Source organism: Macadamia integrifolia, chromosome 8 (genome assembly GCF_013358625.1).
Source record: "Macadamia integrifolia cultivar HAES 741 chromosome 8, SCU_Mint_v3, whole genome shotgun sequence".
NCBI lineage: Eukaryota > Viridiplantae > Streptophyta > Magnoliopsida > Proteales > Proteaceae > Macadamia > Macadamia integrifolia.
Window position 1 is genome coordinate 18,039,435 of NC_056564.1, and position 67,773 is coordinate 18,107,207.

At 38.1% G+C, this 67,773-nt stretch overlaps 5 protein-coding genes across 14 annotated transcripts in view; 3 read left to right on the forward strand and 2 right to left on the reverse strand.

Moving 5' to 3' along the window:
• Window positions 1–26,157, forward strand: part of LOC122086603 (separase) — a 31,872-nt gene extending 5,715 nt beyond the window's left edge. For 2 of the 5 annotated variants that reach the window (XM_042655536.1, XM_042655537.1), the window contains exons 8-27: window positions 23–316; window positions 394–513; window positions 647–868; window positions 988–1,098; window positions 1,205–1,351; window positions 1,468–1,833; window positions 1,949–2,038; window positions 8,140–8,385; window positions 8,487–8,610; window positions 8,738–9,574; window positions 9,756–9,993; window positions 15,188–15,299; window positions 15,913–16,113; window positions 19,450–19,499; window positions 19,630–19,859; window positions 20,718–20,958; window positions 21,195–21,594; window positions 23,478–23,717; window positions 24,159–24,246; window positions 24,426–26,157. In XM_042655536.1, coding sequence (XP_042511470.1) covers window positions 23–316; window positions 394–513; window positions 647–868; window positions 988–1,098; window positions 1,205–1,351; window positions 1,468–1,833; window positions 1,949–2,038; window positions 8,140–8,385; window positions 8,487–8,610; window positions 8,738–9,574; window positions 9,756–9,993; window positions 15,188–15,299; window positions 15,913–16,113; window positions 19,450–19,499; window positions 19,630–19,859; window positions 20,718–20,958; window positions 21,195–21,594; window positions 23,478–23,717; window positions 24,159–24,246; window positions 24,426–24,940 — 4,872 coding nt within the window. In that variant the 3' untranslated portion in view covers window positions 24,941–26,157. Of the gene's footprint in view, window positions 1–22; window positions 317–393; window positions 514–646; window positions 869–987; window positions 1,099–1,204; window positions 1,352–1,467; window positions 1,834–1,948; window positions 2,039–8,139; window positions 8,386–8,486; window positions 8,611–8,737; window positions 9,575–9,755; window positions 9,994–15,187; window positions 15,300–15,912; window positions 16,114–19,449; window positions 19,500–19,629; window positions 19,860–20,717; window positions 20,959–21,194; window positions 21,595–21,707; window positions 23,441–23,477; window positions 23,718–24,158; window positions 24,247–24,425 lie in introns of those variants that run through there. The other 3 variants (XR_006142489.1, XR_006142488.1, XM_042655538.1) reach the window with 3 other exon arrangements.
• Window positions 26,158–30,651: 4,494 nt separating this feature from the next.
• On the reverse strand, window positions 30,652–33,096 carry LOC122085731 (BAG family molecular chaperone regulator 3-like). Of its 4 annotated transcripts, none has more exons than XM_042654258.1 (5): window positions 32,894–33,096; window positions 32,193–32,797; window positions 31,857–32,113; window positions 31,621–31,767; window positions 30,652–31,532 (listed from the first exon to the last, which is right to left on the reverse strand). In XM_042654258.1, the coding sequence occupies exons 2-5, from the start codon at window positions 32,422–32,424 to the stop codon at window positions 31,110–31,112; spliced, it is 1,059 nt and encodes a 352-aa protein (XP_042510192.1). In that variant the 5' UTR covers window positions 32,425–32,797; window positions 32,894–33,096; the 3' UTR covers window positions 30,652–31,109. The 4 variants fall into 4 exon arrangements, with proteins under 4 accessions (XP_042510192.1, XP_042510191.1, XP_042510193.1 ...); XM_042654257.1 differs by having other exon boundaries at window positions 32,193–32,803; XM_042654259.1 differs by having other exon boundaries at window positions 32,193–32,803; window positions 32,962–33,093.
• An 8,220-nt stretch (window positions 33,097–41,316) lies between these two features.
• Window positions 41,317–43,895, forward strand: LOC122086477 (dihydrodipicolinate reductase-like protein CRR1, chloroplastic). 2 transcript variants are annotated; one of them, XM_042655288.1, is made up of 10 exons: window positions 41,320–41,502; window positions 41,630–41,752; window positions 41,870–41,944; window positions 42,039–42,104; window positions 42,188–42,283; window positions 42,429–42,545; window positions 42,848–42,940; window positions 43,226–43,327; window positions 43,408–43,494; window positions 43,602–43,895. In XM_042655288.1, exons 1-10 carry the CDS (start codon window positions 41,392–41,394, stop codon window positions 43,632–43,634), a joined length of 903 nt encoding a protein of 300 aa, XP_042511222.1. In that variant the 5' UTR covers window positions 41,320–41,391; the 3' UTR covers window positions 43,635–43,895. The 2 variants fall into 2 exon arrangements, with proteins under 2 accessions (XP_042511221.1, XP_042511222.1); XM_042655287.1 differs by having other exon boundaries at window positions 41,317–41,502; window positions 43,408–43,895.
• A 4,718-nt stretch (window positions 43,896–48,613) lies between these two features.
• On the reverse strand, window positions 48,614–55,960 carry LOC122086476 (lysophospholipid acyltransferase 1-like). Its single transcript, XM_042655286.1, has 8 exons — window positions 55,494–55,960; window positions 52,864–52,919; window positions 50,981–51,201; window positions 50,477–50,885; window positions 49,758–49,843; window positions 49,349–49,412; window positions 49,140–49,258; window positions 48,614–49,037 (listed from the first exon to the last, which is right to left on the reverse strand). Exons 1-8 carry the CDS (start codon window positions 55,793–55,795, stop codon window positions 48,897–48,899), a joined length of 1,398 nt encoding a protein of 465 aa, XP_042511220.1. The 5' UTR covers window positions 55,796–55,960; the 3' UTR covers window positions 48,614–48,896.
• Window positions 55,961–65,664: 9,704 nt separating this feature from the next.
• LOC122086434 (probable transcriptional regulator SLK2) overlaps window positions 65,665–67,773 on the forward strand; it is a 23,368-nt gene continuing 21,259 nt past the window's right edge. Inside the window, exons 1-2 of one of the 2 annotated variants that reach the window (XM_042655234.1) lie at window positions 65,665–65,818; window positions 66,407–67,581. In XM_042655234.1, the coding sequence (XP_042511168.1) occupies window positions 66,835–67,581 (747 nt within the window). In that variant the 5' untranslated portion in view covers window positions 65,665–65,818; window positions 66,407–66,834. Of the gene's footprint in view, window positions 65,819–65,918; window positions 66,061–66,406; window positions 67,582–67,773 lie in introns of those variants that run through there. The other variant, XM_042655235.1, reaches the window with a different exon arrangement.

Below are 67,773 nucleotides of genomic sequence, written 5' to 3' on the forward strand. Positions count from 1 at the left end.
TCCCCCCCCCCCCTTTTTACAGGCTTCAGTGGCTTTAGAATTATGCTGTAGAGCATCATGGACTTGTGTTTCTCTCCTCTGCAAGAAATTTAGTGCCAATTCAGAGGGGATCCAAGAGGAACTATCAGAAGATTCTATTATAGAGTTTGTTGCTGAGACATGTGGAAAAAACGCATTTCTTCTGGATGTTCTCCATCAATGTGGAAGCCCTGATGTAGACACGAGCATTGTAAATAGCCTTTTGAATTGGAGGACTGCTCGAAACTATCTTGAAAGGTTGAGTGGTCCCACACCTTTGGTGCAACAATGGGTTAAGGTATCATCTGAAGTGTGCTCTATTTTGTTAAATTTATTGTGTGTTTTGCTCTACTAAAATATTTTTATTTGCTGCAGATTAAGTGCAAAGAATTTAAGGGAGCTGATGTGGAAGATTATGCTCCTACTTTATATTCTTTGTTGTTAAAGACTTCTCCAACATGGTCAAAGAGAACAACTGGCCTCATTTTAGAGGAGGTCTGTGTCTTTTGTGATGTTAATTTTCTATACCTAGTTGTTGTTCTGGTGCTTCTTTCCTCTCTTTTTGTGGGGGTTCCCCTGTTATAATAATTGTATTGTGTATGACTTCTAAATTTTGAATTGTATGCAGGAGCTTTTTGGGTATGAAGAAATGAACTCACGTTATCCAAATATATGCAAGAAAATGCAACTGAAAATTATAGATATTCTTCTCTTTGAAGTTTATCTAACAAAGGATGATTTACTTGAGAAATCAAGGATCCTTATTTGGAAAGGAAGGGCATTGAGGGCTTTTGAGAGTGAAGGCCTTCAAAATTGTATCCAGTGTTTTTCGGAGGCTATATATATACTTGTGAGCCATTTCTCCATCACTTTGTTTTACTTTATTTTATGGAAGTTAAAACTAATGCTACTTGATCCTTGACCTATTTGGAGATGATTTTGCATTTATTGTGAAGTTCATTGAAACAGGATGAAGTATTTGCTAAATCTTCTGTCAACAGTGCTTTGACATGCCATCAACTAGCAATTGCACATTGCTTGCGGGCACTTTGCACTCAGGAGGCTGAGCCAAACTCAGAGGTGACAATGCTCTAGGGCCTGTATTCAGAAATGAACTACATGCATTTAAATGTTCTCTGTGCTTTCTTACTATCTTTGATGACACTTGCCAGTTGTATTTCTATAGGTAATCTTGGATGATATTAATCATGCGCTAGAGCTATGGTCAAATGTAATCATTCCAAGGCATTGTTCTGCAGATGAGCTCTGCGAGTTGATGACTAAAAATGCAATGCAGTTATTGTGTCAAGTTTCTGATTTGCTGTCGCTGAAGGTTAGTTTCATTATCAACAACTAGAAGTAGTAGATTCCGCACAAAGGATATGGCTCTAGGATGATTTCTAATATTGATACCTAATTGTGGTTAGCTTCCTTCATTGTGAATGCCAGGGTCACATGCATTTCCATTTTGACATTTACAAGCTCATCATCATACTACTAAAACAAAAAAATGTTCCACTTGAAAAGAGTGTTGCAATGCTATGGGCAGATAGAAGACTGAGCCATGCCCTTTGTATGTCACCAGTTGATGAGGACTTCATCTTGAAATTCTCAAAACATTTTGGTGTTAATTTCAACTCTGTTGGTTTCTGGGTTAATTGTTTAAAGGACTCAGAGCCACTACTGGTTGGATTTCGGCAGAAGTTCTCACTTTCTCATTCCATTTACCCTCAAGGAAATCATCCTGAAAATTCTTTGGGTTCTGATATCAATATTAGTCGAGTAAAAAAGGCTGCAATGGATCTCTTGTCAAGTGTAAGATCTCTTGCAATATCACATCCTGATATTTTATTTTTATTTTTTTCATTTATGTTAAACTGTGGCAAGCACAGTGTTAATCTCTTTTCCTTTCCCTCCCCCTTTGTGATAGATTCCTGTGTGCAGTCGTTCCAGTTTTCTTGCTGGGCATCTTTACTACGATTTATGTGAAAAATTCATTTCAAATGGGCAACTACTTGAGGTAACTTGTGCTATCTCTGTCTCTCTCTTATTATTATAATTATAATTATCATCCTTTTGCCTTTGGCCCAGAGTTTCCTGATCAAGCTTGTTTTTGTTTTTGCTTGTCCTTTTTTCTCTTCGGAAAGCTTTAGATAAACCCTTTAGGCCTTTACCATGACTAATTGCATGTTTGCCACTGTTTAAGTAAAATCCACTATAAATTGATTCTAAACTAATGCCAATACTGTACATGGTTGAACTAATTATCATGGATTTAGTAATCGGTGTTGGATTGGCCGAATCTGTCAATCTGTACCAAGGTCGATACCAATTCCTGGCTGATCCTGGGTTGGGAATTGGTATTGGATAAAGGGTCAAAACGTTAAAAAAGCAGATTTTTAATGAAAACAGGGGAAATTTATCTGATTCAGGCCGATCTGGATCGGTATCAGATCAGTTCGATACCAATTCCTGGCTGATCCTGGGTTGGGAATTGGTATCGGATCAATGGTAAAAACGTTAAAAAAGCTGATTTTTAATGAAAACAGGGGAAATTTATCTGATTCAGGCCGATCTGGATCGGTATCAGATCAGTATCGGCCAAGACCAATACCGATTACTAAATCCATGCTAATTATAGATTTATTTCGGAGAATTGTTTGAAGTATATCGTACTGAGTGTTTTCTACTTGAACTTTGCACAGGAAAGGAAAACCAGATTATGCTTAGTATTGTTGGCACGAAATGATATAATTCAAATGAGACAGGACAAATCCCTAACCACGAAAAGGGTTGGTGATTCTCTCTGTGTTGGAGGATATGCCCGTTCATGGGTATGTGCAACCAGTCAGGAATAATGTTGAGGTCACCTATGCCAACACCCTAAACAAAAAAAATATTAGTGGTTCTTTACCAGTAATAACTAATTGTGTTAAGATGGCCTGTGAAATGAGCTTCTTTAACAAACCATAAGATGACCAAAATTTATTTATGTTTGATCCTCTTATCAATAAGATGATTTGATCTTCATTTACCTATGAGTATGACTCAAAGGCATAGTTCTAAATCTCGCCGAAGCAATGCTAATTTTAACATGCTCAAATTGAAATAATGGGTGAAATACAGGTTCTGACACTGAAATTTTGAACTGTTTCGTGCCGTTTCAGTGAAACGATAATTTGGACTTTACTTAAATACCTGGTTTTGGGAGTTCTGGCCGAAATTTTGGCAGAAGTCATCTGTTTTGGTTTTTTCGCCTGGGAGAAAAAGAAAACATATCCTTAGCTTGGATTTTTGCTACCTCACCCAGTCACCCCATGGTGTCACACCCCACCTTTAGTTACCTGAAGACTGGTGACTTGGACACGATCTCATATCAGACAATCCAACCAAGATCTTCGATGCAGTACTTTAAGATCACAAGTTTATGAAATAAACTTAAAATCTACAAGTATTTAATAGACAATAAGATAATACCACTGGTGAATTTCTACTTATACTTAGCATATTTACATAAAAGGAATGTTTAAATGTCCAACATATCAGAGTATTATATCATAACCAGTATTTACAGAAAAAGATCAAAAGATAAGGATGACCCAAAGGGTTGAACCCATTGGTGTCACAGAGAAGAAGATAGGGGGGAGGGTCGAATTTTTGAAATGAGAACACTTGGTTTCCCAAATAAGCATGTTTTATAAAGGTTGGTTCAACCCAAAGGGTCAAACCCATTGGTCCACTCAAAATTTCCTAATTTCGGTCGAAACCTGTCGAAACTAGTGACTTGTAAAAGTCATAGGCTATAAAGTATCGGAGTCATGGGATACCGTCGAATTGTGGGAAATTTCAACGGTATCGCTTGAGTCTTGAACCATGTTATTTATGTGAAATACATGGGTTTTAGGTCAAGGATCAAGCATTGGGAAGGTCTCCCTAAGGGTCAAATGACCATTCAAATAGAAGGTCAAAGTAGGGTTTCAGGTGGTTCACCGGTTGATGCTTACCGGCTAGATGTGACCCACCGGTGAGTTCACCTGCTGATGAAACCAAAGGGTCCAAAATTGGGGCAGAATGTCTACAGGGTTTCACCAGGTGATGGTGATCCACCGGTGGGATGGATCCGAAGGGTTCATAAAGCCCACAAGATGTCCATCGGTGGATGCTCACCTGATGGGCGCCGGTGGAGCTATATCAGGAACTCCTTTGCCCAGATTTGCTCCACATGCCCTTTAGGTCCTTTTATGTAACCGTTTGTGTGTGTGGGTGTGTGTGTATGTGTATGGGTGTGATTCCATATGTGGTGTTGATCCTAGCCCCATTTCTCACTTACCCTCTTTTGGTTTGCTTACAAGTTAGGGTTTATAGTTTTAGCATTAGTTTTCATGTAGGGAGCACTCACACACACCACTTAGCTTAGGAATAGTATAGTTAGTGACTTAGATTGCATAGATTCTTAGGGTTTGCTCATTTCCCCCAATTTTGAGGTCTAGGTTACCCTAAATTTTGGGATTTCGGTTGGAGCTATATGCAATGGACTCCAATTTCACCCGTGACTACGCCAGTCCCCTATTTTAGGTGTGCAACACCTTTTCCCCAACATAGGGTTAGGTTAGGATGGGTGAGTATAGGGGACTTGGTCAATTGCACAAATTCTAGGGTTTTTGGTTGCCTAAATTGGAGTTTTTTCATGTGGGAGGTCTCCACACTCAATGTGGGTGGTTGAATTGCTAAATTCGGTCTCCCACACTGAAATCCCTCACTCCACTTGTAGATCAATTAGTTGAGCCATGGAGATTTTGATTAGGGTTGCCCTAACTTAGCTTAGTGGATAATGGGGTAGGACAGAGAGAGGGCTAGTACTAATAAGAGATAGAGAGAGAGAGAGAGAGTGTGGAACTCACCTTCAATGGGGTAGGTGACCACCCTTGCTCTTCTTCTTCTTCTCCTTTCTCCCTTCTCTTGCTATTAGTTTGGTAGGAATGAAATGAATGAATAAGAAGCTCTATCTATAGTAACTTAAGTCACTTAAGGGTTGTTTGGGAAATAAATGAGTTTTTACTCATTATTGGGTTAATTCCTTAATTGGCACGAGCTGGCCCACCTCGGGGTGACCTAATACATCAATCCACTAACTGGTAGGTTGTACCAACCATACGAGGTGTTTCGAGGTGCACGAGCGTGAGGGCTCGGGTCCCATGGCCAAATAACCCAATTCTAGCCAGTACCCTCACCGAAGGGTGTTCACCAGATGGTGTCCATCCACCGAAGGGTGTTCACTTTCGGTGGAACATGACATGTTGCTGTGTGGGGTGTTCCCTAGGTATTTGCAAGTGTGTGGGCCCTTAGTGCGTCTCACTACTAGGGTTCAGGTAACTCCCTTTTATGGTAGAGTACTTACCCTGACTTCTTCAGTTGTTTGTAGCCTTTCCATGTAGTGTGTCGGCATCCACAAGTTACCAGTGGTTATCACCTTGGGTGCATCACCTGTGTCCAAAAGTTGAAATTGGCCCGGGGTTTTGGGCACGGGTGTAACACATGGTCCCCATCAAATTGCTGGAATATGTTGCTAGGGGTTGCTACATCACTCCAAAGAGATCGGTTGTTGCATATTTGTGAAGATTTGGCTACATTCAACAGTTTTAGGCAAAAAACATAATAGACAACAGAGGTTGATCTACAACCTCAGGGTGTTGGATTTTTTTTTTTTTTGGTTAGAAATGTATATATGCATAGGTATTTTATTTTTCTTGTTTGAGAAATGGATTTTCTTACAACAAAAATGTGCAAAAATTAGGGTTAATATAAACTGAATGAGGCTCAATTATGCAACATGGTACGACGAATATTTCCAACCAAAGGTGCAAATCCAAACCACAACTATTGTATAATTGAGCCCCATTTAGATTATATTAACCCTAATTTTTTTTCTCGCATTTTTGTTGAATGAAAATCCATTATTGAAACATAAAAAAATCATCATCAAGAATGAGGTGAGTGAAGTACCGTAAAGTGATCATTTTAATTATATGGCTTTAATCATTAATAAAGAAGGTGATACAAAAATACATGTAGGACACTTTGGCTTGACTGATCTATATGGCACGTCAGGTTGACAGCCGGTACCTTATTATAATCTGTCCTTATAAGCATGTGGCTGATCTGTAGTGGCGAGTTAGGTTGACAACCAGCACTTATTATAATTAGCCATAACTTTTTGCATGGATCCTTGTGCTTGTCCTTGCTTGGAATCTCTATGTAACCGACCCTATTAAGTTGGGATAAGGTTTTGGATGTTGTTGTTTCACAGAGGATTAAAAAGGGATTGATGAGGTGGAGAGGTGCATTCAAGGTGTTGTGTGAACAAGGTATTCCTTTAAAGCTTAAGGGAAAGTTCTTTAGGATGGTTGTTAGACCGGCTATAATGTATGGGCTGTTAAGAAGTGTCATATCGATACACTGTGTAGCAGAGATGATGATGATGGTAAGATGGATGTGCGGCAAAACTAGGAAGGATAAAATAAGGAATGACCATATTTGGTTGATTTGGGAGTTGCCCCAATTCATGATAAGCTCTGGGAAATCCGTTTGAGGTGGTATGACCATGTTCAACGGAGGCTTGGGGATGCACCAGTAAGGAGTAGTGATCTGATTAATATTGAAGGAGCTAAAAGATCTAGGGGCAAGCCTAAAATGACCATAGGTCCCAAGTATTACCTCGAATAGATAAGATTGGAGGGCAGGAATCCATGTAGCCAACCCCATCAAGTGAGTTTTTACTGATTTGTTGTTTGTGCGTGTTTTTTCTCCTTCTTTTTCTTACGTCTATTTTTCCCCTGTTGCCTTTGATCAAATCCATGTAGCTGACCCCATTTTGCTGGGATAAGGTTGAGTTTTTGTTGTCTAAAAATTTCATCATCAATCATTGGGTATTTATCATTTTTTTCGCAAAAAATTACTTTTGGGAAAAGTTCATCAATAGAACTGTTGAATGTGGCCAAATCTTCACCAATATATAACGACCGATCTCTTTGCATTGATGTGGCAACCCCCAATAGTATAATCCAGCAGTTTGATGGCTGTGGTGACAAAAATCCAAGTACAGAGGTGTTCTCTTCTTTTCCCATGCAAAAGAACAAAACAGAGAAGTTTTGGTCAAAATTTTGACCTGAAACTCGCAAAACCAAGTATTTAATTCAAGTCTAAATGAAACAGGTCAAAATTTTGGCGAAACACAGAAATTTGTATGAACTTATGATTCGCCTATCATTTCATGTCAGGCTTGTTGAAATTTCGGCGAGATTTAGAACTATGCTTATGTGGATTAAACAGACAAGTTTTGGTCAAAAATTTTACCAGAAACTCGCAAAATCAAGTATTTAATTCAAGTCTAAATGAAACAGGTCAAAATTTTGGTGAAAGTGTGAAACACAGAAATTTGTACAAACTTGTGATTCACCTATCATTTCGTATCGGGCTTGTTGAAATTTCGGCGAGATTTAGAACTATGCTTGTGTGGATTAATCGTTTAACTGGAATAAGATTTTGAAGAACTTGTATCTGGCATTCAGAAAGGGATAATTTCACCAGTTTCATAATTACATTTATTCCATCACAATTGAACTTGGAAATGTTTATAAGTAGAAGACGGACGGAGCGTAAACTTGAAAAGTCTTGTTTTGACTAAACTTTGGGAAGAATGTGATTGGGAAAATCGTGGTTTCAAAAGCGTGGTCTGTGCTTCTGGTATAACAGAATCTTGTTAATAACCAAACCCATTACAATTCTTACTGTCATTAGTTAATAGCCTAACCCCAGGTCAAAACAGCTTTGTATCTTTCTTTTGTGAGCAGTATGGTTAGATATATATACATTCATGAAATAATTTGGGAAGTTTATGAACAGAACATATTTCTACACTTACAAGTACTTTAATTGGCATAAACCACAATATATATATATATATATATATGTAAAATTATTATAGAATTCATAAAAGATTTTATATTCTGTACCATGCTGTGAGTTTAGTGTTAAAGGCATTCATTATTTTATTTCTGTAACTACTTGCTTTTTTCTACCTGTTACTTTTAGTGTTTCTTCACAGTTTCTTGTACTCATTAGGCTCTTAGATATGCAAAAGAGGCCCGTCACTTACGTTTGAAGCTCTTGCGGAAGAACTTTTATTTCTCAATTGAACATCATCCAACGAACTTGAGTGAAATTGTTGAAGCCTCTCAAAGAAATCTCAAGATGTATGGATCAGTGGCTACTGAAGTATGGCCATATGCTGTGAACTCATGGGACTTGGAAGGTGGTCCTCTTAGTCCATGGAGTGTTCTTCAGTGCTATCTCGAAAGCACGTTGCAGGTTTCCTTATCTTTACCCCCCCTCTTGGGCTGTAGTTGAGAAAGTGAACATGAACTGTTTTTTGTTACATAATGTGCTGTATTTTCTCATGTCATATTTAGGTTGGGATTATCTATGAAGCAATTGGGAATGGTACTGAAGCTGAAGCTGTTTTACTTGGGGGGAAGCATATCTCTTCTATTCAAGGCTTGGATCTTTTTATGGTTGCTTTTGCATCTATCTTGGGTATGGATATTAATGTGTCCTTTTCTTTCCCCTCTTTCTTTATGGGTGACAATATTTTGTTTTTTTCTGCTTGAACAGAAGATATTTAGTGACTGAGCCTTTTATGATTTTATTCTGATCTTTATAGGGCAGATATATCGTAAAAGGAAAATTTGGGATTTGGCCGAAAATGAACTTAATGTTGCTAAGAAAACTTTGTCAGATGGCTGCACCACTATATCATGCAAGAGATGCAAGCTGATCATGGAGGCTACAATTGATCAGCAAATTGGAGATTTAACTAGAAGCCGATTTATTTGTACTACAGGGGGTCAAATTAATAGCTTATCCATTGCTCTAGATATGTACAAATCAGCACTGGAAAAACTGGATTTTTTGGAACAGGAAAACTCTTCCAGTACTTCTGGAGGACCAAACATTGACAGCACAAGAAACAGAAAAACTGTTGTTGACGTTGACTATGATGTTACCAGTATAAATGCATGCTGTGTAACAGATCAGTCAGATACCAGGAAATTTTGTTCTGTGATGGTTGAAGATGAGGAGTCACTAGGAACAAAAACTAAAAGGGGTAGAAAGCCTAGGAATGCATCAAAACATTTACATCAGGATCAAAATTTGAAAACTGACCATAATCCAAGGGTCACGCGCTCCAGAGACCAATCTAATCATAACAAGAGTGTCCAAGCTCAGGGTGCGGCAGAATCCAGATTTTCTGAACATTCAATTGGCAATCATGGGATTGCTTCTTCTGAGGCTCTTAGACAGAAAGGATCATTCATTGAATTCATCATGAATTCTAAGGCTGAAATCGGATGTGAACAGACATGCTTTTGCAAGGTAACCAATTGTTGGAGATCTCTTCTTGTAGAAGTTGCGGCAGCTGGATCAGTAAAAGATCTCATTATCGTTAAATGGGAGTTTCACCACAGGCGTCTTTCAGTAAGGCTACTTACTGGAATAGGTATGCTACTGCATAGTGGAGACATTGTACCATTTTGAGAAATTTGGATTAGGTTTCATATATTTTTGATACTCATTATTCTCTTAGAAATTTTTAGTTCACAGAAAATGGAGAATCTTTTCTTTTACTTTCCTCTCTTTATCCTTATTTTATCTTTGACATAACATTTTTTCATTGTTAGGAAAATGCATAGAAGCTCATGGTGATATTCACGAAGCACATAAAGTATTTTGGAAAAGCATTTCCTTTCTATTTGGTAGAAAGCCTTTTTGTCAAACTTATTCTTGCACTTCACACTCCCTGTTGCTTGACTTCATTGGGAAAGAAATTCCCGACGATTGCTTTTCCATTGAACGTGCAGCTGTATTGTACAACATCTGTTGGTTTTCTGTGAAGAACTACCACTCAGAGCATACCAGGTATTCTCAACGACTTTTGCTTTTCTTGGACACCAAGAATCACACAAAAATGCTGTGTACAAATGTTATGTAAATGCAAGTACATCCAGGTGTTATAAGCATAGTTTTCAAGGCCTCACCTAGGTGCCAAGGTGCTTCAGAATAGGCAAGGCCTGCACTCACTTAGTCTTTTACAACATGGCCCTTGCGTTGGCCAGGTTTTGTCCCTGGTGGGCCTCTTTTTGGGTTTGATTTATTTATTTGACTCTAGCTTGGTGGACCTTGTTGCAATTTATCATATCCTTAGAATGGGGGTGGGGGGTAGGTTTAAAGTTGGAAAATGCTACTGGGTTAAGATATGATTGTTTATTGGTTGTTTTGATGAATGTTGAAGAATGATCATTTGTTGGTTGGCGGAGGCTTCATGTCTCCTATAATCCTATTTAGTTTATTCGTTATATTAGTACTAACTAGACGTAATATATATTTATTTTTGGGTGGATAAAAGAATATTTTACTGAGTAAGGAAAAAACTAGCAACCTCCAAAAAGGGGTAAAAGGAAATAAAAACAACAGAAAGCCCGACCCTCAACCAGGGTGGAGGGAGCATAAAAAAGAACAACCCAGTGCACGAGGCTCCTGCTGCTGCAGGGTATGGGAGGGACAAATATATGTGGCTTTACCCCTTGCTTTGTAGGAGAGGCTGTTTTCAAGTTTTGAAACCTGTGACCAACATGTTGCGATAATGCAACTAACCATTGCGCCACAAGCTCGCCCATTATAAAGAAAAAGGGAGTCCCTAGGAAACAACAAAAAAACTTGTTCCTTGGAGAGCTAATGCAACAAGAAGGGGCTCTGGGTAACTTGCTTCTAACATCGAAGGCGATCAAATCTCAAATCTGCTGGACTGTTCTGGAATTGGCGGTCCATTTTCTGAGGTTGTGTTCCATCTAGATGTGCTAGAATGTGTCAAAGGCCATCTTTCCAACAATGTCACAGTCAGAAGTACCAGCAAAGGTCTTGTCCACCCAATTTCATTCTCTAGGGAAATTAAAAAAGAGATGATCCACATTTGCAGAAAATTTCAAACAAAGGCAGCATTTTTTTTGGGGGGGGGGTGGTGGAGCTTGAATATGCCTCTGAATGAGAAAAGCCTGAATTAGAATAGATCGGGTCAAGTCCCACTAGTGCTAGAGTTTATGTATTAAGGATACTTTGTGTTGGTGTACGATGTCTTGTATTCCGTCAGAGTTTAATCCAAGAAGTACTGGTGCAGCACCTCGACAGGCAGGATGGCGGTCCCACTAGCCGGTTAGCAGACCGTGGGGTTACAAGGGGGGTAGGAGGCCCCTTGCAAGCAGGGGGAGTAGGGGGGCGCAACCCCGCTCGAATTTTTTTATTTGAGGGCAATTGTGTACTTTCCAGATTAGGGTTTTTCGCTATATATTTATAGCTAGAGTTTCTTTCTCTGTAATGCAAGCAATACTGAGAGGTGTGAGGGACGAGCGCTGTAACCCTATTCTCCATTGATAATGAAGCAGGATCTCATCTCACCGGGGACGTAGGCAATCTTGCCGAACCTCGTAAATCTATGTGCATTGCTTGTTCTTGTTTTTCTATTATCATCTGCATCGTTTTAGGGTTGTGTTTCTACACTTTGGGAACTAGTTTACTTGTTGTCTTATACTATATTTGTCTTTTTCACCTTTACCTCTCAAGGGAGGTGTATGTAATTCCTCATATTATACTAGTGAAGCAATAATGGTGTGTGAGACATCATTCTCTCACATACAACATTCTACAAGTGTTTCTCTTCTCCTTTTTTTCCTTCAACCCTCTAATCATCTCCCTTCTTCTCTCTTCTCTCTCACAGTCCCTGCATTCTAACTTGGTATGAGAGTCGTGATACACGTTTCCCACTTCTATTTCCTCTTTTTGGAACACTAGGTTACAAAGGGGTTCCAAGGAAGAGACCATCATGTGAAAAGCTTGAAGAACTCATGAGATGAGCTTGAATGAAGATAAAAGCAACCCCCAAGAAAAGGTCCCATGAAGAAATAGAAGTTTGGAGCTGTTTGTAGCTCACATCAACAAAACCAGGTTTTCCTTGTCTACCGCCAAATTAATTTTTTGGGGATTTCTCTCTCTCTCTCTCTCTCTCATATCCGGCCATGGAGGTGGGGTATGGCCCTTTTGGATTTCCTAAGGCTTCCCTTCTAACCCTCTATGCTCTCGGTTATAGGAGAATAAAGCTGTGACCTCACAGCTCGATTCTTGGCTGTTTTTGGGTACTCCCCCCCCCCCCCCTTTTCCTTTTTTTACTTCTGACATGCGATTTATGGTGGATTCCAAAAACATTGGGTTGATAAGCTGTATTGTTTGGGCCTCTTGAAATGTTACTGGCTAAATGGTTCATCTTGTAGTGTGCATTTGATTTCGATATACATACATACATACATGCATATTGTTTTCTGTGTTTACCACCCTTGCAGGATTTGTTTCTGAGTATTGGAAGGAAGTTTTGGGTAGAGTGTGTACTCCTCATCTTGTGTGTTTTTCTACAATATGTTTGAAGATAGTGGGCGTGGAGAAGTTTGAGCCAATGCATTGAGTAGTGTTCATCCTACTCAGATGACTTTTGAGAACCCAAATACTTAGATTTCTACTGTGCAGTTGGAGGACACCTTCTATTTGAACTGGGCCCACTCTGTGAAGCTTTCCTTGTGGAGTAGGAGGAAGCTAAGGTATGCTACAGGTACCATTTGAGCTCTTAACCCAAAGTACTCTTAATATACAAACTCTAATAGCTAGATAGTGAAGCTGCCGACGGATGTGCTTACTGAACCAAACAATATTGCACCAAGGAATCAAAGGAGTCCGAGCCCGAATAAGGTTCTATGCAAGCTTGGAGCAAAATTAGCCTGAAGAAGAAGCAGTCCGAAACAACAAAGTCTCCATTCCCTCGAGGCATTTTAGGAATAGCTGGAAGGGCATCCCAAACAATGAGCAAGGAAGGAGAGGGAGAGGAGATCCAACCGGAGGGAAGGAGGATATCTGAAACCATGGATAGCCTATCAAAGCTAGAGGAATATCTAGATCTATCACCAACAGAGTGGGTGAGAATCCCAAGGGGGTGCTAGTGATCCAACCATAGACTGGTATCGTCACAATCATCAATACAAGATTTAATGACCCCAAACACCAGGTATTAGAGCTTCAAGATCTTTTTCCTAAACCAGGAAGCATCTAATGGAATAGGGGTGGTCCAGATGGAATTATACCGGAAAGCCCTAGACTAAATCCAGTCAACCCAGATGCTTTTTTCTCTTGCCGGCGAGCTTCTAGATAATCTTGAGGATCCCGGTTGACATCTTTGATTCTTCTCAATTCTAATCCCCTTCCTCTTAGTAAACGGTGGACTAAACCCTCTTTCATACATACCTTTACCAACAAAGCCTCACCTAGGCTCCAAAGCACCTGGCCAGTACCTTGGTGCCATGACAATTTGGGTCACAAGAAATTCCTATGTAGTTGCTTCGTTGGCAGCCTGAAATGGCTACTGTGTTGGCAGAGTTACCTCTCATTTCACTTTTACAGATGAAAGTTCATGGTGGGTGATATAGTTGATTTGAATAAAAGGAACTGATAATGTGGCCCATCTAGATAGTGTGCTATCTGATGCAGAGTTTGTATTGTGGCCGATTCACTCAACTGAGCCTATTCCATCACTATGGTCTCAGCTCAAAGCAACCAGATCGAGTATAAAAAGTTAGTGGGCCAATTTTGAAAAGCTCCGAAATGTGGTGGGTCTTTTGATCATTATTATATAATATATGAGTTTAAAGATATTTTTGTTATTTTGAAAAAAAGCTTATATTTTATTGGGTAAATTAGGCCTAGACCCCTTCAGGTTTCTGATAATTTACAGGCACCTCCCCTCCCCTTCTTAAATGCTATTGACCTCCCTTACAATTTTTTTATACATGCAAGTAGACCCTTTATTAAGTGACTGTCAGTTCATTTAAATTAAAACCAGAAAATGTTCATATAAACATTTTTAAAACCCAAAGTTTCTCGCTGGTAGCTCAAACCAATTGATGAGTGCTTATAAACATTTGTAAGTAGAATAAATGTTAAAATATCGTAAAATTTACTGCAAATGAGTGTCTCTAAGGTACCAAAATATTTAAGAAACCTCCCCCTTTTATACATAATATGGTGTTCTATGCTTCAAAACTGTATTTTGCATTTATCCTAATCATTTCCATATTTGATGTAACTTGCATCTCTCCAATACAATACAGCTCTTGAAATCTCCATATGCTGACTGATACTGATACTTTAGACCTTGATGGTAAAGATAATTTTTTTTTTCTCTTTTGGAGATCAAACCGAAATCTATGTTTTGTTTTGTTTGAAATTAGTTAATGGAGGCAAGGACCTTAGCATAGGTATCCCACCACTTGTCTCTTGGCAAAGTATGAATTCCCAAATTTATGCATAGCCTTCTTTTTCTTCATAAAACTTGAAGGCGACCACAAAAAGGACCTCTCCTTGTTTCTGTTTTTTTTGGTTTCTTTATGTGACATTTATAAAATTTTCAAGGCTTCCCAGGGTCTTGAAGTTCTGAGGTTCAGGAAAAAAAGTTTGTGGTATTGAGCCACTAAATTTTTGGTTGACTACTTTTTACTGTTTTTCACTTTAGCTTTTGGAATTTTCAATTTCGATACACTAAATATATTTCTCCCTTGGCCATGATGTTATGGTAGAGGTATTCAGTTTATTATTTGTGATCTTTATGGGTGTTTTCCATTGACCGTTGATTCTTCACCTTAAAGGCCGAAATGCCTAGGGTGAATCACTTACACACAAAAGCAGACTAACATCCAGATGGTGTGGATTGAAGTCCATGTGTGCACACATTGAAGATCTATTAAGAAGGATGGATCTTGAAGTGTAAATATAAGCTCGTGTGATGTGATGTCTTTCCCTTCTGAGTTTTAAGTTGATGAGTATTTAGGCATAAGACTAAGCTATTCGTTTTGTTTTGTCAAGGAGATTGATGCACTTCCTCTTCACTTTTATGCTTATAAAAATACATCTGTTGGGTTGACGCATGTTTCAGATTTCCTCAGTCTCTAATCTCATCTCATATCGTATGTTTTGTTTGACTAGTATCTTTCTCAGTTTCTTCTTGGTTTATTCTGATTAACAGGGCTGGCAGGGCTGGCTGTTGTGATTTGTCTCATATTCCAGCTTCCAGAATTGTCTCCTGGTTGTTGCAAGCGTTTATACTCTGCCGTGAGCTCCCGTCACTTTTTCAGAAGGTCACACTAAGTCTTGACTTGTCTTTAATCATTGTCATGATTATTGGATAACTTTAATTACATCATCTCTCAAAACATACTTCATAATATCAAATGTGGTATTTGCTTCCTGCCATTTGCTTTGAGTATCATAATTGATCCAAACACTGTATAGTTTATTCTTAGAGAAACTTAACTGAATAAGTACTATCATCAAATCCAATACTAAGAGATATCTGCTGGGGAAGAGCCTGATTCTCTTGGGTATTGCACTTCGCCTACTTAATTTAACATTGAGGGAAACAGTTGAGCCAAATGGAGAAACCGAATCATGCTTGTCTTCATTGTGTGTTCATTTTGTAAGTTCTTCTATGGGGGATTGCTTCTGGATGTAGATGTGATTATTTTCTGTACTGAGGTATTCCATTGAAAAGGCAGATTTCATAGCTAGACTGTCCAGTGATATATTCGATATGCCAGTCTAGTATTTCTCGTAGCCCGTTTTACTCCTTTTTCTATATCGACCTCTTGCCTGTTGTTGCTCCATTCCTCTTCTTTTGTAGACTTTCTTTTCTAGCCAAGATTGAAAAATAAATAATTGATTCTTTTTCAACATCTAGTGATTGTACAACAGGTTTCTAGGTTGCTTGCTGCCATATTTTTGCTTTCCACCTCTCCTGGGTTTGGTTCTTTGCCCATTTGTATTAGCGACACCCTCTCTGTGAGTCATTGGGCTGCATATTTTCATCAAGCTTCACTTGGTACACATCTCAACCACCAGTTCTTTTCAAGTAAGAGTGGAAAATCCAAAACTCAAGACTCCACAGATTTTGAGGTATGTTATCTGCACTCTTCTGACATGTTTGTCATGTATACTTTTCCAGGAAACTGCTTACTTCTGGCACTAGTTCTTTTATTGGTTGCATTTAGCGACATGAATGTTACATCATATGTTTGTTATGAGGCCAATGTGTTATTATTAAATAAAGCGTTTCAAGTGGTTATTATTCCTTGATGAACTGCCCATGCTTTCACTCCTCTACATGTGGGAAAGTCACACGAAGTGCTTCATCTGAAATTCGGACTGCCAAAATGTTAGCAAGCCTTTGGGTAGATCATGGAGGCATGGACCTTTGTTCGGTCTTTTGAACTTTCTCATTAAAGTTTTAAAGTGCATGGTCCAGGATCAATGAGCTTAGCAAAGGGAGAAGAGGAAGGAAAGGGTAGATACATGGTTTAGCAAGAACATTTTCTTGACTACCCTTTGTAGGACAAAACCAATTTTTAGGAGTGCATCTTGGGCCCAAAAAACCTAAGCCTGCATGAAAATTTCCAGCCTTGTGCCTAGAATCCCAGCCCAAGGTCTGGCCCGGTCAAGCTGGGCTTTGGGTTGAGACCTTGCTTTAAGCTAGACATAGCCCAAAGCTATATTGAATGCATTTAAGGTAGGTTTGCCACATCATATAACACATTAACACTATGTACATGTGAAGTGCACCATTGATTTAGAATAGAATATCTTGGGCTCCCTCTTCTTCCGGCCTCTTTAGCTCTGCCTCTGCTTGGAACTTCATTCGCCACAAACGTCCTCTTGCTCTTTGGCACACCATCATAGTTTTACTGCTTGGCGGGCCTTATCTAATTGCCTGCCTACCTAGTCTTTTCCTAATCCATCGGCACATCCAGGTTCTTTCTTCCTATTGCCTTTGCTGGAATGCTACTGAAGATGCAGATCATCTTTTCTTTTCCCATCCCTTCTCCTTCTCAGTTTGGAAAATAGTCCTCAAGCATTGCTAGCCGTCACCTAGAAGAGCCCTTCCCCTAAGCAGAGAATGGATTTGGGTGGATATGACCTTTGCCGGTTCCACAATCTGTGACACTATTGGGAAACTAGCTTTCTGTGCCTCCATAAACCACATATGGATGGAGAGAAATCTCCGTAGATGGACTTCCTACTCTCGATCATTCAACAAGATTTGGAAAAGCATCTATTTTGATGTCTCCTCCAAGATCGCAGCCCTCCCCCTTCACCCTGTTAGGTACTCCCCAAGGAACAAGCTTATTATTGTCTCCTGGGGCCTCCCGCCTACCATCCGCTCCCCTCTTCCACCCTTAGCCCAGCACCCCTCTCGGTTATCCATTTTCTTGGTTTTGTTGCTTTTGGTTTGGTTGCACTTCGACCTTGTTCTCCTGCATTGTAGCTCTCCTAGCATCTCCACCCCACATTTTTTAGTTCTTAGCCTTTGAGGCTCTTCTCCACCCCCTCTCCCTTTATATATTCTTCTCCTCTTGGTAATAAAATATTTATTCATCCAAAAAAAAAAATGGAAGTTGTAGGTCCTAAAATACATGCCTGAGAACAAAGGGATGCTACTGGTACACTACAGACCACCAAGGTTACTAAAGGCCTCAATTTCAAGAGTGAAATTTTAAAATTATTTACATATTCCAGCACTAACTCAAAGCCTGGGCTTAGCCCTGCTTAGTCCAATGCCTGTTGGGCTGCGCTCGGGCCTGGCCTCATCCCAAACCTAGGCTAAGGTATCCTCAGACTGGGTTTGGTCCTTTAGAGACCATGGTCTGCCCACCCCACCCCGGCTCAATTGCATCCTTACGAGTTTCAGATCGTAAGATGAAGTGACTGCACCAATGAATCAAGCTGAACACATGTTGATCCACTCTACGAACCGAAAGCGAGATCTTGCATCTTTTTTTAACTATGTTGTTAATCATAATGTCCTAAAAGTATATTTCCTAGGGTTGCAATTATCTGTCAGATTCAGTGGTCATTTCTGTGCCTAAAGTTTATGATTTTCAGCTCAATGCTTTTGGTGCATCACTGCATCATATCTGTAGTCCTGCTTAACCCTACAATTCACAGGGATTTTTTTTTAGGCAAGCCAATTCACATTCAGTTGTGTTAACTCGTGTTAATATTTAGTTTCTTTTGCAATTTTACAGGCCTCATGATACATTGACAGTTCATCATTGACATAACACATGCATCAGCATTGATTCTCTTAATATATTTTGATGTTCCAATATCAGTCTTAAATGTGCATGGCATCAATTGTAGCGTGCTTACAAATACTTTGAGGGAAAATTTCTTTACACAGACCAGAATGAACATTTATCCATCCATTGTTGGCATTTTTTTAAGTCCATTACTGAATTGTTTGAATACCAAAAAATAAAAATAATTTTTGAATTGTTTGTATCCGTTAGATTGAATGTTGCCTCATCATCCCTCTTGGCTGAGTTGAGCTTCTTGATTTACAGAATGGGAGGCTTAAACAACAATATATGGTGCAATACACATCATTCTTTACTTACTATTAAATGAAGAATGAAAGGAATTTAATTGATCTCAGAGTGATTAGTAGAGCGGATTATCTGCAAATTTCAAGAGCATATGATTGTGAGTTCCTCTTTTTATAATTAAAAGGGATAGCCATGGTGATTTGGTGGTAGCATCACCATGGGCAACTAGGTAAGTGTGTAAGTCATTGGACAATTGATTTGGTGTTCCTATTCATCCATGCCTGAGAACTTATTATTAGCATAGGAAGGTTTAATTGTTAGGTGAGGGGGGTCCAAATTCAGTTGTAATCATCGCAGAACTAAAGAAGTACCCAGCTTAATTGGTTGGTGCTGAGAATCATTTCTTGCAATCTGTCACCGACAATTGGAGCTTCTATATTTGTCTTCTTCACCCCACCCCCTTTATTTTATTTTTATCTGCAGTCAGCAACCTGTTACTGGTTTTGGTGCCTAAAATTCTAGACAGCCCATGATATTTTTAGCTACAAATCGATGGTGCTCTAAAGGACCGTGAAGATTAGCTTCTCTTAATGTACCATGAAGGAAATTCCAACTCATGCTTCTTGTTTTCTTGTATGAATGAATCAATGTCCTATGGTAGTGCCTTTTCAGTTTACATTTCTGTAAAGAGTTTGCATAATTGTCGTTGCCTCTTAAGACTATTACTTTTGTCTACTCTCTGCTGTGCATATATGCTTTTCATAATTGTTCGTTTTAGATATAAGAACTTATTATTTTCATTGTTTGCTAATTGCATCTTGGTCGTGTTTTGTTAAATTGCATTAGGTGAAAGGCATATAAAATTGCCTGCTTTAGTTTTTCATTTAATGTTTATTGTTGCATCTTTCAGGGTCCACATGCTTCTGGTTCAGATTCCACAATGCCCGAAAACTACTTTAGGTATTTGATTGTTACATCCTTGCACTTATACATTGAATGCTACCATGCTCCAAATTGTCAGGTTTGGCTAGGATATATTTATTTTACTCTAAATTTTGTTTTCTTGTTGCTGCTGCTGTTGCTTCAATAGGCATGTACCAGAAAAAGTTGAGTATCTCGAAGAATATGTGACGGACTTCTTCCAAGGCCTTCCTAGCACTACAGTCATCTGTATAAGCTTGCTTGGAGGTGGTTATGCTAGTCTGTTGAGAGAAATGCTGCATTTTCCTTCCACTTTTCCAGCATGGATGCAACTGTCACGCTTAAACTCAAAGTGCCATCCTATTGTAATGCTTCTACCCGTGAATTTGGTTTCTGAAGGTACTATTCTTTATGTCCTCAATATAAGCATGACTACCCTACAATATAAACATATTGATTTGATAGTCATGAAGTTCTTTCCGTGTATTACGACAAATGGATTCAAAAGCGTTAGTATGAGTTTATAACTGCCTTGAGAAGGAAACAACTGCAAAAGGTTTTATTGGCTAAACGACCCTTTGGAGAATTTGGAGAAGGAATTTGCATCTAATTCATTGATCTATTTAATTTTTTTAAGGGGTTGATTTGAAGAGTTTCATAATTTGAATTTTGCAGTCAGTTTTGAAGTGATGGACCAGTTGCAATTAATTAATTAATTATTTATTTTTTTGAGCATTTTTGTCTTTAAAGTGTAAAATTAATGGTACTTTTGTTGTTATGTTGATTCAAACGGTAGCGTTTTAAAGGTTTTTCAGATCAATGATGTTGGAATCATGGTTGTCACGGCATCTAGGCAACCCAAAGTGTTGGAGGGGCCTGGACAAAAGGTGATCCCAACAAGATGACAAAGGCAATTAAGGCATCCAACTAGGCAATTAAGACGACACTAGTTGTCAAGGCGCCCGGATACCAATGCGACTTCCTTGGCAAAGCCTTGACAACTATGGTTGGAATAGCTAGTGATTGTAATTTTGGCATAGGCATGCAAATCGTATTTGGGGGGGTGCAATAATGTTATGTATAAGGGCATAATTGCATCCTTTGTGACTAGACCCTGGAAATGCAAACTAGGATGCTTTCCCATATATTTATTTCTGCCTAAAAATGTATTCCCTGTTCTCAATCCTGCATCTCCGAATGCGTGTATCTGAGTAAACAAATATGAGATGTTCTAATATTTCTTTCTAATTCTATCAGCAACTCTGGATGATGATGCACTTTCTAACATTCAGTCCATACCTGAGTGTATTAACTCAAGTAAAACGTGGCACTGTCCTTGGGACTACACTGTGGTGGATGATGTAGCCCCTGTGTTCAAATTGATACTGGAGGAAAATTACCTGTCAACTGTTTCTCCTCCTATAGATACAAATGAAAACAGGTTGCTCTGGTGGACACGTAGAAGGAAGCTTGATTCTTGCCTTGGTCAATTCTTGAGGTAAGTTTTTTTTTTTGTGTGACTGCTTTCTGTGATCAATCCTTTTTGTGTGACTGCTTTCTGTGCATGTGCCGGTGTGCATGTGCGTGTTTGACTGCTTTCTGTGCATGTGCATGCCTTGTCATTTGTCAAAGCACACATGGACTACCTGTGATGATGCCTGGATTTGATTAGACCTTTTGGAATATTTGAGTTAGTTGGGGTCTGATAAAATGTCATGGGAATAATACATTCAGGGATATAGAAGATTCCTGGCTTGGCCCCTGGAAATGCTTGCTTTTGGGGGAGCGCTCAGACAGCAAACACTTGGATTCAGTACTTACAAAGCTGATGGATGACCTGAAACGTAAATGTGAATTTGATTTACATGGTAATCTTCTGAGAGTTATCCTTGGGGGTGCTGGGTGTATCTCTGGAACAGAAGCATGCGTTTCTCAGTTACTCCTACACAATGGCTACTTTGGTTGGGGTGGATGTTGTGGAGAGGAAATATCTGGTTCCTTGTCCTTTCCAAGTGCCGAATTTAAAAGTAAGTCTGGGTTAACTCGCCAACTAATAGTTGAGGCAGCAATTGAGGTTGAGGAAGAATGTAGCAGTAGAGAACCAATTATTTTGGTGCTGGATTCTGAGGTGCAGGTGGGTCTTTGGTTTTCCATCCTCTTATAATTTATTGATTCATCCTCACCTTTAATTCCAATTCTATTGCTTCTTTGGAACGATTACTGTGGTGGATGTTGAAATATTTTCAGTTAAGAAGAGGAGTGGTGATACTCACTAAGAAAGCTTGTTAAAAGTTAAAGCATGTGATTGACTGCATGTTTTTAATCGAATACTTGGCAACCCCTCTTTGTAAAAGAAAGAGACGGGCAAACTCTGGTACATGTGTGAAACCCTAATCAATTGTATTGAACTTCTATTATGTTATTTGGACTTCTAGAAATCAAGTGGCAACTTAAACTGTTAAAATGTCACATGCTTTCTCATACCAAATGAAAGATTATGTATTTCCATAAATTATAAAACACATCATTTACAAAAATAGGGAGCCTAAACGAAATTTAAACAAGAAAGACCCAAAAGACGAGTTACATTTATTTTAGGAAATGAGTTGCAAGTGAAATCTTAGTCTAAAATGATATTTTTAATCCGAGGAAAGAATTTGCAGTGATTTTTGGTATATTGAGTTGTCTAGGATTTCTGGCTAAATCTTCTCTATTAGCTTTCTTCTGGATTGTAATTCAAACTTTAGTTTAGTAGCTCTAGTGATGAACTTACAAAGTTTTAGAGACTCATATAATAGCTCTTATATTTAATGCAAAGGATGTCCACTGTATAAATTTAATCATTGACTGCATCCCCTAAGGATTGGTATCCATCAACATAATAGAAGGCTTTGGAATCTTTAATCTATTATCCATCCATGAACTTGAACCTGGAGCTTTTTTTCATGACAGGATCATCTTTGATATTTGATGGATCTAAATACTGGAATTTCCACTTTATGTTACCATACAAGAACACCCAAAGATTATAGGGAAAAAAAAGACTTTGCAGCAGAATTTGACTTAATTTATCAGAATCTGTTTTTCTGCTGTTGTCAAATTAGCGTCCAAGTTGCTGATAGCTATTTGATTCTAATTAAAAGGAAGGATTTCTTTTTGGTGGGGAGTGGAGAAAGGATGAGGAAGTTCAACCTGGTGCAAGTCCTGCTTTAAAAGGGTCCTGGGAAGAGTAGACTGGTAATGGTCCTAAACTTTGGCATTTTGCCCAAATGGGCCACCCTCAGACTCCATCCTGTGCAGTGTGTTCATGGTTTCAGGAATCGGATCGGATCAACCTGAATCGATCGGATGGGATTGGTATTGGCCCTGTCCGATCCCAATTCTAAGCTGTTATTGTTATCTCTGGATCAGTACGGGCGAAGGGTAATGAGGTAAAAGACCCGGTTTTTTAATGATAGCCAAGGGTATTTCTGTCCGATCTGGGTCGATACTGGCCGATATGGATCAGTATCGGCCCTGTCTGATCCCAAGACTGATTCCGGTATCTTTAACCATGATTCTGTGTTTCACACTGGCTGCTCACGCTTTTTACCATTGCATATTTGCACCAAGCAATGATCCCCTAAAGATGTCAGTTCTTATCATTCTTCTTGTTGGAGGATATCTCTATCTTCTTATAGTGTATGGATGTAAATTTGCCTGACCTGTTATTAACCTGTATGAAAGCATACATATTTCTTTTTTTTGTTATTCATCTGGCAAAGACAAAACAAGAGAGTGCTTATGATGACCAAAGTAGGATGTATAGAGCCAATGCTAAACCCTACTAAGCCATACAAATAATAGCTGCACAACTGGTTGAGTGGTTGGGCATAATCTTGCCGTACAACCAAATATAGCTTACTGAGGAAGGAGGAATATTTTATAATTTTTTTGTGTGCCTATGCATGTGCCTATGTTTCTTTTTCCTAGTCTAGTTTCTTCCAAGACAGCTCATTGACTGATGACTGAAAGCAGATGCTTCCTTGGGAGAGTATGCCAATATTAAGACAACAAGAAGTTTATCGCATGCCTTCTGTGGCTGGCATCTATGCAATACTCAAAACAAGTTACCGCCGTGAAGAGCAAGTTCAGAAGGTTGCAAGTGATTTTCCATTGATAGATCCTTTGGATGCATTCTATTTGCTGAATCCAAGTGGTGATCTCATCCACACACAGGCTGATTTTGAGGGATGGTTTAGAAATCAGAAGTTTGAGGTAATTCCCGCTTGCTTCCCAGAAAATCAGGAAAATTAAAGAAGTGAATGAGGTAGACAATAATAAACTTGATTAGTAGGACAAGTGTCTCTGGAACCCTGCAAGCATGTATGTATGTATGTGGTAGGACAAGTGTCTCTGGACATGCACTTCACAGTGAGGTATGCATGAAGAAGAGGAGAATCACATATTCACATATAGGCAGCCCAGAGTTTCTTACCTTATTTATGATCTGGATTAGCCCATATTTCCATGTGGCCAGAGATGGAGAGGGTATCTAGAAATGGATTTGAACAACCATTCTAAGAACCTTATAGTTAGGTCACCCATCCTTTAGGGAGGATTCAACAATCTGATGTTTATGAGGTATCATATGCAATTAAAACTTCCCTGTTTACAATTTGTTTGGTCTTACAATTATTTCAATGATTTACGATGCAGGGAAAAATTGGAATGTCTCCCACAACTGAAGAGTTGGCCATGGCTTTAAAAAGCCATGACCTTTTTATATACTTTGGACATGGAAGCGGTACGCTAGACTCAACCATTTATCTCTGCTCTTATCAGTGTCACTACTATTTTATTAACTGTTTCTGCCTGTTGCCCTACAATGTCGAGTCTTGCACCGTTTATGGCACAACCTACAGTTTCTTTACTTCCTTGATCCAGAATTAGTTAATGGAGGTGTGTTTGCATGTGGTGGTGCAGGGACACAGTATATACCTGGCAATGAGATTCAGAAACTGGAGAACTGTGCAGCTACTCTTTTAATGGGATGCAGTAGTGGATCTCTATCTCTCATGGGATGTTATGCTCCAGAAGGTGCCCCTATCTGGTATTTATTAGCCGGTTCTCCTGTTATAGTTGGCAATCTGTGGGAAGTCACAGACAAGGATATTGACAGATTTGGGAAGGCGATGCTTGGTGCTTGGTTGCAGGAAAGGTCTACTTCCATTAATTGTTCCCACTGCAATCTACTGGTGAAAGAATTTGGATCCATGGACATAAGCAAAAGTAGGAGTAATGCAAAGAAGGTTTCAAGAAGGAAGAAGTCAGAGGAGGCCTCTTGTAGTAAAACATGCAGAACCTGCTCTGGTCCTAGACCAAAGATTGGATCTTTCATGAGTCAGGCTCGAGAAGCTTGCACACTGCCATTCTTGATTGGGGCATCTCCAGTATGTTATGGTGTCCCAACAGTTATAGGGAAAAAGAAGGATTTGTAGCAATATAAAAGTGCTTTGTATTGCTTCTATTCTCTCACTATTCACTCAGAAATGTCATGCATCTTTGCACCCTTTCTTTATGTGCAAATTAAGATGGGCATCGTGAATGAATAGCATCCTGCAAGCTGCAGGTCTGTAATGTCCTCAATTGTATATAGAGTGGGAACAATATCCCTTCCACGTTATGGTAGTCCTGAATGGTACAGAAACCCCCTAAAGCTGTTCATCCATCCATGAGAATTCTTCGGAACTCCTCTACAATCCCATCTTTCCTGCAAATCGGGTCCGTCCTGGTAACATGTATGTATTGTCTGAATCAAGATGGAGTGTTGGAGATTTTGTTGGTAAGCTGGACTCAAGCAAATTTTCTATGCTTGACGTGCATTTGTGACATTGATTGATGGGATCCGGTAATTCTGGTTTCCAGAGTAAAAAAGTTGGAGAACAATGTTGTACTTTGTTGTTATTTCAAATAAACTGTAAAGAATTTTGTCCCTCTCCCCCCCTCCCCCCCCAACTCTCCCTTATTTTTCACAAATAGCTCTGGGGAGGTGCCAAAGCCTATGACAGTGGAGTTGCTGCCCAGAAAATCTAGTAGAAAGTACCAGTGGTGGAAAAATAGCGTCAAGCCATCCTTCACAACAAAACTTTACAGCTGGGAACATTTTGAGGATTTGTATTTGCACGAGAAATGCGGTAAGGGATGTTAGATTGCTTTGTGACATATCAGAGTTTGAGGTGGAAGTTATTTAATCCTTTCTGATATTGCTACAGTTATTTCAACATGCTTTTGTATTTTTGTAGTTGATTCATTTTCCCCTGGAGATGCAGTAATGCACTTCTTTTTGGGCTCAGATTTGATTCAGAAAGTACCCTTTGGAAGATAGTTCCCAGGTTATTCTGAAAAGATCTGATTATAGTGAAACCAGAGTTTCTGATGGGAAAAGCACATATTCCGACTGCTGCAATTGAGCAATATGGGTATGTAGTGTTTAAAGGAGTTCAGGCTTTTGCTTTGAGATTTGATTTTGGAGAAATATAAATCTAACATTTCTTTTGGTGTTTCATTTTTATCTTCATTTTGTACACGTTCCTTCTCTAGTGAACTCTCTTGTACACCGTTTCCAGTGTTCATTTTTCTTTTATAGCTTAATGAAATTTTATTTGTAGCCTCTCCAACAAAAAGGAAAGAGGAAAAGGGTATTGGATCTCTTTTATTTCAAGCTTAATCATTTATATATAAATTGTGTAATGTTAGCTATAAATTTTTTTTGGGTACAATGTTAGCTACAAATTTGCAGGGGGAAGATTAATGTCAAATACCAATTGATTTATGTTGAATAATATGAGAAGACCATGTGGGTTGAGACTATAGTTCATGGGCCGAGAAAGGGAATCCAGATTCCTGTCCAGAGGCCTTGATAAATTTTTTCTTTTGGCTGGCCCACATAGGCAAGCCTTCTTATGTGGCCCATCATTTTATTTTTTGGATATATGATGAGGGCACGGCCACTAACTAACCAAGTATTCTATTTAATTATAGGACCCTTTTTTTCTGTTTTTTTAAAACTCAAATAAAATTCTCACATTTTCCTTTTGGGTTCAATTACAACAGGATTTTACTCGTTGGTGTGGATTAGGTGGTCTGTGGACTTTTGTTGTGCTCATGCCTCATGGTGCTCTCGGACTAATAGCTTAAATGTTATGTCCATTAGAGTTTTTTTTTTTTTGGGGGGGTGGGGGTGGGGTGGGGTGGGGGTTGGGTGTAATCCTTGTGGGCTCTTCCAATGCCAGATATATGAAGCCCACTTTTATAATATATTCGTATAGCTGGTGCAAAAATAATAATAATAATTATGGATAACTACCCTAATTGTAACGCTAGCATGGCTCCTATACCTGTATGAAATCCAATCAGTGGTTTTTTTTTTTAATCAATTTATGGAGGACAGGAAAGTCATTTTGCCAGAGAAGCAAGAGTCAAAACACAAGGGTGCTGATGCAAGAGCCACGCTCTTGAATAGAACTTTTTTCCTAATTTAAATCTCGAAACTTCTAGCTTAATTAAAGGATTTTTTTTCTTTTTTTTCTTTTTTTGGGTGGAATAATAAAGAAATTGTTAACGAGTCCTACTTATAAACTTATGTTTACCGTCGCTTTAGCCTTGACGATTGGAAGGATTTTTTTTCTTTTGTCTGACAACTCTCACAAGAGTGTACCCCTAATAGACAATTTGGTCTCCAACAAAAAGAAAAATGTTCTCAAAGAAAACGTCGAAGGGACGTTAGCACCCTTTCTTTCTATCTCTCTTTTCCCATGAATTAGCTTCACTGCCTCCTATTTATCAAAACGTTCCACCTCTCTTTTGCACGTTCCTTTGTGTTGCATTTAGTGATGCTTCTAATTGAATTATTATTTTTTTTTAATAAAAAAAAAAGGATGCTCCATGGTAGTGATCATAGCCCCTAGGACAAGCATCCGCACAGCAAGCAGCGCTTTCGCAAGACCACCCACAATCCCCCATTGGTCCTGCAGAAGCGTTGCTTGCTATACATGGGGTTTATTCTGGGGGTTATGATCATTACCATGGAACACCCTTTTTTTTTTACCAAAAAAAAAAAAAAATCATCCCATAGATATTCATCTGAGCAGTCTATCCTCCTCGAGAATCCAATTAGTTATAAAAAAAAGTTAAATAGTGTGGAAAAAGAAAAGGGTTTCACTCAGGTGTTTGGTTGGAAGAAGAGTTTATGCACAAAAATATAAAAACCTGTCAAGCCCAAGACATATAGAAATTAAGATGCAAATGTATGTGTGAAATTTTGGATGAAAACTAAGTTGTGGTGAAGGACTCTTTGAATTGATGAGATGGGGGAAACAGCCAATGAGGAGTGTGGAACACAATTCGTCAAAAGGGGCGGAAGAAGAAAGAGTGTTAAGAGAAGATGATAGACAATGATGGTATAACCTACGCTACTTGGTCAGAAAGACTTCTCCCAATATTTATTTAGGGTAAGAGAATCCTTTCCATCTAGCGTTCTCACCACCCAGACACAGCTGGGCATGAAAAGACCTAGAGCATGCGGGGACATCTGGGTCTTTTCACATCCAACTATTTAAGCTTGGGGAATGCTAGATGGACAAAATTCTTTTTTCCATTTATTTATCATAATGACACTATTTTCAAAGGTAGTTCCTAGTTATACAACTAATCTTGGTGATGACTAACCATCAAGAACTGCTATAGAGGGCTTTGAGTGATTCATAGATCACATGGAAATTATCATTGGATGCAGAAAATGAATGGGGATTGTGTTATATTATACAAAAAGTCGATCCAACAAGTAATGACAGCTTCCACCTTTCTTCTCTTTCACTCATTGTTTACAATTTTATCTCAATATATCAACAGGTAAAAAAATGCCTAGATTTACATGAGAGAAGCACAAGTTTGGATCTGCTGTTCATATGAACATCTGGCCATATATATATATATATATATATATATAAAAGTGGGTATCCAACACCTACCCCACTCTTTGTCATTATAAAGGTGAAGAGGAGTGTATTTGAAAGCAAAAAGGATAGGTATTGAATGCTAAGATGTACGACCAGGTGATCGTATGAACAACTTATCCTATCTCCAGAAGCACAAGAAAGCCCCACAATTTAAGGAGTGGCATTTGAAGGTAGAGGAGGAATTAAATGGACTTTTTTTAAGGGAACAACAGCAAATGGGATAGACACATTGTGTTCTAATGAGGTTTATATGCTTAAAAAAATGAAATTTAGATGATTGGTACTGCCCATGAAAAATCAGAGACAGAATTCAAAAGGAGGAAGTCGAAGAGAAATTGGATGATGCTGATGATTATTTGGCTGATGGTATTACAGGATAGATAATGCACTAACAAAGAAGAAGGAATCTCGCTCCAAATATCAGAAGCAAAAGGAAGTGGTCCTTGCAGAACATATAACCATGCTTGCGTCCCTAAACAGCAAAGAATTGAGTTTCTGTTATACCTGTTGCTGGTGGTGGCAATGGATGCATCTGATGCTCTTAAGATATTAGACAAGATGATGTATCTATGGAGAGTAATTTGTACTTGGACATGCCAACGGTGTTTGTAGCCTAGTGGAAGGAAGTCCTTGCCCCATCATAGCTCAAGTCAACTGGTTGTGTGTTCGAATCGGCACACTACACTATCACTCGTTAGTCCTGCGAAAACGTTGCTTGTCGTATAGGGCTTTGGCCTTGGGGGCTATGATAACTACCATTGGGCACTTTTTCTTTTTTCTTTTTTTATCACCAAAATATATATATATATATATATATATATTTGTACTTGAACACAATGCTATTGGAAGACCCTACCAATAGAGACTCTTTGGGAAAATGAATCCTTTTGAGCATTTTACTTGGTTGTGAGTTACTTCATCTGAAAGGCAAGACTCAATTGCCTAGCTTTTAAAGATGGATGGTATTACCTTCCCTAAAAAGGAAAATGGATAGTATCATGCTACTTTTTGTTTTCATATTTGGCAATACATGGGCATTCATATTTTTTTTTTCTTTTTTTTTCCCCTGAACAAATACAAATCTCTTTTTTTTTTTTTCTTTCTTTCTTTTTTAATTGATGAAAATTGCAGAGGATAGTGTAAATATTTAATCAACCTATAACATTGTCACAATCATCTCCCATTGCCAATGAGACTAAATGTAAGATGTGCAATCAGTGAGGATGAAGATTCTTGCAATTACAAAAGGGTAGTTGTATTTTTTTCTCTTTTTTTTTTTTTTTCCATGGGTAGCTGTAACTTTATTTCATTACCAATGCTTTATTTTTTGGATGGTTTGGGTATGAGAAGAATGATTGTTCATGAGGAGGCTTCTGGCAACACCACCAATAATGGAGATGACCCCCTCATTGATGCCTATGTCTGCTGTTTGGCAGTATAGTTCTCAAGCAAACCCTTTTTAACTTTTGTCAGACATTGTTGACACACCTGTACCCTAGTGTGACTCTTGTGTTAAAATTGGGTTAAACTGTACTTGGTCATCATCTTATAAAGAGCAATAAAGGCTGAAGAAACAAGAGTAAGAATTGCTTATATGGTGTGGGTCATTAACCATCCAACCTACTGTCAAAATGACCAACTCACCCCTTCTCAGTGCTGAAATAGCCAACAGTTAGTGAAATTCGCCCACCATGCCCTTACATTAATTAATATGTCTCAGGGAGAATGCTTCTAATTTTTTCAGATGAGTCTCTCTCTCTCTCTCTCTCTCAAAAGGTGCATAAAGCATTGCATTTTTTGGGTTGTGGTAGACAGGTGCAAATTATGGTAACATAATGGATCCGGACAGTCGAGAAAATCTTGATTGAGATAGTCACTCCAAATGCCAACCTTATTGGTTTATTGACTAGAATCGCATGAGGTGTGCTCAAGTAGCGGAAAGGTTAAAGTGGGGATCGGTCCCATGTCTATGCTACATGCCTACATCTAACGTATACCAGGTGTTGTTTGGTGTTTGCTATAGTGGGATTACCTAACCCCAAACACCCACGCACCCCACTCCCCCACCCCCCATCCTCCTTTTCCATTTGGCATTTGGAAATTGTCGTCATCCAACTTAGAAAGAGCCCTTATATTAATGATTTTGAAACAAACAGAAAGTGAAACCACAAAGTAGAGAGAGAGAGAGAGAATTACTGCAACAAATTCTACAATAGGATGGAATAACTGAGTTCATATTCCCAAACTACACTTTATCCCTTTATCTTCCAAGCACTAACCTTTTTCGTGTAACAAATTTATATAAATTTACATAAATGTCTTACACATGCATACAAATGGCAGACAAACGCCAAAGGAACAGAAAAAGGTCGAATTAAAAAAAAAAAAAATCTAAAAATGAAGTGCCCAACAATCATAACGACCTTCCCATTTTATTTCTGCTGGATCGAATTAAGTAAACAAAGCGGATGGCTTTATGGATGCTCCAAAATCTAAATACAGAAAAAGAATGGAGTATAGACTATAGAGAGACCAAACCGAGTAAAAGGCAAACCCAGAATCACACGCTACCCACTAAATTTACCCATCATTTCTCTTTGATGACTCTCTCCATGAAGCAATATTTTCAGTTTGGACTATGTACTTATTACTACTGATGAAAGAAATCCCAGCTGAACTTACTAGGAGGGCTCTGTTTTTGGCTTTGGCTTTGGGTGCCGGTGGCACCGGCGGTTGATGTGGAGGATGCCGGTACATCAAATTCAAATGTCTCCCACTGGGTTGTCACAACTGTGCCTGACGCTGAATGCCTCACAGGTTGTTGCGACTGCTGCCGTAGGCTTGAAATTTTACCCGTTGAATGCCTCGGCAGCTGCTGCTGCAGCATTGGCTTTGGTTTTGGCGATGGCATTTGCTCTGCCACTTCCCCAGTTGAATGCTTCTGTTTCTGTTGCTGTTGCTGTTGCTGTTGCATTTGACCGCCATTGATTTTACCATTGTAATTGCTACTGGACATGGCGTTCCGGACCTTCAGCAGGTCCAGAGTTTCGACATACTTCTGCACTCTCTTCACCTTCAAGGTAATAATGTGGAAACGCAGAAAGATTAATCAAAAGTTCGAAACAAATTACAGAACTCAACACTAGACCAATTAAAAGTACCTGCATTCTCCTCTGCATTTTCACATCTCCATCGGCAATTATACCATCCAATTTGATCAATTGGTTCATCAACAACTCAATCAGATTCAACACATCAGTTTCTGCAACTTTCCCACCTTTCGATATAACAGATTCGAGAGCAGATACCTTCTCAGATTTACAATTACAAACAAAAAATCGATTAGGAGCTAAACTCTGATTCGTCTCAGGAGCTTGGAAAGGGAAAGAAATGTTACCTGGGCTGCGAGATTGTCAACTTCCAAGCTGATTTCCGAGATGGATTTGGAAGCCTTCTCCATCTTAGCATTTTTACGCATTTCAAGGTACCTTTTTTCCCGGCTAATTGGGTCTTCCACAAGAACGAGCTTTGATCCGTCTTTCACTCCCACAATATCCAGATAGGCATTAGATTGTCTCTCCTTGTCTTTGAACATCAGCTTCTGGTCTTCATGATGCAACCCTGTCGGCGCCGTCAATAACTTCTTTAACTCTCCTGCCGACAACCAAAAGTACTACCATCACTACTATATTTTTGAAGAAAAGATTGGGAAATGAAAATCTGTAATACTAACCGAAGGAGGCTTGAGAACTGACGTAGATTTCATGATAAGAGGAACCGTATTTGACCTTAACTCTAATGGTGGGTGCAACAGAGACTCTATCGGAATCTGGATCCCGCTTCTGTACCAGCATTCCACCTGGTCTAAGTTCCCAATCTAAAACCTCCGATCCACCGACACCTCCAGCCAAGTCGCCGTTCAAGGCCGACATGCCCTTAGTCTTCTTCGTCTTCATTCGCATCATCTTTGTTAATTTTTCCGTCAAATTTTTTTCTCCGATCGCCCAAAACAGAATGAGTTACTTTGTTGGAATTTCAAAGTTCCGATTTTTATCTTATTTTATTGTTTCCTTCTCCTTTCCTTTAGCGTCAGAGATAACCCAGATCCCTCCAATGTCCGCTTGACAAAGATCCTCAAATGAAATCGAAGCAAAACAACATAGTTGACTCAACATTAAGCAGCACTAACTGGGGAAAAAAACTCCAATGAACTCCCAAATTCTTCTCCGCGTGATCGAACAACCAAATCGTCATCAAACGCACAAAGAAACAAACTTACAGCATTGTTCCTCTTAGATCTTCTTCGACAATAGAACAAATCAACCAAAATCAAGCCACCTGCAACTAATAAAAAAATAGAACCCCAAACTAAAATTAAAGAAAACAAAAACACGAAACTACTCCAATCTCGAAAAGTTAAAGAAAGCCTCAGACCTCTAAGCTCTGACGACCTCTCCAGACCAAATCGAACCAGTAATTGAAGAAAGAACAAAGAGAATTACCAGTTCCTGCTTCTTCTTCTTCTTTCTTCTGACTTCTAGAATAATGGCACGAAGAAGAAGAAGAAGAACAGAACAGAACAGACAAATAAATTAAAAAAATTGAATGGCCAGCGATTGAGAACGAAATAGCGATTAAAGAAACAATTATTTACGTATGTATTTATATACTCTAACAAAGCAATCAGTGGGTGGGGAAGGCAACGGTGATTAGAGGTTTTGATCCATTTGGGGCCCCACAAAAGGAAAATCAACGGAAAACTCCCAAGGTGGCAAGGTAAGGGTTCCTTTTAAGAGTAATAATACTAAAAATACTTCGAATCTGTACTCTACTAAAATTACGAAAGAGAATATGTATTTTTATATATACGTTCATAGATGTGTAGTAAAAGAAAAGGAAGCTGGAAAGATAGTGTGCCACGTGGTTTTGGGTTCCCTTCCCCACTACAGTCTGACAAGTTTCCATATGCCCTTCTCACAATCATTTATGCCGTGTAATAATTGTCACGTGGTTAATTTAGATGAGAGTGTAATTTGTGTCATGTTTTGAATCTAAAATCTAACTCTTTTCTATGTGATTATTTTTTCAGATTAAGATTTTATTGTTCATAGGATATTAGACCCCGACTCGATGATGTGAGAAGCGCATGGATTTAGGGAACGGTATTGGTGTTGTTATTGGTATTGATATTGGTATCGATTTTGATATTTGTTAATATTGATTTGGATCAGTTGAATCATTGATTATTTATCGGCTTTTTTCGTAATTTTTTTAAAATGTATATTTTTTCATTGTTTTACTTTTGAAACAATATGGATAATCGATCTGGATTGTTCAAAGATTGAAGATTGATCTCAATTGATACAATATCACTAATATGATACCATGAGGAATGATAACTCCCTTCCCCCACGTGGAGAGTTGATTTGGACTCAGATTAGATGAAATCGAATATAATCATGGATTTAGGGGATGATATTGATATCGATACTGATCCAATACTGATTTGGATCAGATCAGATCGATGGGTATCAGACAGTTTTGCCCCTATTTTTTTCTTAAAAGTATTAATTTTATACTATTTTACTCTTAAAATGATACGGATAACCGATCTGGATCAATTAAGAATCGAGAATTGCTCTTAACCGATACCAATCCGATACGATAGATAGAAGAACGATACTTGAAATCATGATATCAACTGATTTTCTTTTAAAAAACTAGGGTTAGAACATATTTGGATCGATTCTTATTGATTATTTATTGATCTTGATTGAAATTAGTCTAGAACAATTCAGATCCCGATTCCAAGTTTTTAAACCCTGATTACCACATCAGGAGAAGAAGATCAGATCATCAGATTTACTGTGAATTAAAGCTGATTTTTTTTCTTTTCTTTTCAAAAGAGCAATCCACATTATTCTCACAAACCCGGGTGAAGCCAAATTTGGGAATGGAAGGAAAGTAAGCAATCAGCATCTCTCTCTCTCTTTTTCTCTCTCTCTCTAGTCTTTCCAACCTTCAATCCAAATGTAATGGATGTATTGTAGGTGGGGTGGTGAACTATCGCTTTAATGACCGGTGTACCCTCACATCTTCTTAAGTCTTAATCTCATTGCGTGTTTGTGTGCTGGAAGGCTAATTACAGTAGGGAGATTATTATTATTATTTAGTTCTTCTTGTCTGCTTGTGTCGGTGGCATTCTTGTCATTTCGGGCATGTAATCAGATAAAAAAAAAAAAAAAAAAACCAAAACGAGGACCAACCAAACAACAACTAGGATTCTAGAAAGGAATTCTCTCTCTCTCTCTCTCTCTCTCTCTCTCTCTCTCTCTCTCTCTCTCTCCTTGGCACGCTTTCCAGTGCCATATATGGACTCCCAAAAGTAAAAGGGGAAAATGAGGAACAAGAAGGGCGGACACGTTTGCCATTTTAGAAAAATTAATACTTTTCTTTTAAGGGGAAAAAAACACTAACACACGTTATTCATCAGATTAAACTAGATTACAAAGCAAATCAATATTGCTTACGCCACTATGCCACGTGGCTAATTGTTTCTATTACATCGAAAGACGGCTACCATCACCAAGCCCGAGGTCCCTCGTCGGCTCGTCCTCTTTCCTTTTCTCTTTCTCTCTCTTCCTCTGACTTTCTCTAATCTCTACCCTCCTTTCTTGTCCACCGACACTATACCGCAAGACTTACACGAGTCCGAGAAGAAAAAACGTGGCTAGATCACAGCCGTAGATGGTGTCGTAGTACCAACGTAACTTGAATGAGACGGTGAAACTGTGACCCTCCACCGTATAAAAGAAAAAACAATAACGGAAGGTGGGTATTTAAATATGAAGGGTACCTACTACCTATACCATTATCTCGGAGATTCTGAAGTGGGGACGGGGATTGGTCGTCGTTACTGTAGTTATGTAATTTGATTAGGAGACAAAACTTGCCACTTTACAATATAATGTTGAGATATCTATTAGGGTTGAATGTTTTTTTTTTTGCCCTTCCCACCCAGGAGGCCAGGATCGAATCTATGTACGAACATATCTAATTCTATGAGGGGAAGGGTCACGCTTGGAGTCCTCTTCAAGGTATAATATTGAGAATGCTCATTGAATGAGCAATTCAATTAGAGTTCTCGTATTGAATCAATATTGATATGCCGAATATCTTTTGATATAAAATATTTTGGCGACTGATTATTACATTCACGCAAAATAGAATTAATGTCTCCCTTTTGGTTCATTTTATAGAGGAATAGAAAGAAAGAAAGAAAGAGACAAACACAAAGGTGCAAGCATATGCGACGATCCTAGACATGAAACTTTCCTACATAAAATAATTTTACAATTTCAAATCTTTGGTATTTAGAATCTAGTCTAGATTCATCAATTCAAAATCAAATTGGTATGCAATTCTTGATATCTTAGGTTTCAGTTTTGGAAGCCTCAGGGCTTTGGTACTTCACTTGCTACTCAACCAAGTCTATTTGGCTAAAATTTACCATGTAAAGAAGTCTTTTGTGGTCTACTTTCAAGATCTAGATTAGAATCTGTCACGATCAATGAGAAATCGATTCCAGATATACCTGAGCCCTACTTTTTGAAAGTAGATCGGCCGATTTAATCCAAGTTTTTGAAGCCTTGAATAGAACAAATGCCCATCCATAGAGCTCATAAAGGTGAAACGACTCATAAAACCCTAACCCAAAAATGAAAGAAACGTAAAGAAAAATCTATTTCCTTTTTTATATAAAAATAGAAATAGATTTTTAAGTTGTGCTAAAGTCTAAGAAGAAGAAGATCATGGTGATATGATGATAGGAAACCATTATAAATCATAAAAATTGGTTAAGGGTGAGAGAGTGTGACCCTATATGATGATGGAATAGGAAATAATCATTTTAGGGTTTGTTTCTCTTTTTTTCTTTCTAGCTTCTTCTTCCTATAAAGTTCATGAATGTAAGCTTGAGAAGGAGTACAGATGTGGCTAAAAGTTAGAGTTAAGCCTACCTAATATTTTATTTATATTTTTCTTTGATAGGGTAATCGATTTAAGTGTGAGGGTTAATGTTACCTTTTATAGTAATTCATATCTTGGTAGAGAAACTAAACTTTTGAGCATTTTTCCTTTCTTTGGCAGTGGATGATTGTTAATCATAGAGGCTGCATTCATAGTTCATACCATCTTCATTACCAATGATGCGTCGGATTGATCCGAGAACTATATCCGACCCGGATTGGATTTGAAGACTATATCCAATATAATCTTCATTTTGATTTAATATGATTATTAAATTAATATAAATAAATAGATAATGTAAGACAATGTTCATATATTTGGTTGTTAGCATAAATAATAATAAATCACAAGAGATTTAGATTTGGACCCAGATAATAGTTCAATCCATTACAAGCCCTACATTAAGCCACTTGATATGCATTTGTTGAACATCTGTCTAAGTGAGTTGTCAAAATATGTGATCCTGAATCTTTGACCATATTATTTAAATGAATGTGGCCCCCCTTTCTCTTTCTCTCTCATCAAAACATCAAACCTCAGCCTTATTCCAATTAAATGGGGATTTAGATCCTCTCTATTGTCGAAGAGAGCCCAACACACATCCAATGGTTGGGAACTCCTTGAAGTGCGTGCCTAGGTATTGGGGTGCAAGACCTAGATCCTCTTCACTACACTAGTCCCTCCGGTATGCATCAGATGGTTGGCAGCACAGAGGCACTTACTCCAAATGCCTCCCAACCATTGGATGTGCGCTAGAGCACTTGAGATGGTCTCACTCCTAGGGTGCATGCTCAGGTGCTCTCATTTGTCAGATGTGGTTGGACTCTCTTCGACACTGAAGAGGATCAAAATCCACTAAATGGAGTCAGCTACATGAAGGGTACCTAAAGACCTGTCCTAAAAAAAAACGCAAATTGATTCAAGTAGTGTACCATCATGCACTAATTATTGGGCCCTCTTTGATATCATTTTTCTTTTTTATTTTTGTTCACAAAAATGGTCTTGGTTACATTTGGTATCATTATGGAGCTTGTTTCTATGTAAAAAAAAAATTGATAAAACACACAAAATCAAAAAGAGATCAAGAGTCATTTGGTATCATTATGGAGCTTGTTTGGTTGTATATTTCATTGGAGAGTCTTTCCAGTGAAACAAGGTTCTCTGTTTTTAAACCGTTTGGTTGTTTTAGAAGGTGTTTCTACTTAAACATACTAATTCCTGTGAAACATCTATTAAAGATAAATTGTTGTTCATATAAGAATTAGGGTAAATAGCAAAACTCACTTTGACACACATATTTCTAGCCCTCATATAAATAGTTGTTGTTAAATAGTCATTCAGGAGAATTACCTTTATCGGGACAAACTTTATTCCTCTCATCGACGCTGAAGATCGCCATGGCCAGACCTCAACACCGACCATGACTAGACCTCCTTCCTCTCCCCATGGCTTCACTGTTCTTTGGATTTGGAGCTCCAGTTTCGATTTTCTGAGTATTGGATTTTCTCATCTTCTTAATCTCACCCGCAAGTTTTCTAATTGATATTTTTATTTTTAGGGTTTTTGTATTTTTAGGCTCTACGAGGTATTTTCGGTGGACACAGGAACAAGGACTTCATTTTGGAAAGGAGAGGAAGATATGAAGTTAGGGTTTTGCGTTTCTGGATTAGCAAAACCCACTGGTCCCTCCATTCGCTCCAATGGTTCTGGATTAGCAAAACCCATCGTGTTTCTCGGTTTCGCGTTTCTAGATTACCCTCCAACGATTCTCATATCAGCCCCATTGTTCTCAACTCCGTGTTCCTTGTTAACCCATCGCGTTTCTGGGAAAGGTTTTTGATTTTCATTTATATGTGGAATGGACTAGGCTGAGCAAGTTTTTTTTATTTTGTTCTTGATGTGGAATGGACATGTGTACAGATTTTTTTTTCTTGATTTGGATGTGGAAGGATTATGAATTGATAGCATAACATATCTTGCAGCCATTTTGATATTCTTACAATTAGTGTTCCTTGTTAACCTTTTGATTTGTACATTCTGATGCTTTGGATGCTCTATTTGACAATAATGTTGATTCTCTGCTCTTCTTATAGTGCTATTTTGAAGATTGTGGGAGGTTGTTATGAACATGGTTTGGTTTTGGGTCCATCAATTTGGATTGCTATCAGCTTGTATTTGTAGATTACCAATTACTATGGTTCATTACCCTTGCCATTGTCATTTTGCAGATTTATGGGTTGATTTGCAAATATAAGATTGGCTTTAAAATTGTTTTGACGTTGTAATTGGCAGGTCTAGAATTCTAATTTAGAAGTGAAGACGTGTAATGAAATTTAGACTAACCAGGCATAGTGTAACTCTGTAAAGTCATAGAACTGAATCAGAAACTATGTTTACAAAGTCACTTGTGATGGTACTCAGAAACTGTGTTTTGTTCTTTGCTCCTCAGAAGCTTTCTTTCACCCATAAAAAAAGGAAGATTGGGTGGATACAAGTAAGCGTGTATGTTTTGTCAAATACATGGTTTCCATTTTTCATTTTCTGATGATGGATCTTGTGGTGCTAGTGCTATTGTTTGGGTCATTGATATGACATGCTCTCTCTCTCTCTCTCTCTCTCTCTCTCTCTCTCTCTCAATGTTTTTGATTAAATGTATAGTTTCGTTGCCATGCCTGTTGATGTACATTTGAAAAAGACAATAGAACCATCTAATATGGCATTCTCTAGACCTTACAAAATCAACAATTATGTCAAGCTCTGTCAATGACTAATTCTTAAATTTTTTGAAGTCCATAGCTCAATGCTTGAGAAACTTTGCTAGCACTGACCTTAAAGATGAAGCTCTCTTTCTTGTGTGACTGCTTAAAAAGACTTTGAAGTAATACAAAAGTGCATCTATCTTCTTCCACTAAATACTCCAACTAATGATGTTTCCCTAATGATTTATCAAGAAAAAAAGAAACACAATGGTGATCTACCACAATGAAGGCAAAAGAGTTGTAAAACTTTATGAAAATGACTAATTGAGCAACTTGTTATTTCCAAGTCAAGATATTCCTATCCTCAACATGGGGAGGCATTCAAATAAGTCGCCTGACCCGTGCATCAAGATTTTCTAGTCTTAGTATGGCGAGCATAAATGTGAAACAACAAAGTTCCCACCACTTTCTACATACTCAGTGAACTTCCTTATTTGTCAGAAACCTTCTAGTAATTATCTAGAAGTTGACTTTAGAGGACCTTTGTCCCTCCAATAATCTTCTCAAGTAAGGCTTTCGGCTATTATATCTCTTGCAAATGCTTTTCTGCAGACGGTACTTATTTTTGTCTCAACAATTGCAAATTCATGTTATGCTTCCAATAATTCCTCCAATAAAATTTCTCAAATAGGTAGAATAGGGGAGAGGGAGAGTATGTGTTAATGTGGGCTCCATTATTTATTATGTGAGAGAGGTATAGGGTAGAAAGATAAGAGATAAATCTCTAGGTACAAATGTATTGGAGTGGGGTTGTTATTACACCTTAAGATACTTTAACCCAACGACAAAAATGCACCCTTTTCTCTATTGAAAACATGATTTAAAAGCCTAAGTTTATAGGGTAGAAAGATGAGAGATAAATCTCTAGGTACAAATGTATTCTTTTTTTTTTTTTTTTTTTTAATAGCTTATTTTTAAATACTACCATATGATAGAGTTAGAATAACCAAACAGTGTTTTTAGATTGAATCCAAAGAATCAAACTGACAAATTAAGTAACCAAACAGTTTTTAATAACTGATTCTACAGAATCATTCTCACAGATTTAGGTCAACCAAACAATTTTCAAGTAGAAATACATAACAGAATTATGGGTAACAAAACAGTTTTCCAGAATGACTTAAAAATAAATATCATTCATCAAAACCACTCTCTATTGAATCTATGCCAAAACAGAAAAATAACTCCAACGAATTATGCAACCAAACACAACCTTATGTGTTTTGGCCTAAATTGATTTTCAATTATTTTTGTTGTGAATTTTAATGAGCAAGTGTTTAAAGTCCTCATATGGAGGGGTAAAATAGTCATTTGCTTTGTAATTAGAAATCCAAACCCCTTACCCCTTTTCTTCAGTCCAAACTCCAAAGTAGAGAAAGATAGTTATAAGGAAGAGGGGTGAAGGGAATATCACTTCACCCATTTCTTCAATAAACCCTTTTGCACATGGGGATACCATCTCACGAAAAACTATTTTTCTCCAATAATTACCAAACCATTTTTATATTTTGATTAAAAAAAAAAAAAGTTTTCATTAATGATTTTTGTTAATTAGATAAATAATAATAATAATACCAAAGAGGGCCAAGTTATCCAACAAAGTATTAAATGGTTCAAAACCGAACCGTCTGAGTAGTTCTACCCAGATTTTGAACCACCAACCGGCCAAAATATTTTTTGGCAAGGTCCAACTGTCTCAAGGGTCCACGTCCAACACTCCAACTTGTCCAACATTCATAACAGTTGTGTCTTGATCCTCTCTCATCTTGGAGTTGGACCACTGGTGGACCAAGGTGGTATCTTCCAACATTTTCCATAATTGTATGGACATAAAGATATAAAAATATCCGGCTCACTTGACCCAGGGCTTAAAAAATTGGGATCTGATTCGGTCAATTTCGACCGTGACCAATCTCAATTCCCCCTATTTGAATCAGCCTCTCTGTACATCTTTTCTAGGGTTCTTCCGGTTAATTGGCTGAACCCGAATCAGAGGCCGGCTTTTAAAACCCTGCCTGGACCGGCCTTACAGAGCAGAAAATGAGTCCTTTTCTATAACCAATGAAAATAGAGCAAGGAAACAAAGTTATCTACTTGGGTTGGCACCAAATCTATAGCTGAGAAGTAATAAAGCTTGGAACTGCCATGGCAGCACTGAGCTACCCATTTCAGCCCACAAACTGCAGGAGTACTTGCAGAATTAGATTCAGGTCTCCCATCTCTTGCTCATTCCAACCTTCACAGAGCAACATTAAGGTATATTTTTAAAGATACAACACTCTCTTCTTCTAGTTTCTCCTAGTATTTGAATCATTTTCTTGTCTTTGATATGAGACACTAAGGTAGTCTTGTTCTCTTCTCCTTTCATGGTTATGGAAAAGAGGTAGTAATCAATGGTGCAGTCAAGGAAATAGGTCAAGCTGCAGTAGTTGCAGTGACCAAAGCTAGAGGAATGGAGGTTGCTGGTGCCGTGGATTCTCATCTTGTAGGAGAAGATATTGGAATTGTTAGTTCTCCTTTTTTTTTTTTTTTTTTTTTTTCTCTATTCTAATTTGAATTCTTGTATCATTCTCATTCATATTCTGTCATTACAGTATCGATTAAGTTAGATTTTGTTGAGCAGATATGCAAAATGGAGGAAGCTCTGGAAGTACCTGTCATAAATGATCTCACCATGGTTCTGGGTTCCATCTCTCAGGTAATGGGCTCTCTCCCTCTCTCTCACTGTCACATTCAAAATATGAAATGTCTATTTTTCTCAAATGAACTAGTTTTATGGGAATTCTTGGCAGTCAAAAGCAACTGGGGTTGTGGTCGACTTCACTGAACCTTCCACTGTTTATGACAATGTCAAACAGGTCTACTTTCCCTTTAGAATTATAGCTGTACATTTTTGCCAAGCTAAAGAGGGATCCCTTCACTTTGTGCTATAATCTGGCAGGCAACAGCCTTTGGCATGAAGAGTGTTGTTTATGTGCCTCGGCTTAACTTAGATACAGTAACTTCGCTATCTGCGTTGTGTGAGAAGGCCACCATGGTGAGCTTGGGGTGAGATTGTTTCTGTTATTTTCTTTTATGTTCTTCAATTTCTTCCCAATCGGTTGTGCACTTTTCTATATAAGAATCTTCTCCCAAATAAATTCATTTTGTCTTTCATCTTTTCATTTTTGCCATCGATGCAGGGTTGTTTGGTGGCCCCTACATTGTCTATTGGATCTATACTCCTCCAGCAAGCTGCCATTTCAGCATCCTTCCATTACAAAAATGTAGAAATTGTTGAATCAAGGCCAAATGCTTCAGTAAGTTGAAGAGGATGATCTTTTGTTTCCTGCAAAAAAGAATCCATCTCAGCTCAAAATTGTATCAAGTGCAAAGGACCAGCAATTCACTATTTACCATGGACCTTCCCTAGGTTCATAATCACTAGATCTCTTGCAACTAATTTAAAGCCTTGGGGATCAGTCATTGCTCTTAAGCTGGTTTTTAACAATCTTAAGTATCCATTGGTTCTATTTATAGTTTCCAGTTTCTGTAATGGCAATGTGCCCCTGAACTCAAATAGTTAGAAAATGATATACTAATATCTTCACCTATTCTACAGGAGCTTCCAACACCAGATGCAGTTCAGATTGCCAACAGTCTTTCTAATCTTGGCCAGATGTACAATAGGGAAGATCTTTCAACAAATGTTTTGGTAAGAAGATATAAACCAGAACACATGAGTACTGCACTGCTGAAGAATTTAATAAGCCTAAGATAGCAATTGAGCAATAGAAACATGTACAGTTAACCTCGTCATTCAATTTTTGTTTGTCCAAAAAATGATAAAAAGGTGATGAAGCTTTCACTTCATCATCAAGAAGGAAATTAGAAAATGTGCAATAGATTCAACAGAGAAAACACAACACAAAACGCGGAAGAGATAAGTGAAATCTTGTTTATGCATTATGAGAGCTCATTAAAACTGTTATCCACTAAGGCAAGGGGTCAAGTTCTGGGAGAAGATGGAGTCCGCGTTCACAGCTTGGTCCTTCCAGGGCTTCCCTCCAGCACAGCGGTTCACTTCTCTGGGCCAGGGGAGGTGCTTTTCTGGACGCACTTGAAATTGATGCAGTTTCTGTATCAAAAATCTGACTCTAATTATAGAACGGTTGGCTCCAGGTTTATTCTCTTAAGCACGATATAACAGACGTAAAGTGCCTTATGCCAGGCCTACTACTGGCCATCAGGAGAGTAGTGCGGCTCAAGGTAACCAATAGCTTCAAATTTCCTCCCCTGTTCTCTTCAATTCCTCAGCCCTGTTTGAACAAGAAGTTTTTAAGGGTCTTTCTCCTGTTTTCTTCTTTCTTCAACAGAATCTGGTGTATGGCTTGGAGAAGTTTCTGTAGAGACTCAATCTTCTTCAGCCTCCTTTAATCGAAGAGAAAACACCACAGAGGAGACTCATGGCTGTAGGCTTGAACAGATAGAGTACATTACTGCTGAGAGCAAAAACATTTTCAACTCCAGATGTAAAAGATAAATTAAGCAGAGAGAAACAATACTTTGAACTATCCATGTCCCCCTACACAGATGTAGAAGATAAACTAATTGAAAATTTTCCCTGTTATTTGGTTTTGGTCTAAGTGCCAGTAAAAGAATTTTTGTGAGCATAAATACTTCTTTTCAGCTTAATTGGAGAGCGAAGTATGAAGGTCATACTTCTGACAAACTAAAGAATTTCACAAAACCCAAATGAAAGATATTGTAACAGTTCCCATATGTGCCGAATTTGATGATCCTACCTTGAAATTTTTTATAATTTTCCATTTTAAGTACATACAAATGATTTTGAACCATTTTTAAGGATTTTTGCTCAATCAAATCACTACAAATGAATACTTGATTATTAAAATCGAACACTCTTCCTAGCCTGATTCAGGGAAAGGAAACCAAATCAAAATTAAGAGAGAACACTAAACCCATCTAGTAGGGCCATTAGCCCTTCCTCGGAGAATTACAAGAAGAAGAATCAAACCCTACCTGAGGTCTGAGGAAAATACATCGAGTCTTTTATATTAGAAAGACCAATTTTTTGAATTTGCCTATCAAACCACAGTTAAATTTCAATCACAATAATATTTAATGCTTGATCCAAGAACATCAAGAGTCCATATTATTCCACAACTTCTTACAGAGAAAATAATCATGTTTGTGTCAAAAACACAGCAATAATCTGTGTAACGTTTTCGTTTTTGGCAAGTGTTGCATTTAGATACCACCCACATGTGTTTGTATTGCTTGGCAGAATATACCCACCAAAATCTTCCTTCTGAGTGTCAGAGAGATTTTTTGACATAATAAATATTACCTTGTTGCCTTCAGGAGAGCTGACTGATCGCCTGTAGTTGCAACCTGCATGAATTCCAAGCTTTCAGGCAGGAATCATAATTTTGTCGTCCATCAAATATTTGAGATTTAACGGGGCATGCTCTCTGCAGCCTCATTGGAGTTCTGAAAAGGGGAAGACCAATCTGACCAATCTAGCACTCCAGTTCACGAACAGACAAGATCATACTTCTTTGATCCATTTTATGTGAGCCAATAACCTAGAGCCAACAAAAAAAACAAAAAAAACAAAAAAAAACAAAACAAAACAAAACAAAACAAAACAAAAACAAACACAAAAAACACCACTCTAATCTTCACAGCTTCACCTCATTTGACATCCCAAATGTCAAACGAGAAGACCATCACATTGAACACCCCATCTGTTCTTCAACCACCTTATAGAAATTTCAGGTCCACCAACCCCCATATTAGCCTAAACAATTTTCATAGTAGGTGTTCTAATTGGTATTGGACACTGACACCCCATCAGTGTCAATATCCTATAGATGTCCTCATCTATTAGCACCAATGAGCACTTACTATGGGCAATTAATAATCTCAATAATCATAAGTTCTAATTTTAAAACAAATGATCCCCACTTATTGCTAACCCTCGTAATAAAACTGCTTCCATTCTTCTCATCCAATATGTCCTTCTTCCCCCCTCCCCCCTCCAGAGGTTGCTAAATTTACCATGAGCAGAAATATTCTTCTATAAGACAAATAAAAATTCCAAAACTAAATCAGATTAAGCCATATTTTGATATGTTCATTGAAGTTCTGTTCCCAGATATCATGTTTGTTAACACCTTTATTATTGTAGTTCAGCCTTATATCTTCACATTATAGGTTTGTTCTATGTTGAAGGCATGACAATATAACTGCATAGAACAAATTCCTATACCGATATAAATGATATCCATCTGTGTTCATTTATAGGCAGCGAGAGCAACAAATTATTTTTTATAGATTCATACAGAAAATGTATGTTGTAATATTAAAAACAATTAGTAGGGCTATCTTTCCCTTCCAATGTTTCCCAATTCATAAGGAAGTCATAATGATTGAGCACCAACAATTTTGACCATAGGAAATTTCCACATTTGTGAGCCATTCAAACCAATGGATCCAGTTAGCACCCTCAAAGTTGATCCTCTGTCATCCCTAAAAAAGCCATTATTATTAGAGACTCCTAGCAGATAAGGACTATCTAAAAGGACCCATCATCTGAAATCTGGTTTTAGTAGGTTCGGTCTAGGTTTACTTTGTTTACATATTTATTAGTGAATACCGATTGCCAATTCAGTATTCAGTTCCCCAAAGGGCAACGAATGCAATCAATCCTCTTGGGGATATTTCAAACTTCCAGTAGTTTATGTTCTTATGGTTATCAGAAGAGGGAAAAGGAAAAGTGTAGATTTACTTCAGAATACATATACCTCGAGAAATTTTCCAAAATAGGGAAGGACCATCGAGAACGCCGCCAAAGAAACTCCAAAAGCTTCTGAGTTCCGATCTATGGCTTTATGCACAACAACAAATGTGAAATCAGAAGCAAGCTACAATCAACTAAATATCAAACAGAAATTCTCATCTAGTGATAGAACTAAGTAGTAGTAGTTTATTATCTTACGAACTGCGCTGCAGTGGTGGATGAACTCGAACCACGAAATGCTTGAAGTGAAGCAGCGAACCGAAAGCGTAGCCAATCCATCTGGGTAGGTAGGATGAGGAATACCTGAACCCCACAAAAAGTGCTCTACCCATCGAGAGAAAAGCGAAGAACGGAGAAGTAGGAAGAAAAATGTGGCCGCTGAAAATGGAAAGAGAGAGGAATCGAAAGAGATGCAAAGGCACCCAATTGGACTCAGATCCTCAGCAACCCAATCGTCGGATGCACACTCGGGAACGAGATCGTCTAAGTACGCAGAAGAGAAATTTGGGCGGCAAACTCACCTGATTTAACGGACTTACCCTTCACGAAGAGATTCCTCACCGAATAACCCAAAGCACCAGTGGTTGGATCGGCTTTTGGTCAACCCAAGCCCAAACTATCAACCAAAAGTTGTTTGGGGTCCATAATTCCTAGGATACGTTGAATTCACGGATCAGACCAGTGTAAATTAGCCCAAGGACATCATCTCTACAGTTCTACCAATCAAACTCTCTCTCTCTCCCAAACGGTTCTGAATCTGACCAACAAATTTTCATTTTACGAGATTATGCGTTGAAACAACAATGGCCCAACGTAGTTGGTGATCTGTGATGCACAAATAACCATGCTCACCAAGAGGTACTCGGAGACCTCGTGACTGTTATCTGTTTACCCTCCCTACCTATTAAAAGAAAAAAATAAGAACATGTTATTTATTACTCACTCGGTCACCATATCTAAGCCTATCTCAAAAAGAGAGAGAGAGAGAGAGAGAGAGAGAGAGAGAGAGAGAGAGAGAGAGAGAGAGAGAGAGGGGAGATCAATTCAACATTTCCTTCCAAGCAATAACGAATTCACATCCTCTATAGCGAGCGGTGAGATGCGGTGAACATCAGACGGCTGAAAAACATTTGGGCACATGTCCCAAGGGGCTCCCCCAACCACCCAATGGTCAACCACCCAATGGTCACTGCACCAATGCAACGGCTGCAGACGATTTTAACACGTAATGACGACATGAAGAAGCATTCATTGCATTTCTTGGTTTAGTTGCTTTGCTTTCGCTATGTTTCTTATTCCTGGTCTTCTTCGTCTTTAGGCGTTTCAGAGCTATTTGATTTCATGGACTTCAAAAGGTTAGCATCATCAATGGCTGCTGGACTAACTGACAATGGAATCCAAGTGGTTGAAGTGGTTGCGTTGGATTTTTTACAAACGATACAGGAAACAGCTTCTTCATTGTAAGAGCCCTTCCCTGAAGAGATTGAAGCGAGGCTCATAGAAGCCAAAAATCCCAGATCCCAGCTCCGACCTTGTTCTGCAAAGACCATTCTTCTCACAAATTACTGCATCACATCCTGCCTCTTCTAGTTTTTCGTTGAACAGCACTGCCACAATTAAGAGAGAATGAAGGATCCATAGAGTCTCCACTCAGCGTTTAGACAACAGCATATCCATGCTGTACAAACAATGGCATCAGACATACAGAGATCGTCCAGTTAAGGCAGGGCATCTGCTACACAGTTCAGATCCCTTGGAATATAAGAGAAAGATACATAATCAAAAGATGTACTCAGGTGTTTAATATGTAGGCTATGTTTGGAAGGCAAAGAAAAGAAAAATAAAGAAAAACATAATAAGAAAATATTAATGACGACAACAATGATTAATGTCTTTCTCTCTTCACTTCCAAGAAATTTCAAAATATTATTTTTCTTTCTTGCCTTCCAAACAAAGCATTCTTTGCAGTGGTATGATAATCTGGCTTTCTCTTACCCAAAAGGAAAAATTAATCTGGCTTTCCTCTTACACAGGGTTTCAAAGGCTTTGCAACCCAGGAAATCAAAACTTGCTAAAAAGAAGAAGAAAAAAAGGGGTGGATTACCTAGTACATTTATTGTACCCAAAAAAAAAAAAAAAAAAAAAACATTGACGACCAAAATTATCCAAAAATAAAAAATGTGAAAATGATAATAAATAAATCTGATGACCAGTATTACAAATGAACATAAAGATAAATTGGTCATTCATGGTTGGTTACCCACAATCACCTTATGAGTTTTTCCCTATTGTCAGTGCATGTCAATTTAATTACCAACTGAACATCCATTGTTTGCACCAACCAGTGGCCAATGGATGGATGACAGGATGAGCTAGCCCAGACCACAGGGAGGAGCAATCTTTCCAGCATACCTTAACCTATCCAACAAATACAGTTGATATGGCCAGAACCCAATTAGGTTTCCTACGTAGCTATTGAATATCCTAAATATGGTCTATCAATTCCTCTGACCAGATTAATACAGTGTCTGAGAAAAACATTCAAAGAGGAAACCCCAAGTATGATGAACAATCATAATTGATCTTGTCTTCACTGAATCAGGTGTTGAATGCCCCAGAAAAATAGCCAGTTCTTGCCATAAACAATATGGTTTTTACAAAAAAAAAAAAAAAAAGAAAAGAAAAGAGCAACAAAATTAAAAAGATGACCCAAAAGTTACTTGTTAATCTAAAAAAGAAACATTTCACACTTAACTAGTGAAAAGGTGGAAGAAACCACTACCATACATGTTAAACAAATGAACTTCCTTCAGCACTCCAAGAATAGCAGAAATACTCTCTCATCTCATTGCTCTTTCCGAGCTTTAGACCTGGTAGGCCTTGCCGGCTTTATGATATTGCCAATGAGGAGTACAACAAAAGGAACAACAGTCCCTATGTAATACACGCTCCTAAATGCAGCAATTGTCTCGTGCATGCTCAAGACCTAGGTAATGCAGGTCAAGATTTGTTAGAAAGAAACAGCATACAAAAATAATTAAAAAAAAAAAAAGGAAAGTGAGAGGGAGTGCATCAGATCTGAACTGACCATGAAACCAACAGCAGAATAATTCAAAATCAGTAGCGTATATGCAAAGTTTGAGAATGTGAGCATCTTCTTAATCAGACCCATATTCTGAGGTATAGCTTGCTGCCATCTATAAATAACTGCACATAAAAGAAAAATGTAACCAACAAATGTTTAACATCTTCAAACTCATAAAAAACAATGCAAAAAATATGTGATTAGAAGAAAACCTTTAGAACCCGCAATCATCAGAGCTGATTGAACAAAGAATGCAATATACCCAGGATACAATCCCTGTAATTTCATCACGAGAAAGGAAAGTAGAGTTATATGTTACACAGACAGGTGTAGAAACTCCAATCTTACAAATTTTCACGCTATCACCAGCAATCAAAAGGTAAAAAGACACCAATACCAAACAAAGGGGTGTGATTTTAAGAAAACAGACAACAACTAAAATGTTTGTCAATCTTTTTGTACTGAATTAGCAAAAATTAACTATAAGGAGACAGACGGAAGCCACCTTTAACTGCAGCTAAAACAGTAGGTCAACTGCGATATCCAAATACATCATCAATAAATTGAAAAATAAAATATTGCAAGACCATTTCTGGAATATAAAGGTACAGTCATACTCACATGCCAAACAGCACTAACAGTCTGTGTAGACAGCAATTGAAGGAAACCAGGTTTCTTCCCTTTCTGGATGAGTCTGTCATAAACATCTGAAGCAATAGAAAATGCTTTATAAGTATAGCAATAATCATTGTATTGGAGAAAGAAAAAAAACAACACCAAAACAAAATAATTGTACACTTCTTCTCCCCACCCACCCACAAATCGATGCACTAAGTGCAGTAAAGAAGTTACAAGATTAGTAGAAGATGGAAGTCATGGGATCAGATGAATTCAACATCTTCACAGACATGCTTTCAGCCATGTGCTCCTCCTTTCCCCCACCCCCTTTTTTTTTATAGGTGGCCACTATTACCACAATTCAACATATTCAACATATTGACCTAATACATGGATGTAAAAAGCACGTTGGCCACCAATCACAGGTTGTCTTTTGGATAAATAATAGTCGAAATATGCACTCATCAGATGCTACTAAACACCCAAGTCGTCAAAATTATCAAGTGTTAGTTGCAACTTCCATCATCTAAATGCTAACAAGTGGTCTAACAATGAAGAAAACCATATCCTCACAGACTACACACAACCAAATGTAATATATTGTTCTCTGCAGATTCACACTATACCAAATATAATCATATACAGTTAAGGTGAGCAGATTTGGAGGAAGAACATGCATTCATGTTGAAAGGGTAACAGTAGAAGCAGAAAGTAGAACTCACAATAACGCAGCCAAGTGCTAACTTGGATGTTCCACACAAGGGGCAATTCAGCAGCACTCGTTGCAAATTCAACACCAAGAATATCAACATTTTTAGCACTGTCCCAACGTGGTTTTCGGGGAGAAGAATCTGACCAACCACTGAATCCAAGACCAGAGATGATCATGGAAGCCTCGGAGATTGACCAGATAAAATAATACTTCCATCGTGCCGTAAATCCAGCCATGTACTGGTAACTCAGCCGTCTCCAGAACCCCCATTCCTGATAGACAGGATCAATAAACCTGGACAGTGGAAAATGTGGTACCAGGTACAAATACAATCCCATGCATACAGCAGCTTGAATTAGAGCCCTAATCACTGCACCATAAGGTGATGGAGGTGAAACTTCCCCCACGTAGCTCCAAATCTGCAGAAAAAATAGAACAATGGTTCAGACTTACTAGCATCATGTAGAACAATATCAACCAAAAAAACAAAGGGGACAGCAACCCCTAAACCTACCCCCTTCTGCTCTGTCCAGTCAAGATAATCCTTCATTTCATAAACTGGTCCAGCAAAATGACTTCCACAGCAGAGGCAATAACCAAAGTACTCAATCAGAGAAGGTACCCGAAGCAACCGGTTTTTCTTCTGTACTTCACGCAAGCCCTCTTCTTTCAATATCCCATCATTGCAATTAATTGCACATGAGATGACTTTCAGCGTTAACACCATTAAAGCTCCTATATTAGAAAAATATGAGAGCAGTGATAAACCATCCTAAATATGTAAGGTGAAAAGGTAAGAGTTTTGCCAAATTGGGCACACACATGTCAATTCGAGATTCCTTGGAAAAAATTAATGATAAGATACCCCCATTCTTCCTCGAAAAGGAAGAAGAAGCTGAGAACAAGATCAAATGATTTGGAGTTCGGGTTGTGAGTGTCTGTGAATAACTGTGGTCAAACAGAAGATAAGAAAAAGGGGCAAACAGTCACCAAGCAATAACAGAGGCTTACAATTATCTTCTTTTTTTTTCTTTTTCTTTTTGGGGTGAAAGGATTACAATTATCTTATGAGCAAGGAAAATGGAACTTGTCAAAACTCAAAGTGGAGATAAAAGAGAATCCATGGATCTCTTTCCTCTCCCATTGACATAAGTTTTATAATGTTAAGCAGATAGGACTAGGGTTTTGACTTTTAATAATGTTAAGTTCCATCATATGAAACGAATGTTCCCCAATACTGTTTCAGTGCTCTATGATTAATAGCACGAAGTGAAATATAGGTTATTCGATGAAATGTTGACAGAGACCATACATATTCCTGCTAACTCCAATGAGTCGATGGAGCAACACTCAACTTCCTTCTTTTATTTTCAAATGCTTGTTTGAAAATGAAAATAACCTCAGCTAATATCAATCTACCTATTTGTGAGGAATTCAGCTACTTCTCTCTCAAACTTCATGTGTCCTCCACCAGCTTGGGATTTTTAATCAGTCCATTTTTTTCATCAAATAGAACCCGATGGATGATGAAACTGGTTTTAGGGCTCCTATATCCTTTCAACCTCACTTTGAACATTAACAATACTAAACCAAATAACATGCACAGATACAAAGTGTCAGACACAAAGACACCTCACAGATTGGGGGAGGGGAATGACAGTACAGTCCTTTTGTGTTATGAGATACTTTTCAGACAATTAAGTTGATGTAATGTAATCATGTAACTAGTGAACGTAAGTACAACATTATTCTCATAACATGAACTGTTTATCTTTGATAAGCATAATTATATGAGTGACATATGCTTGACAACACAATGTTTACAACAAAGACTAATTGCGATAAAAGTGTTAGCATGTATCTTAAAGATTAATATGTTAGAATCTGTTACAGTGCCTAATATGGCCAAATCTGTCAATGTTATGTTGGTGCTAGACGTCCCCCCCCCCCCCTTTTTTGGACATAAGGAACAGATACAGATTTTTGTTTTGTCACACCTTAACACATGGCAACCATGGTAGCAGCAGCCCATTGGGTCTAAATTGCCACACATCACACTCTTTCCAAAAGTCAAGTTTTAGGTGCCAACATTTCCCTGATCCAGAGGGTCAAAGTATGTTAGCCCTACATAGAAAAAGCAACCCCCAGTCACTGCAGTCGTCAGAGCGCACAGCATTAAAACATAAACAGTTCCAGGAGTATTTGAAAAGGAAAAAAAAAAGCTAATGTTTATTCACTGGAGACATCTTCCTCAGCCTTTTGGACATATTCAAGCACAACTACAGCATCAAGCTTTTGGAAGGCCCTTGCCCTATTTTAGTAAAATTAAATAATCATCTGAATGAGCTGTTAAAGGAGTACATACAACACATTTGTGAGGTTTGGAATGGTGTTTACCAGTAGCATCAATGCCTCCTTCCTTCCACGCATCTCCACTCATGTAGTGTACATGGCTACAAAATAAAAAGAAGAGTCAGCAATCCCATGCATCTCCACTCATGTTGTATACATGTCTACAAAAGCCAAAGACGAGTAGACAATCCTTAAATTTTCTCTTTTTATTTCCCCACCTTTATCTTAGAGCAAGCAGATGCACATTTGCTGGGAACTTTTTTTCCTTTTTCTTTCGGTGGGGTGGGGGGATAACAAGTACAATTCATTGCATCACAATAGATAAATGAAAACAACAAAGTGTTTGGCTATAACCAGTTCCAAGTATGTAAATATCATAAACAAAAGGAGTATCTCTTTACAACCCATTTCACTGAGCACGGAAGTTCTGACAGAACCTACTAGGGTTGGGTTGTATATGTGTTGGGCCTTCAGTCCATGTGGTTTGGAGTGTATTGGGCCACTTTTATGGGTCTAAAAGAGGAGGCTCTAAGATTGAGTACGGGATTACTGACTTGTTTCCTTTTTTCATTAGTTTCCTTTTTAGTTGGGCTTTGATGGAGTTATTTAGTTTCTAATTTCATTACCTAATTAGTTTATAATTTCAGTACCTAGCTAGTTTCTAATTTCTTATTTCCTAGTTTCTATTTTTAATTTAAGTAACTAGAGGTCTTGTGTTTATTTAGTTTCCTATTTCAATTTTTGGAAACTAAAGGTAGTTTCTATTTCTTGTAATCCCCCCATCGTTATTATAAATAAAGGAGAGCTCTCATTAGTAGAGCCACGATTTTATGAATGAAAAGCTATGTTGTTGTTGCTCTTCTGAGTTTGCTTTGTGTGTGATCAAAGTGGTGGTCTTGTGTTTGATCAAGACTGAAGGAATTGGTATTTGATCCAATTGATTCTTTGCGGTGTGAAGCCCAAGATGTTCTTCTTCAAGTGTTCTTTTTCTTTCTTCTTCAAGACTCTACTACTGCCCTACTGTTACAGGTATTTATATCAGTCCTTCTTATTCTCAGTTCTGTCCAGCGATAGCCACTCCTGTGAAGAAAATCCAACTTCTGCCCAGGCCTATCCCATGGTCAGTTTTGGCTGAGATTTTGACCTGAGGCTCCACTCATCCCAAGAGGAACTCGATCCAGATTTGAGGCCCTTCTGACATCTAGTTGTTGAGTTATTAAAGATCTCCTTTTTCTTGTCTTTTAGTGCACTGTAGTGTCCAGAATGGTGGTCGACTGGTCTGGTTTCTTTTCTGTTGATCTTTTGACCTGTGGTTCATGTTTCTAAGGTAAATTGAACCTAGTTGAGACCCTTGTTAAGCCCTGTGATCTGTTACACTGATCTGACCAGTAGCACTGTCTGATTGAGGTCGATACATCACTGTTCGAGATCTGAAGTATTTTTTTGTTGTCTGAATTGTTCTACTTCTGTCCTATTCTGTTATTGGTTGTTCTTTGATTAAAAGATCCTGAAGTTGAGACTTGGTGAGACCCCTACCCTAGTCTACATTACTTTGACTGTAATTGCAAGCACCATAAACACCTACACCGTATTCTCATTCTTTCAACACAAATTGGAGTCATTGCACTGTATACTGACTTTCTCTGCAGAGAATACTAATTGATCTTGTCATAACTAATCAGTTGAATAGGCATATGTAGTTATAAAGATAAGCTCACATCGCAAGAAAATGCAAAATCCCAATGTAGGGAAAGGAAGTTCATGCACACGCATAACACTAAAAGACATTTTTTAGTACGTTGGGGTAAAAATTGGGAATTAAACTGGATCAGGCAATAGAAACCTGTTAGCATAATTGGCTTTTCCTCTAAAAAGGATGGATATCTTACAAAAGTATAAACGGGAAAGGAACTACTGCACTTTCTCCACTATAAAACAATAGGAAATGGCTCTGGAACCAAATTATTGTGCTTAATTTTCTGTTTAAGAGTGTGAAAGCTGCACTTCCTGCACAACGACAATGGCTATTTTTAGAAAGCACGACAACACAGGGAATGGTCTGGAAGGTAATCTGGACGCTAATAATCTCAAAACTACAGACAGTAATTAAAAAATATATATATATTGTAATTGGAAATGCAGAATTGCAGCCTCCCTTCTAGAAACATAAACATATTACCAAAGAACATTCAAACATATTTTTCAAAGCCAGGGAACTTCTATGATAGGAAACTACCTAATTGTTGCTAACGTGCCAAACAAATCCAAGTAATCTCTTCAGTCTTGAAAAAACAATACAATTTTTACTCCAAACCAGAAAAATGCTAGAAGTAAATTTAGTTCCCATCAACTTAACAAGTCTAATCATAATCCTGTGTCTGCGTCGAATACGAAGTAACTCCCAGTTTGCAATGGAAAGCTACTTAATTTTCCATTCCCTCCGAGCTTGGCCAAATGAATCCTAAGTAATTCTTTAAAGTGGACTCGTTTAAGGTACTTTGTAGAGCAGCAGCACATACACACCTCAATTTAAACGAATGTCATTCCAATGCATCCAAATTAATAAAAGGATCCAGAAAATTTATGGATACAGAGCATAGAATTGAAAATTTAATACCTAAAAAACAGACGAAAAGAGAACAACTACCAGATTAATTTCAAAGGCAAGTGCATACCATCCAATGAGATAACCGAACCCAGCGATGAAAGTGATGAGGCCACATCGACGGCGAAAAAAGACCATCGAGAAGTATCCTATCAACATTGGTACCAAAAAATGAAGGATGGAAGAGAATCCGAAAGAAAGGTAAGACAAAAGAGCTCCTGATACCGCCGCGTAGATATGCTTTGGAAGTGTTCCCGGGACAAATCTCCGTATAAAGCCTACCGGTATAGTGGCGACGAAGCAGAGAAGAAATCGAAGAACGGGAACTGAGACTCCAATTGCAGACGCCATGGATTCCATCTCGAGCTCCATAGCTCCCTCGGCCTGCAACTGAATGAAAACGAGGCTCTCGTCTTGACTCTTGACCTCCCGATGGAAGAAATAGCCCAGGAGAAATTTTCCTTTTTTTAATCGTTAATCACGAATAGCGAGTTTTCGTGTTTCGTAGCATTCGTTCAGGCCCTCTGATCCAAAAACGAAAAGACATTCGTTGGGACTGAGAATCTGACTCAGTAAGGGTGACCTCTTGTAAACTATTAATACTTTAACATCTGATTGGAATCAACTTATCAAGTTTGTATCCGTCCTCGATTGGACTTTTGATTACTTTTGACACGAATCCGACGGTTAGAAGCTTAGATCATATGCTCCACCGAGTCACCGACTTGTGGCCGAGGCAGTTAGCGTAAAATGACAAGGCTTAGATCGCGTGCTGCACCGGCTAGGGTAAAGTTACATCCATCCTCGTGACCGTGCCAGCTTAGGAAGTCACGTTAAACTTCTTTAATTGATGAACTAGCGGCAAGAGATTGCTGCCCGGGTTGAGAGACCCTCAAATTATCATGAACATTAATATAGATGAAATTTTATAAATAACATTATTTTTTATATTATAATTGGTTTAATATACAAATTTATTCTCACATTAGCATCCTACGAAACCATCTCCGTTGTAATAAGGGCAAACTATAGATTGACTACGTGAGTTTTTAATAAACTCATATGGCAGATTTTATAGTTTTCAACCAAGGAATAGGTTCATCCCAAAAAATAAAATAAAATAAATAGGTGTATATTCATCCATTGTTTCTGATTACACCCCCTCCCCTTCGTTTTAAAGATACATGTAAACTCAATATGTTGTTCTTATTATAATATCTCTTTTACGTGATGATGTCAAATAATAAGAAACCTCTTAATGACCAAAATTTCTTCAAGGATAGTGAGTTTATCAGTAGACCCTTTAGTTAAAACGATAGTGGGAGAGAGATTTTCTACCTCTGCTTCAACCTCTGGACATAACACCATCTGTGTTTTCCAGATAAAATCATGCGAATAATACAATAGAATACCAATAACGGATTAAGCACCACACATGTCTTCACATATGGCAAAGTTGGAAGAGTTGGGTTTCCATTATCCTCCGGATCTTCTCTCTCTCTCTCTCTCTCTCTATATATATATATATATATATAGATATATATATATATATATATATATATAAAGAAAACCTGAAACCCAAACTGCTTTGGTTCCACTTTTTATTTTTTCCCCTTTTTAATTTGCAAGTCCATTGAGGAAATTGGTGTTGACCATCCAAAGAGAGGTGGAGGGCATTTCTTGTCTTGTTGAGGCATTTGGCTTGTCTCCAATTCTTTTTTCTCGGATTCTCTACTAATGCCTCATAATTTATTGACACATGTTTTTTTTTTTTCCATCCAACGGATAATATAACATAGATTTTAAAACTCAAAACTACTTAGCTTTTTGAAAAATCAAATCACTTAGCTTTTTTAAAATCACTAAATTTTTGGAAACTTACGCTCAAAATCCAAAACCCTCTCCCCCACTTGCGCCGAAAGCTCTCTTTCACTAGATCCCAAAGAAGGAAACGCAAATGGTGAAGGGAAGGAAACGAAGAGGGAGAAGGAAGAAGATCTTAAGAAGAAGGAAATGAAGAGGGAGAAGAAGGAATAAGATTTGAAAAAGAAGGAAACAAAGAGGGAACATAATCCATATATAATCAATTTGAATATACAATAGATCTAATGAACCTCCCAATAAACCAAGCACAGGTGAGTCCTCCCAACAAACCATACTTGACCTAGATCACTTCCTTAAGCATTGATCCCTACAGAAGAATGACATACACCTTTTTCCTTGATCAGATAGCTAATCTCAGTGTAGGTATCCCCATGACCATGGTTCAGTAATATTCCTTGTTGTACATTAGTCATTTGATCTAGTCTAAAAAAAAAAATTCTTTTTTATGGGATATGGAAAGTGTAACCATGTAATGAGGAGTGTACTATCATTTCTGCATCCCCATATAATGAAAAAACTTGCTTGCTATTATGCGAAGGAGGGAAATTGTGGTACAATTGCAACCCCAGCCCTCAATGTAGTAAAATGTGATTACATAGCAAAACTTATTTACAATTGAAAAGAAAGAAAACTAAAACCAATGTTCCCCTCTTCTCTTCTCCCAAACTGTTCCCTCCCTTTCTCCATCGGCGTTTGCTTTTTTTGGGATTCAGTTAAAGAGGGTTTTCGGCGTAAGTTTCCAAAAAGGTTGTGGTTTTCAAAAAGGTAAGTGGTTTAATTTTTCAAAAAGTTAAGTGGTTTTGGGTTTCAAAATCTATGTTATATTAACGTGTTAATAAATTATGAGGCATTGGTAGAGAATTGGAGAAACAAGAATTTGAGACGAGCAAAATCCTTTGATGAGGGACTTTCCTGAATTGGGAACAAATGACTTCGAAGGGTTCCTTGAGGTAGCCAAAGATATAGCTACTATATTTGGTAGTCGAGAAGAGAGAAGAAAAAAGTACAAAAATGCATGATAAGACAAAAAATCATTATTGTGTCTATCTCTGTCTTAAATTTTTTTTTTTTTTTTCTTTACTTGCCTTCCAAACATAGTCTTAAATGGCCACACTCTCTTATGGATTATGGGCTCTTAATGGATGTGTTATCTTCTTTTCTATTATGATTTCTTTCCTCTATCCTATTGTCTCTAAAATTGATGATTCTTCGAACATGCTGCTTGGTCTCATAATGTGCATCTATTCGATCTGATTTAATTGCATCGAATACTCAATCGCAAGTTTATTTTTCAAAACCTTTTCTTTCACGAATCACATAAATCCTTTTCTTCTCTGTTATCGATTTGGGGAAGAAGATAAGGGAATATTCTCTCTTTGACATTCTTAAATAATAATAATAATAATAAATAAATAAATAAAATAAAATAAAATAAAATGTAAAATGGCCTTCTATGTTTCACGACTAACAACATAGTAATACCATCAGATATAGGGGAAGGCGGCATAATTGCTAAAACTGCTGTTGTACATATGTAATTCGAGTATAGTATAGGGCAAGGGATGTAATTTGAGTAAAATACAGAAAAATTAATTTAAAGATTGGCTTATGTGTTTATCTCTCCTCAAATTCAAAATCCTTAATTTCTTTCTTATTCATTTATTGACAACCGAACTAAGCCTAGCAAATAGGTTCTTTTGCAAATACACTCTTCCAATGTTATTTCACCTTTTCAAATCCAATGGATTTGGTATTTTCATGTATTTTAATAGAATTTTGAAATCACTTTGTAAAATCAATGAAGTTATTTCAACATTAAAACAAGAAAATAAAATAACAACTTACAAAATGGTGCCATTGGATTTATTACAAAAATATAATTATTGTACTCTTTTTTAATTTTATGAACTATTTTATGTAAGAAAATTTTTATTGTAACTAAAGTGATAACCTAAGAAGTTGTAATCTTCTTGTAATTGCCTTTTGTCTTATCTTATTCTCAAATATTATTTTAAGGGTTGAGGTTTTCTGGTCGGACGCCTCATATAGGAATCTTGTGAGGGGTGTTTTTTGGACCGTTGGATTTAATTTCATTGTCCTTTTGCGCTGCTGCTGCTTTGCTCGTCTTCTCCTCCTCCTCCCCCAAGTGGAGAAGAGAAAGGAGGGCTCGGCTTAAGATTTCTACTTTATTCTCTTTAAATTTTCATTATTCCTGGATTCCCCAGCCGCTCCGTCAACAACTCCATCGATTAGTTTGGTTTTGGATTGAGACTATCGCAATAGGTTTTCTGGTTTGAGGTCAGAGTTTTCTTCCTTTGACCGTTTCTTATTCACCTGTTTTCGTCTTGCATTTTATTTGTTATGGAGTGATTCCGTGTTCTTCTAGTTTCTTTGATTAGTGTTGTCTATTGCATTCAGCGTATGGGCTTCACGAGTCGCATAAATTTAATATGAGAACGTTTCCACTTTCTAATGAAGATGGGTTTCCTTTTCTTTGAGTTTTGGGGTGGGGATTCGGGTTGCAAACTTATCTTACATCGTTACATCGGACACTCAGGCTCCGATCTGGGTTAGAATGAGATGTTCGTCCTCTAACATGCACCTCAAGATGGCCGTGGTCTCAACTGTCGAGGCGGACACTCAGGCTCCTCCCCGTCCTCCAACACCGAAATGGCGGAACCAAGGGGGGTTGTTGGGGGAGGGCAAAGTCTCAGATGGAGATCGATAGAAAAACAGACGGAACGGAGGACCAAGAAAATGATGAAGCTGTTCTCCCCACTTCTGCCGCTCTGATTTCCCTTAGAAACAGGGGAGTGGAGATTTTGGAACGAAGCCATCGACGGGAGAGAATCTTATGTCGAGATTGGGATCGGTTAGAATCAAAACGAACTCCTTCGATTACATATGCAAATTTAAAAAGGAAGAAACCAATCAAGAAATTCAATCAACAGACCTAGGGTTTGAAGAACAACAAAAAAATCCCCGCACCAGAGAAATCTAAGGAATTGGGTTCATGACTACGATCCAAATACTCACCGGCAAACTGAGGTCCGATGAATCCGGTGAGTTGCCTCTTTCAATAGCAGAGGCAGTGAGTTGCTTCTTTCAGTAGCAAGGCCAGCAGTAGCAGAGATGAGAGAGGAGAGAAAATGAGAGGAGAGACGAGAGAAATAAGAGAAACAGACATTATATAATCAATGAACGGCTATGATTTTGAGATCCCTTTTGAAGGGATAAGATGAGCCCCGACCAGCTATACGGTTAGCTGGTCTGCCGACCAGAAAAACTTTTGCCTTATTTTAATATAATATTTAATATATGAATATAAAATATATTTTGAAAATTTTGATGGATTTTAATGCAATATTTATATGAAATGATAGTATTTACCCCAATTGAAAGAAAAAATATGTTATACTAAAAGATAAAAAAAATAAAGTTACAACGACACCATCGTATCAATAAGAAAATCCATGTAAGTAATGTCAAACTTGCTTTTTTGACAAGTTCCAATGCTTGGAAGACTTTACGTCTTGGAATTTATTTTTTATTTTTAAATCGATTTCATTATATCTTAAATTCACCCTTAGTGGTGGCTTGCGACGCTATCTCTTAGATAGGCATATGTCATGAATTCAATTATTAGCTAAGACACCTAAAGTTTATTGATTCAACAACACAAGGAATGAGATTTGTACGAGTATGAAATTATAAACGTGCATCAGGAAATGATTAGACAAGGGGAATGATATTGCGCATTATATGTATAAGCATGTCAGTAAGCTCTTATGGTTGACTCATCATGGATTAACATACAATCTCTAGGATCTGTTTATTTGCAAAGTTTTTGATAATACTGGATTTAAGGGGTGGGAGGGTTTTATGGATCTTCCACAAATTATATAAAGTTGATGTACTTGGTAACATGGGGTGGGATTCCTGTCAGACAACCTCTACACGTCAGTTTTTGGTCATCAGTTGTACGTCTTCTCCATCCTACCTCCTTTCAAAGTCTCACCAAATCAATAGGACTCTTTCATTATTCACATGACAAGTTACAACGATTGACTTATTATCATGTAGTCTAGGAACGAAAGGGTCATAGATGAATAGCTTCTTCATCTTCTTCATTTGAGATTTTAGAATGAATGGTTTTGCATGTTCCAAAACAAAGGGTATTCCCAAAGCTTCGTTCATAAAATATGTTCAAACATATCTCACATAATCTGGCTTTGATGTGAAGTTTGTTGTTGTCGCTTCTTCTTCTTCCTGTTTATGCAACTATCACAAAAAGCATATTCTCTAGATCCTCATCAAATCAAATTCTTTCAACTTCAATGGCAGGTACTACCTCATATAACGATTTCATCCCATCACTGAAACCACTAAAACTCCTTTGCTTCCCACCCCTCTTTCCTTTGTCATCACCAATTGTTGGAATGAAAGGTGTTACGATCTCATATCAGTCATATGGGTGGTTGATCCCAAATTGTTTTCGTAAGAAAATTTGTATGTGTTGATATGATCTTAGGTTCTCTCACCTTGTAAGTCTGTTTGTGGGGTTGAGTTATTCCAAATCCATATTAGTGCTATCAGAGCAATTGATCCTCGTCCCAACCTGTGTGCAGAAAGGGCCTCCTAGTGCCAGAGTGAAAACCACTAGGAAAGTGCTACATGTCACCAGTCAAAATCCTTGGAGCAAAGTGAGAGCCGCTTAAAAAAAGCTACATGATCCAGAATAGACCACCGTGCACATCGAGTTCGAAAGTGTGATGGTATAATCTCATATCATTCATATGGGGGCTGATCCCATATTGATTTCATAATAAAATTGATGTTGATTGATGTAATAATGGGTACTCTCACCTTACAAGCCAATTTATGGGGTTAAGTTCTCAAAATGCATAAACATGTTTAATAAATTAAAAGAAAACACTATCAAATAGAGCTTCGGCCAGAGTTCTAGGGAGTGATCGTTGAGTAATTATCTTATTTAGTTCACCACAAGCATAGGCATTAGTTAGAACCAAGTGAAGAAGTCCATCCTAAGTGTGCTCTACTTATTGCAGTCCCTTCTTTCCAAAGATTTCTCATGTTTTCAGTTTTCGAGAATCCTAAACTTGGGTTTATGGGTGGTCAGAGGATCCTATATTCTATGGATGCATTGTGTAATAGGGCCAGGTTGGACCGGATATTTTAAATCCAGGCCCAACTTGGTTTCCCCAGGGCTTGACACATACACGTTAACAGCTTATATTTTCATAAATAACCCTAATCTTTTCCACCCACTCACCCACCCTTTCTTTTTTTATCATGTGATTTGATGGGGTGAACTGGTAAACAGTCAAGTCATTATTATTATTATTTTTTTTTGGCTAAACGCCAAGTCAGTACTCACCTACGGTGGATCTTACTAACTTTCCTTTCCATAAATGTCCTTCACACAGCCAGGAATTACGATTAATTTATGACCAACGGTAAAGAAGACGTTTGAAGAAACAGGGAAGAAGATAGAGTGGAGGACTTTGAAGAAGGGTATTTTCTTATTACGGCCGACTTGGAGGTAACTTTTCAAAAATTGGAATCAGATCGCTATTCTATTTCGATTAAATCTGTCTGCTCGAATCAAAATCAACGCTGACATTCAATTCTTTTTTTTTTTTTTTTTTTGTTATTTACATCCTATAGAGTTGTTTAAGAGGACTTTACTCACACACAAGAGGCCAGAGGGAAGGAGGATGATACGAAGGGGGGGGGGAAGAATGCGTGTCATAGGAGTTGATCCCTAGACCACAAACTTGACACCTGCTCTACCAGCAAAGACTGCAACCAATGCGCTATGCACTGGATTCACCACTGACATTCAATTCGCGATCATCGTTTTCATAATCTTTGTCCAAAGGGGAAGATTTTGCTTCCTAATGTTTCGTGCCTGTTTGGGGCTAACCTTAGCCCATCTTAACTATTAAGGTAAGTCAGTCTCTCCTATTCTGAAAAGGTGGGAAAGCTGAAATGTGCTAGCATTGTGTCTGTCTCTTTTCTCCTCCACATAGAAAATATGTAGAAACATATTGGAGAAGTGATGTGGGATGGTCTCAAGTCTCAACTAATACTAGTCCCGATCTTATAAAATCTTTTGGGATCGAACTTGATCAAAGGATTTACCCTTGTATAAAAAAAAAAGCTCTTTGATATCAGATTGATCAAGACTCGAAATCTATCCCAAATGTTCCCGATCCTTAAAAACCCGTTTGTTTAGAGCGGAGTTGGGGGTGGGATTGTATGACACATGGGTCCCACATACTGGTGGGGTGAAAAACTGGAATGAAAAAAATGAGGAAAATTTACTGTAACTTCCCACCCCATTTCATTTGGTTCGGTGGGAGGAGAGAGAGGAAGAGGGAGAGTGAGGAGAGAGAAGCATCCTCATTTTTTGGGGATGAGGCAAATGAGTGTATGATAGGTCTCAAATGGGAGTGAGCAGTTGTTAAAGATAAATGTAACGAATTTATGAACATCATTTTCCACTAATCCTCATAGCTTATGGTAGAAGCAGGCTCGAAAGCCATCTGCTCCCGGTGCTTTATATGCCCCTATTGAGAAAATAACTTTTCTTAATGCACTTTGATAGTCTAACGGGTGTCAATCTTAAGTTCTACCCGATCAAAATGGTTGGCTTGATCGTTTAAAGACCGGTTCATTTATAAACAAGTAGTACACGATGCAAGGGCAAGCCCAACGGATGCCTGACCGACTTGGCCTGTTTACAAGCTAAACCGTTTATATGTATATTGGTAGAATATGACATATATTAATATTTTTATCAATTATTGAATGTAATCAAGTGTAAAGTCTTTTATGAATTGTTGATAATTTAATAAAATATATTAAAGTTTCTTAAATCTTAGACAAATAAAGAGTTTAAAATCCATTTAAGGTTTTATTGGTGCATTAACCCATTTGATGACCAATTAGCCTAGTAAAAGCCCGAAAATTGACCCAACCCTACACGAGACCGACTCACTATTTAATAAGACAGGTCACAGTGCAAGGGTGCAGGCTAACCAAGCCCGACCAAGACCAGCTCAACCTGACCAATTGACACCCCTAGATAGTCTAATATTTGTGGTAAATTTCTTCCTAATATAACCACACATTATATTATAATATGATGTCTAATATCCAATCATTAATATTCTACAATGTTCTATATTTTATACTAGATATATTACAATATAAAAATTTATGAACAATATATACTTTACAATATGTAATATATATATATATATATATATATACATATGAATAACATCATATATTATGAATAACATAATAACAAAACCCTTAATGTGATATATATAATAAAAATAAGGCTTTAATTTATTGTGTTATTCATAATATATGCTATATCATGAATAAAATAATATATTATATGTTATTCATTATAGAATCTATACATTATAGTAGTAACCAAACGAGAAATCATTCATAGCCCATATTCTATTATCTTAATTGATTATTCATAAATTATCAATAAACATAAATATTAACTAGGGTATGCCAAAGAGACCTGAAGTAATTAGAGATAATTAGTTTTGATTATCACATTTATTTGTGGAGGATTAATTATATTTATAATGGGTAGAGAAACCATACCTATAAGAGGGTGGGAGACCTTTTTGTTTAATATGAGCTTACATTTTGCCCGGAAAGAGAGAATCTCAATGTAAATCCAATCACTTGTTGCATGGGAGGTCATGAGAGGCATCTCTACTTTTTGGGGTGTATGTGATATATTTTCCAGATACTCCCCTACATTTAAACTTTTTACATCTCCTTATCCATGCGAGGGTTTTTCTCATCATCTTCCTGTCATAGATGACAAATTTAGATGTTCTTATCATTCATAATCCTAATATGAAAAGGCTATGCACGACCGCATTGCACACATGGTGATCATCGCACGCCCCCATGTCTGTGGTGCAGGGCCTCTCGCGAACAAAAACTTTGTCCCTCATAGTATTTACATCTTTTTAAGTGAAAACAGATCAATAAGGCACCCACATGTTTAAGCGACATGGTCAATCAGTTATCCTTTGAGTCCGAATCAGGTCTTTGTAAGAAAGTGACTCTCGTATGATATTTGATTCACACATAAAATCCACTCAATCTCACTTTTTCTTATGGTATATTTTCAATTGAGTGGATTCTAACTATATATCAGACACCTCACGAGAATAGTTTTCGAGGACTTAGATACAAACTCCACTCCACCGCTAGATCTTTGCAACGTAATACGAGCAATACGCGGATGATTGACACGTGTTCTTTCGTCATTAGAGTCTAACCCGAAACTGGTTCGGGTGGGGTTGTCAACCGGTTCAGCCAGTCACTCGCTGCAATTCCCCGGAAGTATATAAAATGCACCGTCCGAATCTGTGGCGACGGGGGATTCCGGAGAAAGCGAGACGAGTGCTTCGTTTTGTCCAGCTCGATTCTAGCTTCTTTATGGTCAGTATTATTTTATTTCGTTCTCACTCTATTTTCTTCTTTCCCTTCTGTAATTTTGATCTCTATTTTTACTATATTTGAATTTTGAAGTTGCTTTAAGACACTCTCTTCGACAGTCTCTTTAAAATTTGCCGTCTTCTTTTTCACTTTGACCTTCTTCTAGCTTCTTGTTTTGTGGGATCGAACTGAGATAGGTTGATGGTTCTTTAGTTCGATTTGGACTAAAATTTCTAAAGTTTCAGGTTTGCTCTCGTAGTTGTTGTTTTATGGTCACTGAGTTTGGTTTCTTGCGGAATTTTGAATTTATTTGGTGAAAGTGAGCTTTAAGCAGTGGGATGGTCAGACCTTCTGTATTTTTTTGAACAATTGAATATGAGATATCTCATAATTTCTTTAAGTAGAGTAATTCTGGGTACTAACTTTTAACCTATCTTTCTTTGTATTCTTCACCTTCTTGTTTGAAGTTGTCTTAAGTAGAAAAATTAGGGTTTCTTGTGGGAGTGGTTAGGGTTTTGATTTGCATTGCGAGCGCTTAACATGAGAGTTCCTTTTGTTTCCCTTGTTCATGTGAATTTGAAAACCGATCAGACCTCTGTAACGATTTTGGACTCGAGCTCATAGATTCATTCTCTACCTCTGGTGGTACCGTATCGGCGATAAAGGAATAGAGGATCTGTCCGCGTTTCTGGTCAGAAGAGTTATTCTGTGGCTTGTGTTGGATTAAGGTGGCCTTACTAGTGTTTCTTTAGGGGGGTTCATTAGCTAATTATGAGAGAGGGCTTTTAGGGCTGGCTCTGGAAAGTTACTTGGATTCCAGCCACCAGTCTGGGGTGCCCCCTGTGGCACCTTCCAGGGTGGCTGGAGGCCCAGCGCAGTCATCCTCGAGCTCTGGCATATTCTTCCAAGGTGATGGGCAATCTCAAGTCCCATTGAACTCACGCTTGAATCCGACTTTGGGGAACTCGGCAAATTCAATTTCAGGAGGGTTTTCGAATTTGGGTCCTGTCTCTGGGGACATGAATCGGACTGTCTTAAACAGTGCAGCAAACTCCGGTCCAAGTGTTGGGGCCAGTTCATTGGTCACAGACGCCAACTCTGCACTTTCGGGCGGTCCTCATTTGCAGAGAAGTGCAAGCATAAACACAGAGTCTTACTTGCGCCTACCTGCATCACCAATGTCATTCTCCTCTAACAACATAAGCATTTCAGGCTCTTCTGTTATTGATGGGTCCTCTATGGTTCAACAGAGCTCTCATCAAGAGCAGGTTTCACAACAAGTACAGCAGAGGCAGCAGCAGAAAAGGGCTTCCTCTGCTACATCCCAACCTGCAGCTCAAACGAGTCCAGTTTCTGTTCCTAGTGGCCCCTTAATCCAGGAGCCAAATAATTTATCCCAGATGCATAAGAAACCCAGGCTTGATATTAGGCAAGAAAATATCATGCAGCAGCAGGTTTTTCAACAGTTACTGCAGAGACCAGATTCGATGCAGTTACAGGGTCACAATCCACAATTACAAGCTATGATTCAGCAGCAGAGACTACGGCAGCAGCAGCAACAGCAGCAAATTATGCTGTCTCTGCCACAGATGCAGCGAGCCCACTTGCAACAGCAGCAGCAACAGCAACAGCAACAGCTACAGCTAAGACACCATCTTCAACAACAGGGCTTGCAGTCTGTATCTGCCGTGAAACGGTCTTATGAGAGTGGCATATGTGCTCGTAGGCTAATGCAGTACATATATCATCATCGTCATCGCCCACCTGTGAGTTAATAGTTTTGTTGCCCAAGATTGTTTCATATACTTACGTTTAAGTAACTGTGACGCTCGCTTTGGTTTTATGTTGCTTTTTTCCTGTCTCAATATTTTTATGAGATATTTTTCCATTCTAAGCCATTCTGCCATTGTTTTATACGGGAAGTCCTAACCCTGTTGTGCCTCACTTTCTTCCCCCCC

Excerpts from the sequence above, each read along its gene's own strand:
- LOC122085731 (XM_042654258.1), bottom strand. The coding sequence starts at position 32,424 with ATGATGCGAATGAAGACGAAGAAGACTAAGGGCATGTCGGCCTTGAAC. Across the intron at positions 32,114-32,192 it reads CAGTTCTCAAGCCTCCTTCG|GAGAGTTAAAGAAGTTATTG; the intron begins GTTAGTATTACA and ends GGTTGTCGGCAG. Across the intron at positions 31,768-31,856 it reads TTGACAATCTCGCAGCCCAG|GTATCTGCTCTCGAATCTGT; the intron begins GTAACATTTCTT and ends AAATCTGAGAAG.
- LOC122086477 (XM_042655287.1), top strand. The coding sequence starts at position 41,392 with ATGGCAGCACTGAGCTACCCATTTCAGCCCACAAACTGCAGGAGTACT. Across the intron at positions 41,503-41,629 it reads CTTCACAGAGCAACATTAAG|GTAGTAATCAATGGTGCAGT; the intron begins GTATATTTTTAA and ends TATGGAAAAGAG. Across the intron at positions 42,105-42,187 it reads TTTATGACAATGTCAAACAG|GCAACAGCCTTTGGCATGAA; the intron begins GTCTACTTTCCC and ends ATAATCTGGCAG.
- LOC122086476 (XM_042655286.1), bottom strand. The coding sequence starts at position 55,795 with ATGGAGCTCGAGATGGAATCCATGGCGTCTGCAATTGGAGTCTCAGTT. Across the intron at positions 51,202-52,863 it reads AGGAGGCATTGATGCTACTG|GAGCTTTAATGGTGTTAACG; the intron begins GTAAACACCATT and ends TTTCTAATATAG. Across the intron at positions 49,844-50,476 it reads TAGCACTTGGCTGCGTTATT|ATGTTTATGACAGACTCATC; the intron begins GTGAGTTCTACT and ends CTATTGCTTCAG.